Source organism: Schistocerca serialis, chromosome 7, assembly GCF_023864345.2.
Source record: "Schistocerca serialis cubense isolate TAMUIC-IGC-003099 chromosome 7, iqSchSeri2.2, whole genome shotgun sequence".
Lineage (NCBI taxonomy): Eukaryota > Metazoa > Arthropoda > Insecta > Orthoptera > Acrididae > Schistocerca > Schistocerca serialis.
In genome coordinates this window covers 180,798,473-180,870,561 of record NC_064644.1, presented here as the reverse complement: position 1 = coordinate 180,870,561, position 72,089 = coordinate 180,798,473, and the positions used below count along the sequence as shown (strand labels likewise).

Below are 72,089 nucleotides of genomic sequence, written 5' to 3'. Positions count from 1 at the left end.
GAAAATTGCCTCATACCACAACTGGAGACCGACAGCGCCGACTTCATCTTTCAACAGGATGGTGGTCCAATGCACTTCCATCATGATGTTGCCGGCCGCGGTGGTCTCGCGGTCCTAGGCGTGCAATCAGGAACCGTGCGACTGCTACGGTCGCAGGTTCGAATCCTGCCTCGGGCATGGATGTGTGTGATGTCCTTAGGTTAGTTAGGTTTAAGTAGTTCTAAGTTCTAGGGACTGATGACCACAGCAGTTGAGTCCCATAGTGCTCAGAGCCATCATGATGTTCGGCATTTCTTAAACAGGAGGTTGGAAAACCGATGGATCGGTCGTGGTGGAGATCATGATCAGCAATTCATGTCATGGCCTCCACGCCCTCCCGACTTAACCCCATGCGATTTCTTTCTGTGGGGTTATGTGAAAGATTCAGTGTTTAAACCTCCTCTACCAAGAAACGTGCCAGAACTGCGAGTTCGCATGAACGATGCTTTCGAACTCATTGATGGGGACATGCTGCGCCGAGTGTGGGAGGAACTTGATTATCGGCTTGATGTCTGCCGAATCGCTAAAGGGGCACATATCGAACATTTGTGAATGCCTAAAAAATGTTTTTGAGTTTTTGTATGTGTGTGCAAAGCATTGTGAAAATATCTCAAATAATAAAGTTATTGTAGAGCTGTGAAATCGCTTCAATCATTTGTAATAACCCTGTATATATATATATATATATATATATATATATATATATATATATACACTCCTGGAAATGGAAAAAAGAACACATTGACACCGGTGTGTCAGACCCACCATACTTGCTCCGGACACTGCGAGAGGGCTGTACAAGCAATGATCACACGCACGGCACAGCGGACACACCAGGAACCGCGGTGTTGGCAGTCGAATGGCGCTAGCTGCGCAGCATTTGTGCACCGCCGCCGTCAGTGTCAGCCAGTTTGCCGTGGCATACGGAGCTCCATCGCAGTCTTTAACACTGGAGCATGCCGCGAGAGCGTGGACGTGAACCGTATGTGCAGTTGACGGACTTTGAGCGAGGGCGTATAGTGGGCATGCGGGAGGCCGGGTGGACGTACCGCCGAATTGCTCAACACGTGGGGCGTGAGGTCTCCACAGTACATCGATGTTGTCGCCAGTGGTCGACGTGAGGTGCACGTGCCCGTCGACCTGGGACCGGACCGCAGCGACGCACGGACGCACGCCAAGACCGTATGATCCTACGCAGTGCCGTAGGGGACCGCACCGCCACTTCCCAGCAAATTAGGGACACTGTTGCTCCTGGGGTATCGGCGAGGACCATTCACAACCGTCTCCATGAAGCTGGGCTACGGTCCCGCGCACCGTTAGGCCGTCTTCCGCTCACGCCCCAACATCGTGCAGCCCGCCTCCAGTGGTGTCGCGACAGGCGTGAATGGAGGGACGAATGGAGACGTGTCGTCTTCAGCGATGAGAGTCGCTTCTGCCTTGGTGCCAATGATGGTCGTATGCGTGTTTGGCGCCGTGCAGGTGAGCGCCACAATCAGGACTGCATACGACCGAGGCACACAGGGCCAACACCCGGCATCATGGTGTGGGGAGCGATCTCCTACACTGGCCGTACACCACTGGTGATCGTCGAGGGGACACTGAATAGTGCACGGTACATCCAAACCGTCATAGAACCCATCGTTCTACCATTCCTAGACCGGCAAGGGAACTTGCTGTTCCAACAGGACAATGCACGTCCGCATGTATCCCGTGCCACCCAACGTGCTCTAGAAGGTGTAAGTCAACTACCCTGGCCAGCAAGATCTCCGGATCTGTCCCCCATTGAGCATGTTTGGGACTGGATGAAGCGTCGTCTCACGCGGTCTGCACGTCCAGCACGAACGCTGGTCCAACTGAGGCGCCAGGTGGAAATGGCATGGCAAGCCGTTCCACAGGACTACATCCAGCATCTCTACGATCGTCTCCATGGGAGAATAGCAGCCTGCATTGCTGCAAAAGGTGGATATACACTGTACTAGTGCCGACATTGTGCATGCTCTGTTGCCTGTGTCTATGTGCCTGTGGTTCTGTCAGTGTGATCATGTTATGTATCTGACCCCAGGAATGTGTCAATAAAGTTTCCCCTTCCTGGGACAATGAATTCACGGTGTTCTTATTTCAATTTCCAGGAGTGTATATATATTAGGCTGTTCCGAAATGAAACACAGTGCGAAAAAAGCTATTGGCCAGGGATGCACTAATGTCAAGGGCTCACACAAAGGGAAGGAATGCACAATGCCCTATAAGTAAATAAACATTAATTTTAAAAAGAAGTTACGTTTTTTTGAGTGGCCGGTGTATGCTTTTTTCTACCCCGATGTAAACTAGAGGTAAAGCTAGTGATGGCAGACATGGTTTCAATGCTCAAAATCTTACACCTTCTGGAACACTTACATTTTAAATAATGTCATGATGCGGGTTGTCTGCACTATCCTGAAGCCTTTTAAAGGCAATACTTACTCTGCGCCTTACGGCACAAACTGGGTCGCAGTTGTCATCTTTTAAAGTCTACGTGTTTCAGAAGGTATGACATTTACAATTGTGAAAACAGTCTGTCGTCACTAATTGTGCCTCTAGTTTTCATCTCCGTAAAAAAAGACATACATGTGCATTTTTGTTGAAAGTGAGATTTGTTTACATTTATGAATTTGCTTTCCTGCATATTATGTGGGCCCCTGGCATAGAACCATCGCTGGATATTTGTATTTTTCACACTTAATTTCGTTTCGGAAATATATGAGGTGGCAGAGTTGGGTGCGACGACCTGTATACGTGCAAGCTGCTTTACTTCGGATTACAGTCACTCACCCCGTGACATCATGTAAACAGCCAGTGCGCGTCCATCATCTTTATTATGGCCTCAGATCTGTGCTGCTGCATATATGATTTCCGACGACATTGATAAATCAGTATGCGTAATGCTGAGCTGCAGGGATTTACGTATAAACGCACTAATAATCAAAATAACATCGGCATTTGTTTCATAATTAAAAGCAGAACAGCTTTTTAGATGTGGAGATAGTCATAAGCAACGAAATATATGGATTTGTATACAGAAATAAAGAATATCACAACCCATTTCTTGTCAGATGATGTCTTTGGACACATTGCGCGACTTCATCTTCACCTGAATGTCCTCTCTCCTCTTTGATTTGATCCTTCCCCTCTACATCCGATGGCGACAACCTTTTTGTTGATTTTTGGCATGATATAGTTTAAAATACAAGTTACAATGGAAATTAATAAAATAACTTTATTAAAAACAGTAAGAGATGAATTTTTTTCATCCCCATATTTATTCACAATTCATAAGATACATATTCGTAACTAAGTTATATTCTCTTGAGCTTGATACAGTTTTCTACAAGAACAGCTTTTCCAATACGAAACAATGATTGGTGTGTCGCTTTCGTGACTGTCTTCACTCCCAGGTAACTGCGCGTTCTTCGTCATCTCTTTGAATGATTTACTAACGTACATTTATCTTAAATAAGTCTAAAGATAGCGGCTACTTAGATGAATTCTTTTTATCAATGAGTGCTGTTCCTTTGCATATCGGTACGCGTGCGACAGCATGCGTTCCTAATACTTGTACGTTCCAAAATGCTGCACATAAAAACGGAACTTTCGGTGCACAAATTTCGGGCTCTATTGGTGATAAAAAGATATGGTCAAGTGTTTTAGATAGCCCTTGGCATAGGGACCATTTGTATCCCAACAGAAGGATCGCCTTAGTGTCACCATGAATAGTATACTCTTCTTCCTGTTTAAGCAAAGGCAAAAAATCGGTTACTTCTTTTTGCATTTGATGTGGTCTATTGTGGGCTTGATAGGATTTATGGAGCACCATTAGTTCATGGTCGCTCCCTCGAAAAGCCTCCAAAATGGCTTTTTACCATATTTTTGCTGTCACCAGCCGACTAAGACCCAGCCGAGGATTCCAAGACTGCTGTTGTTGTTGTTGTTGTTGTTGTGGTCTTCAGCCCTGAGACTGGTTTGATTCAGCTCTCCATGCTACTCTATCCTGTGCAAGCTTCTTCATCTCCCAGTACCTACTGCAACCTATATCCTTCTGAATCTGCTTAGTGTATTCGTCTCTTGGTCTCCCTCTACGATTTTTACTCTCCACGCTGCCCTCCAATACTAAATTGGTGATCCCTTGATGCCTCAGAACATGTCCTACCAACCGATCCCTTCTTCTAGTCAAGTTGTGCAACAAACTTCTCTTCTCCCCAATCCTATTCAACACTTCCTCATTAGTTATGTGATCTACCCATCTAAACTTCAGCATTCTTCTGTAGCACCACATTTCGAAAGATTCTATTCTCTTCTTGTCCAAAATATTTATCGTCCATGTTTTAACTTCCATACATGACTACACTCCATACAAATACTTTCAGAAACGACTTCCTTACTCTTAAATCTATACTCGATGTTAACAAATTTCTCTTCTTCAGAAATGCTTTCTTTGCCATTGCCAATATACATTTTATATCCTCTCTACTTCGACCATCATCAGTTATTTTGCTCCCTAAATAGCAAAACTCCTTTACTACTTTAAGTGTCTCATTTCGTAATCTAATTCCCTCAGCATCACTCGACTTAATTCGACTGCATTCCATTACCCTCGTTTTGCTTTTGTTGATGTTCATCTTAAATCCTCCTTTCAATACACTGGCCATTCCGTTCAACTGCTCTTCAAAGTCCTTTGCTGTCACTGACAGAATTACAATGTCATCGGCGAACCTAAAAGTTTTTATTTCTTCTCCATGGATTTTAATACCTACTCCAAATTTTTTTTTTGTTTCCTTCACTGCTTGCTCAATATAAAGATTGAATAACATCGGGGAGAGGCTACAACCCTGTCTCACTCCCTTCCCAACCACTGCTTCCCTTTCATACCCCTCGACTCTTATAACTGCCATCTGCTTTCTGTACAAATTGTAAATAGTTTTCGCTGCCTGTATTTTACCCCTGCCACCTTCAGAATTTGAAAGAGAGTATTCCAGTCAACATTGTCAAAAGCTTTCTCTAAGTCTACAAATGCTAGAAACGTAGGTTTGCCTTCTCTTAATCTATCTTCTAAGATAAGTCGTAGGGTCAGTATTGCCTCACGTGTTCCAACATTTCTGCGGAATCCAAACTGATGTTCGGCGTCGTGACGTTACATGCTTTGAATTGCCGGGCACAATAGGCTGTTGTCAGTTCCTGTCACCGGTTGTTGCTTCACCCCATGGTGGATATATCGCACACGTCTTCTTCAGCACCTGGATCTAGATATCATTCAATTTCACGTCCTCCTTCCTACTGAAATTCCTGGGGCGTTTAGCAATCTCTATAGGCTCTCTGTATAGCCTTTCATTGGATCTGCTTGTGTCTACCAGTACTTGAGTCCTATCAAAATGATTGTGAAGGTCTCCTGGCTACAAAGCATGTTCCACAACAACTGAACTGTGAATCTTTCCCCTGCTATATTTGCCCTTGTGAGGTTGTAGTCAGTGTTTGATCGTTGTTTTAGTAGTTTTTGGAGCCAGGAGACCACCAAATTCATTTTGATAGGACAATGTGGCACAATGCACTGATGCATGCTCCTACCCATGCCTCTATGCACGTAAGACGGTGGGGGGGGGGGGGGGGGCGTGAGGGGGGGAGGGAGGTGGGGCTCATCAGCAGCTAGGCTTATCCAAACAGGCAGACACATGACGGCATGTGATGTTACTGCATATACAGTAACTTACTTACTCACCATCACTGATCATAACAAAACTGATATCCGAATACATCCGGAGGTAATAGCTAATCGATAAAATTCTGGTGACCATTGATTGAGCACAAAAGGTACTTACAAGAGTCTGTCCATAGTGACAAATGCAACGATATACAAGAAAAATAAAGGAGCCAGCAGAGTGTAAGCATGCTGGCTAACGAATAAGAATCATGTAGCGAATTTAGGAAAATGGTTTTGAATGCTACAATAGAGATTTCATTTCAAATAATCTGATGTTAATTGCATGTGATGTTCCTTCCCTGCCTTCAATCTTTGAACTGATTTAGCTTTTGGGGGAGCTAGATGCCTTTGAATTGATTTAGCTTTCGGGGGACCTACATTTTAATGTGGACTCCCAACCATGACGGATCTTTTCTTTTCCCATATTAACAAGTCGTTGACACCATGAATGAGGGAGTAAGTGTGAGAGGAACCGACTACTGATCAAACGAAAGACCTATGGATTTGTTGTCTAGAGCTTACCAACTGAAACAGCGATCAACAATTAAGTAAGAAGGGAGCTACGAACAGACACCACCACACATTAGTTTACTGTTCCGTGCTGGATCATTGTGGGTGGTAGCGTAACGTATTTTAATGAGTTTACCTAACGTAGATGATATTCATAGCATTAAATTATTAACAAAAATGTAGATGAACACTATGACAGTAGTCAGTATTTCATAGACACTCTAAAATGCTTGTAGACACTGCCTGCGGCCCTTTGTACATACGCTTTTTCAGATTAACTTGTGGAGACGTTTGAATGCAGAGAATCTATCTAAGCAAACAATACAGCCTTCAGTACGTCAACGAGTATTCGACCTCCAGTGATAACAAGATCTATTAAGAAATAGGACGATGTAATTTTGAAGCCTACATATTTTTTGAAAAACGGCAGCATCCATCGAAAATATTGAAACCCTTTATTTTACACATCGATTTCGGTCACTGTGTGACAATCTTTACTAAAAATTCATAAGACATGTAGGTCTTAACGTAAATGTTGCCCTATTTGTAACCACCCTCAAAAACTACAGAATCAGAAAATATATACAAATATACAGATTCTCGTTCATACTAAATTATTCAAAACTTTTAGGCCCATAACACATTAGTACAACATCTTCTTTGAGATGCAACATGTACTGTGATGATTACTTAAAACAGATATCTTCACTTTTGCTGCATACAATAATTTTAAATTTACAGAAGATCCCGAAACCTTAGCAGCTGCCGATCCAACGTACAGTGAGCTCGTAGTTTACACAGACAACTAACTACGCTCAGTATTGCGAAAACAAGCATCATAGTGCTCTCTATATTCCAAAGTATACAACACGCACACATCAGACACCATCAATAGAAAAACCAAAGCTTACACAAAAATAAAATCATAAGACGACTTTTTTCCCCTCAGAAGCTATAGCAAAACTATGAAAACGCGGTACAGGCATAATAAAAAAATACAATAAATTTACGCCCTCTGACGTAAAGTACAAGATAAAATTTTTATGGGAATATACCTAACCTGAAAGCACATTGTAATTTCTTAAAAACAAATACAGAAAAGTTAATGTCAGAAACAGCATTTTTACATTTCCAAAAACATTGATTACATATTAAAAGATTAACGCTGTACAATGGGACGTTACGCCTTCTCTTATCGTACTCTAAGAGCTGAGCAACCTAATGACTGACATTATCAGCGTACATTCTTATGAGACGTTTACAAAAAATAATAAAAAGACATTTCAAAAATGCAATAGTCTCATATGAGTTGACCATCATAATGTTTGACATTATCATCGTAACTTCTTTAGAAGAATTTTTAAAAAAGTAATAAAAAGATTAACAAAAATGCAATAGTCTCATATGATGTACCGGATTTGTACTACTGCTATTTTTCATGTGAGTAAGACCTAGTTATAACAAATGAAAATGGTAGGCCCGCTTCGGAATACGTAGGAACAATACGTGCACTGAAATAGTTTAAGATTATAATTCTAACCACCCAGATCAGTAGAAAACTAAGTTTTTTTTTTCAATTTAGCGTCAATAAAATGCTTAGATTACCATTATCAGAAGCTATATTGTACATAGCGTGGGTGAATAACTATCCTGATGATGATGTGAGAAATATTTATAACAAGTAAATAAAGAAAAATGAGCAGGAATGTGTGCCAATTAGAATAATAATGGACAGAAAAAGTTTGTTACTTTACCTTACTATGGTATTTTTATTACTAAAATTACTCTGATCTTCAAAAAAATTACGTATGCGCTCCTCATTTTCAATTGAAGATAGGTTCCATAAATTACTAATTAATAATATATACAAATATAATTTTTCCAAGAGTCAGTGGTTTACGGATTACAGCGTGCCGACTGTAACGCTGTTTGTGTGGGACAGACATTGAGAAAACTCGAAAAAGGTAACGTGAGCGTGTTGCGCTGGATAGGAGGGATGTCGCCAATAGATCAAACTTGGGGACACATTTGATTGATCCGAGCCATGCTCCTCCTAATTTGACATCGTAGCTCAAATTGCTACATAGGGGAGAAACAGGCAGATATATCGTTTCCTTGAGGAGATGGAGATTTTCTGCTATTTAAAATCTTGTAATTGCACGTTGGTTACCGAGTGGAAGGTGACGTTAAGTGCTCATTTCTGAGCCACTTTGACAGCTGCCTAGCACACAGCTAGAAAATCAGCAACGAGACAAAATATTAGCTTTTATGTTTTTTTCCCCTATATTGTTATTTCATATACTTGCCCAATGTGGGCAGGAATGGGCTTGCAGTGGCAAAATTCGCTGCTTTTCAGCCAAGAGACTACGTATAACAACAAAGGGGATATAAGATAAAGTTTACTTGTGTGAAAAGGAAAGAATAGGAGTTAAAATATACATATAAGGGGTAGTTTGACGAGGCACGCTTACATAAAATCCACATGTAATTAAAATGACACTCGATGAAGATGTAGCATTTAAACACTGGCGCCACGAAGAGCATAATTAGAAAAGGCGTTCGCATGAATGAGAGCCACACAGGACGACGACACTGAACGCAGACTGCACTGATGTTACATACATGGCGAGCATAAAAACACGAGAACGTAATTGGATTGAAATATGAAAGACCTGTCAAGGGAGGCGAGGTCAGAGAGGAGGGAGAGATGTAAGATAGAAGGATGGTTGCCAGAGGAGCGGGGTGGCAGGAAGGGGCAGAAGGGCAGGAGTCAGTAGCATACCAAGGGACCGGAGACAGGGGGTGGGTGGGGAGGGAGCAGCCTAGGAGGGAGCACAAGGACTGAGAGAGGAGAAGTGAGAAGAAGGTGGTGGTAGGAGGGACGAAACAGCAAGGGGGAGGGGAGGGTAGGAGAAGGAACCCAAGAGACCAGGGTCAGAGTTGGAAGAACGGATAAATATCAAGGTGAGGCACATCCTCTAGGATGGAAGACGTTGGCTGTCTCTTTGGGAGAGAAGGTGGAGTGTGTGTAGATGGAGAGAGGATGGGAAATATCGGTAACGACGCGGAATCAGGCGCCGAGTGGAGAGGATATCAGGGGGTTAGGGTGATCAAGGTGACGATTGGTGTAGAGGATATTGATGTGTTCAAGGAAAAGGAGGGAATGTGGGAAGGGGATGAGGTCATAGAGGATTCTCATGGGGGACACGAGACAGAAATGGAAAGTAAGGCAGAGAACATGGCATTCAAGAGTTTGGACAGCTTTATAGAATTTAGGAGGGGCAGAGATCCAGGTGACACTGGTGTAACAAAAGATGGGACTGATTGAGGATTTGTAGGTATGAAGGATGGTGGAAGGATGCCATCACAATTTCTGGCCAGACAGGAGTTTCAGGAGGTGGAGTCTACTGTAGGTTTTGCATTGGATGGTAAGGAGATGGAGAGTCCAGGTGAGGTGAATATCAAGGATGAGGCCCAGGTGTTTCAAGATGGGAATTAGTTGGATAAAGTGGTCATAGATGGTGAGGTAGAAATCATAGAGCTAGAAGAAGGCAGTGGTACATACTAGAATCTTTGCCTTGGATTTGGAAGGATGATTTGAGGGAGCCATTGGTTGCAGCAATTGGTAAAGTGGTTTCAGTGGGTTTGGAGGGAGCGCTGGGACCATTGAAGGGTAGGACAGAGGGCAACAAAAGCAGTATGATCGACAGATTGAAGGTGATGGATGGGTGGGGGTGGTTTGGGCATCTCAGTAGTCTACCAGAGAAACAGGAGAGGAGAACCATGTATACAACCTTCTTTCATGATTCTTGAACCAAGTGTTAGCTATGATTCGGTTATGCTCTGTGCAAAACTCTACCAGGCGGCTTCCTCTTTCATTTCTTAGCCCCAATCCATATTCACCTACTATGTTTCCTTCTCTCCCTTTTCCTACTCTCGAATTCCAGTCACCCATGACTATTAAATTTTCGTCTCCCTTCACTACCTGAATAATCTCTTTTATCTCATCATACATTTCTTCAATTTCTTCATCATCTGCAGAGTTAGTTGGCATATAAACTTGTACTACTGTAGTAGGCATGGGATTCGTGTCTATCTTGGCCACAATAATGCGTTTACTATGCTGTTTGTAGTAGCTTACCCGCACTCCTATTTTTTTTGTTCATTATTAAACCTACTCCTGCATTACCCCTATTTGATTTTGTATTTACAACCCTGTATTCACCTGACCAAAAGTTAGCAACATTCATTGCCGATTGTGGAATTTAGGTAACCTGTTGTCCACGTTTTGTGAACTCTCTTGCCTCTCCAGGGCTTTTGTATTTGTCTTCCATACCTGAGACCACTCGAGCCTTACTTTTTTTAAAAGATCCATACATGTTGCACCAGTACTAATTATGTTCAATTAAATAGTCCGCGTGACGAGATTAGGCGCTCTATTTCGAATATAGGCTGCATATTGTCTTATGGGCTAACTGTACATGCTTCCATGCCCAGCGGCTAATCTCCCATGAAAAAGTAGTACTACCCTGCGATCCTTTGGTCAAAGGTTATCGAAGCTTAAGCTCGTAACATGTATACAAAATACAAGATGTATTAAGTTAAAATGTTAATCAAAATCGTAAAACGATTAAGTGATCCTGAGTAACTGATATACTCAGCTTCAAAACGTTTATATTGCAGTGATGTGATAGTTTATTCGAACTGTTAGAAAAGCAGACACAAATGAAAATGATGGTTCCACAAATATTGTTTAACCATGAAACAAAATTACAAAAATTTGCTACAGTCCTTCTTCGATGATGATATAACAGCATCAATTACATCTGTGGATTACTGGCACCTATTTGGCAGATGGAGAATGTTGTTACTCAGATTAAAATTTCAAGGATTCAAAATATTCAATTATTCACTCGACAATTTTTACTAGCTAGAACGACAGCTTCTCATTAAATAATTGAGAAGTGTAGGTCCATCGTGTGACCTCGTGGAGCTGCATAATTACCTTCTTATACTAAGCCAGATATGCTACATAAGGACTGCTGTTTATGAAACTGCAGAAAGGTGCTGTAGGTGTTCGGTTACTAGTTAGTCTTAGGTAAAAATACTTAACTAATAAGTACTCCAACTAAAAATGATTGTCTTCCAGGTTTATCGGAAGACTATTATCTCAAAAAAACAATTAATTCAAACTATAACTTCCATGGCATAACAATTACCCTAGTATCCCCTGTTACCTTAATGGAGCCATGTTCGACAATTGCTCATTGTCCCATCCTCCTAACTTTGCGATCGTGTGTAGGTTGTCCACGAACGTCAAAATAACTTCTTCAGACTTACGCAATAAAGAAGGAGCTAATGTGGCGGTTTTAGCTTCTAGGATGGGTAGAGAAACAGTAGGAGAGGATTATTCCCTTCTCATCTTCCACAACCTGTGTAGTTCGTTATGCAATTGTAAACTGTCTGCTCGCTTTTGAACGGCTTGATCAAGTAAATTTGGGATCCATTCCTGAGCAGACACCTCACCACCTTTATTACCAGATGTCCTCTTGCTCAGAATGTATTTCTACCTGAAGCCAAACGGGAAACCATTACAATCAGAATACCGTCAAGCGAAGAGAAAGGGAAAAAAACGACGATACAAGCGAACGCAACGATTACAATCGGCAGTCAACTGTACCATTATAATGAATACTGTTGCTGGCCCACCCATTGGTGGTCTTTATCTTTCATGTCTCCGATGCTGGATTTAAAATGTAGCCCTCACTAGCTCTTCTGAACCAAATGTATCGGAGTCGACGGTGCTTGGTAACGTCGACCACTTTGGAGGGGGAGGGGGGTCAAATGCAGACATAGCAGGGCGACCACTATGACCCTCACACCGTAAGCGGGCAAGATATCCAATGGGAGCAGGATCAAATCCACTGAGGTTAGAACTGATTCACTTCTTTGGTTCAGCGTATGTCACAGACAGGATGCTCACGTCCAGCAGACCAGAGTGAGCGTCGAACCGATGGTCCTTGGAAGCGGTGGCTCCCAGGATCCTAATCACAGGCGTAAACAGTGCAATGTTGCCCGGAATGGTGGGGGCTTCGTAGGCAGTCACACGGTGCGGCTGACTCTCAGTCAGTGATGCAGGTGCGACAACTATATGATGTTGCTGGCCTACATGGTGAAGGCTTGTGACGAAGACGTTGTAATCCAGGGAGCCAACTCCAGCCCCCGATGTCTCGCTGTCAGACCGGGTGACGAAAATACTGAGCAAGTCGGCAGCTAGAAGGGTCGAAATTTCACCCTTGGTCCATCGGAGCTGATGCTGGATCTTACGCCAGCCAATCCTGTAGGATGACGAGCCATTGTGACGGCACCAGTGGATGGTGATAGAGCGACAATGCTTCTCTGGACCACAACATTCGCCGACTTGAAGCGCTTCGCTTGATGGGCGGCCAGTGCTCACACACGCCAGGCCGAGGCGTGTCGACATGCAGTTGTCCCCAGGCGTCACCTGCCTCCACTGTTGCAACGTTACAGGAGCGATGATATACCGATAACGGTCATGAAGGTGAAGCCTTAGCCAAGTCTGCAATCAGCTCGGTTACTGGAGCGGTGAGTTGCTCCAGCCAGTGACTCAACGTTTATTCCCTCTTTAATGAACTCTTACCCCAAATTACTTGCTGCTGTTGAACCTGTAACTGTCTGGACTATGACTGTATACTTTATATACTGTTCATACTGCACACAGTTTTCGGATACCTGTTTACAACAAGCACTATTTCACTTTACTGTTTGTACAGGCAGGCAACTTTCCTGGGCTTTCAGATACTGATGTATCAGTTGTTATATGTACACTGATCAAATTACTAAATAATTACAGATTCTCCTCTGGGTTTTCCCTGTTTTCTTGTCACCTATCATGATGAAGACAAAAGAATTGGCAGAAGTTCTTAATTTAAGGAGTCGACACTGATACTCTCTGCGATACTGCCTGTATCAGAGTATTAGTTCCACTGAAATGCGAAAACTCTGAATTGTTATCGCTTGGTGCAGGAAGGAGAGAAGTTATGAGTCCAAAATTTTGTTTAGCTATTTTAGCTTTTCACTGGGCAGTATCTAGAAAGAAGCATAATCGGGTAAGTAAAGCAGTGAATATGTCAGCATCTTCCTCACTTCTACTACGGCCTACCTCGCGTAGGGAAGGGCATGTGAAACTTCAGATGGACTTCGCACGCGTTGCTGTCTTACCTTTACCTTTACTTTTTAGTACCTCATCTCGTTCGAGGTAGATGCTGGCACCTGAGACGGAGTCCGGGCGTTTTTGGCGGACGGACCCAATCCACTTGCACCATGGTAGCATGCATCATTGGCTACAGCATCAAACAAACTCTGGACATCTCGACCAACTATTGAGGTCCCTGACACAGTGTTATAAATTTATTTTAACCTTAAGGACTGGTTAGCACCATCCATTGTCCATTGTGGAATTTAGGTAGCCATTTTCATCTTTCTATCAACTCTCTTGCCTCTCCAGGGCCTTTGTATTTGTCTTCCATACCTGAGATCACTCGTGCCTTACTTTTTTTAAGATCCATACTCGTTGCACCAGTACCATTGCTGTTCAATTAAAAAAGTCCACGTGACGAGATTAAGCGCTCTATTTCGAATATAGGCTCCATATTGTCTTAGGGGCTAGCATTAGATGCTTCCATGCCCAGCGGCCAATCTCGCTGCAAAAATAATACTAACCTGCGATCCTTTCGTCAAAGGTCATGGAAGTCTAAGCACGTAAAATGATTGCAAAATACAAGATGCATTAAGATAAATGTTAATCAAAATCGTAAAACCGATTAAGGTACCGTGAGTAATTGGTATAGCCAGCATCAAAACGTTTATATTGCAGTGATGTGATAGTTCATTCGAACAGTTAAAAAATCACAGACACATTAAAATGGTGGTTCCACAAACATTGTTTAGCCATGAAAGAAAATTACAAAAATTAACAAATGCAGTAATGTTTGTATGATTGTGTACCTAAAATTGTAGCAGGTTCCCCAGTTATTATCTAACCAACAATGGTCAGAGTAAAAGTTACATTTCGTCTATTATACATAAAATAGTACCCAGCTCATAAGTAATTAAAGCTCACTTTGGCGTCCAACGTATCAGAATTAGCGTAATCGTGAGTAGACTCCCGCAGTGTATTTAATAATTAATCTATATTTTCAGTCGAAAATAATCAAAGTTCAACAGTTCCATTAAGTTCAATGATTCTAAGTTCCTCTATGTGCCGGTTTTCAAGCCAACGCTCACCTCACCCCTTCTTTGCCTGGAAAAACCACCAATTACCTGTCGACGGCCACTATCTCGCCAGCGTCCTGGCGGCTGCTGAAGATGTCGCACCTGCCTGCCCTCGCCTCAGCGCCTCAGCCAAATCTTACAATTCCAAGATCCCAAAACCTTCAAGTGGCTGAATATTCATCAGTATAGGCGTCATGTTACACACGGACGGCTGTGACATCCTCCCCAGGGGGTAGTTCACAGAACACGAAAGGAGAAGGCCTATTCTGCAGACAGACTACGTCATAGGGCGACTGTCCTGCACTATCATGCACCTTTTTCTCGTATGCTGCTACTTGATAAGATGACAAAGCCTCCTATTCTGATTGGTTGGCCGCGCGGAGTGGCCTCGCAGTTTGAGGCGCCATTTCACGGACTGCGCGGCCCCTCCCGCCGGAGGTTCGAGTCCTCCCTCGGGCTCGAGTGTGCCTGTTGTTCTTAACATAAGTTAGTGTAAGTAGTGTGTAAGTCCAGGGACCGATGACCTCAGCAGTTTGGTCTCTTAGGAATTCATGCACATTTGAACAATTGAACAGTTTCCGTTTGGTTATTGTTGACATAGAAAGTGAATACCTTATGATGATATGTGCACTAACGCTGTTATTGCACTAGCCTGTACGTGCAGTGCTGTCTGTAACTTCTGAATTCGTAGTAACCGTCATAATTAAGATTTATTCCCTGATCGGTTAGCAAAGTTTCAGGTATCCCAAACACCGAAATCCAATGGTTAACCCCAGCTTGAGTCACGGCTTCTGCTCGCTGATTTGGTACATGAATCGTGAATAAATAGTGTGAGAAGTGATCAATGAAGGATAAAAGTACCGATTTCCCATTGGTATCCGCGCGATGGGTCCAGGGATATCCAACGGTTGGTTGGCCTCTTTTAATCTCTGCACTGGAACCTGCTGATAGACAAGCACTGCCCTTTTTGTATGGGGTACACCTTCACGTATAGTTCCTTGTCCAACTTGCGCATTCGCCACCAATAAGTCTCTGCTATACAACCCTCGCCTTACCAAGATAGAATCGTGGGTCTGCCTCAGTACCTCTTCGCATTAACTTGCTGGTATGACTAAACGTCTTCCATTCTTGGTCTGCTTATGCAGTATCCCGTCGTCAGCACAGAACTGTGTTTGCATTGAGAACCGTTGAAAGTTTAGGCCAGTGCCCTGGGGCTTTCGCCATTCATCTGTAAAAATGGTAACACAGTCTATTGTGTACACCTTCCGACTGATGCCATATGCGTTAACGTGAGTTTCCTATAGCCCACACAAATTCATTATGACGTAACACCCACAGGGTCAGGCAGCTAGTCAGGTCCTTCAAGCCCATAAGCCATTTCAGTGCTGAATGCAAAGGAAGAGTGGCACAACAACGGTATGGTCGGCTGTTACCGCATTACTGGCAACAACAACACAGAACTTTTGCAGACAAGGTTTGATGCACTTTTCTTTGCTTTGTGTTGTTCGTGCCGCTAACTACGCATTACATGGCCTTTTCACTCTTTTGAAGGTATCTTAACGGTAACAAGGGTAGTTTGGAAACAACGTGAGTAAATCATTATTAAATTATTATCAAAATACTTATACAATATCGTTGAAGAACCATAGCAATTTTCCTCTTCCTTAAAACGTACTGTTAGCAGGTCTCGCTTCTGACAATGTCTCACCATTATGATCTACGTACTAATTTGTTTTTACAAGGAATTCTTCATTTCAACTGGATCTGTTAAGATTTTTCATGTACTATATCTAAGGCATTCTGCAGCTCAAGCAACAGCGCACTAACTTACGGGGGGTAGGATGTTAAACGGGCCGTCTTGGAGCAGGAGAGACACCATAGGACTTTTTAATTCCCACTGTCTATACTTTTACGAATAAATTCATAAAACTTTGTCAGCATGACCAGAAAGGATTCAGGATTCACACTCATAGCAGTGGAAGTTCAGAAACATAACAAAATTAATTTTGTTTTACATGTGAAAGTTCATCATTTTTTCACTTACTATTGGCTGCGTTTGTGGCTGTGAGTACAGGTTTCTTCATAAGTAAGAGAGATTATTCGATGAATTTTGCACAGCATACAAACCATACTTACAGGTGTATGAAACTCTATAAATTATTTAATTTATGAAAAAATGAAGGTACTGTTACATTTTAAACTTCATGTTTAGAAAAAACTCAAATTTTATAGTTAATTATCTCAACTTTTACCACAGTTTTCAATAGATTTGGAAAATTCTAGAGTTTCATACACCTATAAGTATGGTTTGTATTTTGTGCAGAATTCATCGAAGAATCTCCCTTACTCATGAAGAAAAGTGTACATACAGCAACAAATGTAGCCAATGGTAAGTGAAAAAAGGTCAAATTTCAAATGGAAAAAAAATATTTTCTTATATTTTTGAACTTCCACTGCTATGAGGGTAAATCCTGAATCCTTTCCGGTCATTTTGACAAAGTTTTATGAATTTATTCGTAAAAGTATAGACAGTGGAAATTAAAATGTCCTCTGGTGCCTCTCCTGCTCCAAGTCGTCCCATTTGACGTTCTACCCCTCATAAGAGTCCTACTGGATCTCGTGAAAGAGAAGAACAAATTGAGTCTGAAATGATCTGTCCATGAGTAATTTACGTCGATTCCTACAGAGGGCTCATTTTTAATTCAGAAAATGTCAACGTCATAAGACAGGGAGTATAAACACATGTTGGATAAGGAAGATACGCAAATCGGTCATTTAGTTTTCAAAGCAACCATCCTTTCGCTTTAATGGATTTAGGATAAGTTGTAACCTCCCCCTCACTTATCGACCTTAATGACAGTGAAAAATTAAACCGCGTGTACCTAATGGAAATTTGGGAAAAAGCAATCGTCACCGAAGTTAATCTGTCTGTAAAGAGGGAGGAAAGGGTTACATCTAAACGAAAGGAAAAATGCAAATGCAACTGGTGGAAATTAAAAGGGGTAAAGTTAATGAAGAAAGTAAATGTGCGGCCGTTACGTTAACAATTAACTAGCGGTAATTAGACATTTGAGATTTGGGGGAAATTACGGTCGCCAGTCCTAAGGACAATTACTATAGTAACTGAAAAAGAAAGGTAATTACACATATAATTAGCACTAGAAGCGTGGCAACTGAAGGTTGACACGTGTAGTGTGAAAACTGAAAGTTTGTCAGAAGTAATAACTTTCGCTGCACTCTGACTTAATTTAGCAAAAGAATTAATAAAACCGGAAAACTGAAAGTTAATTTAGTGACTGAAATTAATAAGAAGCTTTCTTTCTTAAGCACATCGAAATTCAGTAAAATACGGTTAGTCTTGGACTACCTCAACAATCATTTCAAAAGCAACTTGACTCTGCGCAATTTAGAAATAAGAGATTTAACTTTGAACTTGAATTAAATGATTCTGAACAATTAACAATAGTAAAATTTTGTACGTACCAAGCTGAGCTGCAGTCACAGGTAAGCTAAATTCTGGTAACAAAACTCGCACTCTTAATTTGTGCTTGTGTAATCTAAATATTGTAGCCAGCTATGAATACTTTAACTGAACTTTGAAATTAAGGCAGTGAAATTCAATGATGCTGGCGTTTGAATTTCAACGACACTCGGGTTCATTCCGGAAAAGGAAGGGACCCTGCTTGGTAATGCAATTGGGACAATGAGCAACAAAAGTTCATGCTAAGTTGCTGTAATTTTGCGAGGCAAATGGAACAGTTTGAAAAGCTGAGGTCTGCCATACAGTTCTGAAACTTTACGTGCTTTTAGTCTTCCTTGTTGGTTGATTGAAGGTTTGAAGTCGTCGATCGAGGAGGTGGCGACAGTCACTCATTGTCGGCCGTCGCTGTTGCAGAACCTGGATGTTGGCGCGCCTTCTTCTCGACACGGTCACCAGACGAAACGGGCTCTTGATGTGCGCCAGCTAATGCTTCCTGTCCGCGACGCCATGTCAGAAACTATCATCGCAAGTCGAGCGCAATTACATGCTGCCAAACCCCGAAAGCGCGGCAACTCGCGGGAGTGTCACACAACACACCTGCTCCACTGCACGACTCCAGCCAGACTCCCTCTCTGCCCGCGCTCCACGCGGCAGAGTTCACACTACCAAAGATCCTACACACTTTGATTCTTCACACGACCTATCGATGTAATCGTTCGATAGCAGTTTTCCCTAGGCAAGACCCAGAGTAAAAATACAAATAATATTTACGAAACAAACCAATTATACATCGACATAAATGCATAAATATATATATATACAAATAGTAAAACAATTACAATATATAAAGGCACAGAAATGTCATATATTCAGGTAACAAAATAAGGAAAAAACTTACAGTACAATAGATGGAAATAGGAGGATATGCATTTCCGGCGTTGCAAAGTACGTAAACGGTAAATGATTGTGACGTGATAGAGATTTGAACTCCAGTCCTCCGGCTTACTCTGTGTCTGGCAATGACGGAATATGAATAGCGTTATTTGCAGCAGTGACATTCATTAAACCTGAATGTCAGTTAAAAGCAATGATGAACTGTACCTACGTATCCAGGACATCTCTTCAGGGTTCTTTCCTCAACAACACGTTGGTCGATCGACGATCACGTTTCTCAAAACAGAGATTCTGGCCAAATGTAAAGAACACCAGTGGCAAGAGACAGTCAATATCTTCACTGCGCGATACAATGGTAACGCTACCGATGACAGTGCCAATAAAGTGGACTTACTAATCAAGATTTTCTGAAAGTTCTTCACCGAACGAAACGAAGTCAATATTCGAGGATTCGAATCGAGAACAACTGCTAACCTGAGCAACTAAGGAGTAGATATCCCCAGGGTACTGAAGCAACCTAATCACTTAGTAAAGGGAACCCTTCCGGTACAGACTGCGCAATGAGGTGACAAAAGTTACGGGATACCTCCTAATATCGTTCCGCACCTCATTTTGACCGGCTTAGTGCAGCAGCTTCACGTGCTATGGATTCAACAACTCGTCGGAATTCCCCTGTAGAACTATCGAGCCACGCTTGCCTATAGCCGTCCATAATTGTGAAATTGTTGCCAGTGTAGGATTTTGTCCACGAAATGACCTCTCGATTACGTCACATAAATGTTCTATGTGGACTCATGACTGGCGATCTGGGTGGCGAAATTATTCGCTCGAATTATCTACAATGTTCTTCAAACCAAGCGCAAGCAACTGTGTTCCGGTGACATGACATATTGTTATCCATAAGAATTCAATTATTCTTTGGTAACATAAAATCCATGAACGGCTGCAAATGGTCTCCAAACAGCCGGAAATATCCTAAAAAGTCAATGATCGGTTCAGTTGAAGCAGAGGACCCAGTGCATTCCACGTAAACACAGCCCACATCATTATGGAGCCACCACCAGCTTGCACAGTGCTCTGCTGACAACAGTGCCTTGCTGGCTTAGTGGTGTCTGCGCCACACTCGAACCCTGCCATCGGCTCTTACCAACAGAAATCGGCACTCATCTGAGCAGGCCACAGTTTTCCAACCGTCTATCGTTCCAGCCGATATGCCCACGAGTCGAGCAGAGTCGCTGCAGGAGACGTGCTGCTGTTAGTACAAAAGCAACTCGCGTCGGTCGTGCACTGTCACGCGTTCGCCGTACGTCCCACATTGACTTCTGTTGTTAAGTGAAGGCCGTCGGCCACTGCGTTGTCCGTGCTGAGAGAAATTTCGTATTCTCGGCACACTTTTGACACTGTGGATATCGGAATATTGATTTCCTTACCGATTTCTGAAATGGAATGCCCCACGCGTCTAGTGCCAACTACCATTCCGAGTTCGAAGTCATAATTCCCGTAGTGCGGCCATAACCACGTAGGAAACCTTTTCACGTGAACTACCAGGGTACAAATGACAGATCCGCCCATTCATTGGCGTTTTATTCCTTGTGTAAGCGATATTTATTCCATTTGTATATGTGCATATCACTCTCCCTTGACCTTTCTTACCTCCGCGTACCACTACAGAACAGCGTAGTAGAAAGAATTCGCACAACGTGTTGATACGAAGCTTTGCGGGCGTAAAATCCTCAATCTCGTCTTGTTAGATGCAAAAAATTTCTCCTAAATAACAGACCCTTAGAAAATTTCGTGTACTTTGTCATGAGAAAACAAAAGGTAGTCAATGAAATAGGTTCAGACACAATCAGTGAACTTAGACATTATGTTAAGAATTGTAATCAAGACAGGAAATGGTGGCGTCAATGTGGTATTTCCAAGCTAACTTATCTGCAGATGATAAGGAACATGGAAAGACGTGTGTCACAGAGTGTACTACTCGAGATAAGGCGATCTATGTAACTACAAAAGCTGTTGCGATACAGTGACCTTAGGATAGGCAGTGAGACATCCACAGAAAATTAGATGTGAAACTAACTTGAGCATTACTTACTTGAGTAGAACTAAAAAGTGTTATAGGAGGACCAATGATCTGCGTAACGCACAAGCGACAGTTGCTTAAGTAATATAATGCCCTGTGTTTTAATCGTTCCCGAAACACTGACGACTTAGCAACTTAATTTACGCTGTCTCACCATACTTCACAGATACAGTTGTAGACAGCCTGCTTTCAGGCTTGGTTCTTTGGCGGTTACAAAACCATACAGTGATTTACTCAGCGCATCAGTTTACATAAACGTGACAAAAAATAGCCCAGGCTCTTTCGAGTTCTGGTACAAATAAGGAAAAATACATGCTTGAGGTATAATTTAAGCGGAAATCGAGAAATTTAGTATATTTTATCGTTTACTTCGAATTTTAGTTTCGTATTACACGCTTGGGCAGCAATGAGACCTTACATAACGTTGTTTGATATTGAATTAAAATTCATGTTTTGCTATTAGATTTAAATTTTAGGCACAACATCTACACGCACAGTCATAAAAATATAAACTTCTACGGAATAGAAAATCTGTAGTACTAATTACTCATTTTACAAGAAAATTCCCATCAGTGAATATCGAAGTGAACGTATGATACCTTGATGCTGAGGCCGCTACTCATGTTGTATGGTAACTATTTCAGATCGGCGCAAAGTCTGATATAAACATCAGGTTACAATCAAAGCTAGGAGCACTGATAAAAAATTCTCAGATCACAAAATATCCTTGGAAGCTATCACATATGATTTGGAATATAAATGTTCAAAAATGTGCCAGTACAGTTATAGAAGATTACAGTAATTCGTGGTCGGTACGTATCGACATGACTCTTACGTTCCCACAAATATGATTGTAGTAACTTTCATATCTGTGGGCTAATTAAACAGCCAAAAATTGAGCTTACAATAGGCATTACAGTTCCAATGCACACTACTAACAGTTTTGTTATGGTAGCGAATGGTAATTCTAACCCCGTATTTTGTGGCCAACAGGATGAAGACAGCATGTTATCACATCATAAGCTGATAATCGCGTTTTCAATATATCATTTTCTTCCATGTTTGACCGTTCCGTACAATTTATTTTCAACCAGCTTCCCAATGAGATGGAGACTAAATATTAAGCGTAGCTCAGAGCTGGATGACAACGTAGTATTAACTCGCTTTCTTGTCTGATGTGTGCTGGACTAAACTTTGTGTAATAGCACTTTTTCCATCTTTTCATTCACAGGAAGAACGATTCCTAGTAATCTCGGTGTCCACTAAAACCTCTAATTTTTATCTTAACAACCTTTTCGCATGATGTACGTAGGAGGAAGCAATAGATTGGTTGTGTCAGGCCAAGAAAAACTGAAATAAACCAGAAATTTACCACATATCTCTTTTATAATATCATCAAAATGTTTGAAATCGATTAAAAACTTCCGCACTGCCCTGAATAAAATGAAGGAAACAATTACTTACATAAAATGAATTTTTAACATACCACGTTTTTACATTGGCCTAAAAATGTAAAACAATTTCTAGTAAACGCATACAGATTCCTAATCATATACCGACAGTCCTCAAAATTTGTGATCTTCAATTCGTAATATCTATGAAAATGTTTAAGATTTTTTCTTTCTTTTTTTACAAATAATCAGTTTTAACCACTGATAAAAGGCCCCAAGCCACCAGCAAGAAATCAGTCATAAATACAAAATTGCAACATAATAAAGAAAGACATTTCTTAATTAATGCATTTTGTCTAGGAATAATTAAAAGAATTACTCTCCCAAAACTTTCAGAACAAATCCCAACTTATGGCTCATAAAAGGATTTGTATATATGTAAATTAATTTCAAAATTAATCAGACTAGCCTTTGATGGGAGCATCTGCGACTGCAATTACTAATTACCAAATGATAATTCCAAACATTCAATTTTCAGAACAGACTAAACATAAAAGTTAAGCGCCAACAGTTATGATCCAGCAAGGTTTCCTTTTAGATTCATGGAATGAATATAAAATGAAAGTTATGGCAAAATAATTAGAAAAACATTTCACACATTGACCACTAACGAAAAAAAGCACAAAGTTTCCTAATATTAGCACAATGACTACAGGCTGAAATAATCTCACTTAGAAAATCTGAAGGTTAATCATAAATCTGATAATATTACCCATTTCAGGAGAGACAAAAAATGTTTGGCGGAAAATATGGACATAAGAGCTTGTAAATAAGAGCGTAGGCTAAACAAACTTAACAAATACGGCGCTAGCGTGAATAGCTCTACTAAGGTAATGTAGGGCAGCCACAAATAATCCCGAGAAACACCATACTAATGCATTACAGTAACAGGTCCCCACAGCCAACCACCACCTCAACAACAGACCCGAAACTTGTAAAACTAAGACCGTTAATCGCCATTGAAATGAAACATAGCTAAAATATGCAAGTTAAGGAAATATAATTCGCCCACACCTTTATAACTTAATGATATAAATCCGTTAAATCTGCCATAATAATCAAACAGTAACGTTACTCAAACTTTCACAGAGCAAAAATCGTTTAATAACACTAAACGGTAAAATTATGGTTTTCTATTCGTCTCCCCCAAAAACAACTTAACTGAATAAGTGAAATTATTAATCTCAGAAAGTTAGTTCTAATAGAAAAACAGTCAATAAGTCACCTAGGCTATACAGCCCAACTTGTTTGTGCCAAATTGAAAATTCTGTGAGAAGCTTACCTCTAGGGGGCGGTAGTTAATTGCTACCATTTACAAGTAGAGCTCTCTTCTATGACACATAGGCAGAATGATCTTATGCACAATTTGAACAGCATGCGTTAGTTCGACATATTTCCTTAAAATAATTAAAAAATTAAATAATAAATACAAGAAAATATTCCAAGACGTTAAAACAACTACTTAATAAACCAGATTTACCACAGAGCTCATGAGTAAAATAGCACTAGTTACCGAATTTCAATAAACACTAGGGTAACAACAAACGACCTGACGGCTCACAGGAAAATAACACTGATTTGAAAGCCACCAGGTTTAAAGCTTGTGGCCGGCCGCTGTGACCGAGTGGTTCTAGACTACGGTAGCAGGTTCGAATCCTGTCTCGGGCATGGATGTGTGTGATGTCCTTAGGTTCGTTAGGTTTAAGTAGTTCTAAGTCTAGGGGACTGATGACCTCAGATGTTAAGTCCCATAGTGCTTAGAGCCATTTGAACAATTTTAAAGCTTGTGGCGTAAACAAGTTAAGCCGGCCGGGTTGGCCGAGCGGTTCTATGCGCTACAGTCTGGAACCGCGTGACCACTACGGTCAGAGGTTAGAATCCTGCCTCGGGTATGGATGTGTGTGATGTCCTTAGGTTAGTTAGGTTTAAGTAGTTCTAAGTTCTAGGGCACCGATGACCTCAGATGTTAAGTCCCATAGTGCTCAGACCCATTTGAACCATTTGAGCCATTCGTAAACAAGTTATAGTGCAAGCAGCCACCTTTACATGTGCGGAACAATCACTACCTATTAAATGGATCAAACTCAAACAGACCAGTTGTAGTTAACAATAATTACAATGGGTGAAAAATTTTTGAGAGAGCCATAAAGCGAGAGTCTTAGAGGCGGGCATATCACCGTGCGAGTGATACCAACCATTGCTGCATCAAGAAATCGTTATTCCATAATATCAGCTCAATGCAAAACACCAGCATCCAAAAGCACGCAGCATGAACATAAGGGAAAAGCACACTGAAGGGAGTGGTGAAAACTTCGCTGGAGCCATTAATGGTTCACTCGTAACTAATTGGCCTCCGTGCAAATAGGGCCAAGGGCCCACGCAGCTGACGGGCCGACCACTGTCTGTGTTTCCCCCTCGCCAAGTACTCATACACTTCCCAACTCCACACGCTCCGGTTTGTTTTCAAGATTCCGACAGCTATAACACACAAGAAGCTAAGGGAAATTCATGCCACCTAGCGGGGAGGCAGCAAATCCTGGGGAAAGAAAAGATGTAATGAAGTCACCACGGCTCATACATACAGGGTGACAATTATTGAACTATATGAAAAAAAGTAAAAATTACAAAATATTGCGTGCACAAACATTATTCAACATGTAAACGTCAGCCGGCCGAAGTGGCCGTGCGGTTAAAGGCGCTGCAGTCTGGAACCGCAAGACCGCTACGGTTGCAGGTTCGAATCCTGCCTCGGGCATGGATGTTTGTGATGTCCTTAGGTTAGTTAGGTTTAATTAGTTCTAAGTTCTAGGGGACTAATGACCTCAGCAGTTGAGTCCCATAGTGCTCAGAGCCATTTGAACCATTTTTTGGTAAACGTCACTACAGATTTCGGATATGCCTTATGACAGATTCGATATGCCTACCATCATTGGCGATGATGTGGCGCAGGCGAATAGCGAAATTCTATATAACGCGCGAAAGTGTCGGAACCTCAAAGCTGTCGATGATATCCTGAATGGCTGTTTTCAGCTCATCAAAGGTCTTGCGGTTATTGCCGTACACCTTGTCTTTAATGCAGCCCCACAAAAAAGAGCAGCATGTATTCAGAACCAGAGAATATGGCGGGCAATCGAGGTCCGTGCCACTGGCCTCTGGGTACGCCACAGCCAGTATGCGGTCCCCGTAGTGCTCCACGAGGACATCAAATATTCTCATGCTTCGATGGGGTCGAGCTCCGTCTTGCATGAAACCCGTCGAAATCAGGGTCATTTTGGAGAATGGGGATGAAATCATCTTAATAACCTTCGCGTACCGTTCGGTAGTCACTGTGCCATCAAGGAATATCGCACCGATTATTCCGTGACTTGACATTGCACATCACACAGTCACCAGTTGAGGGTAAAGAGACTTCGCGATAGCGAAATGCAGATTACCAGTTCCCCAGATGCGCCAGTTTTGCTTATTGACGAACCAGTCCATATGTACTGGGGCTTCGTCGCTAAAACAAACCATGCATGAACATACTAATTCCTCTCAAGCCCCACAGCCAACCAAGCAGTGTGAACGTCCTAACGCAAACAGTTCAGAAGTTATGTCTATTTTATCTCATATAGTTCAATAATTGTCACCTTATGTGTGTGTGTGTGTGTGTGTGTGTGTGTGTGTGTGTCTTGAGGAACGAAATGAAGACATGAACCTGTGACCGGAAGCGCCATCCAGCGACGCTAAGAGCGATCATATTTGTATGTATATATAGGGTTTTTCACCATTCGTGCTACACACTTCTAGAGATTGTAGAGGAGACGTAATAGATAAAGTTTTACACGTTCAGAAAGGTCATCCAGCGACGCTACAGAGCGTCAAAATTATAGACGTCGGTGCCTGTAAATGTATAAATGTACAGGGTGATTCCGTGATAATATTATAAATTTTCAAGCATGATGGAGACTGATAAATATGTATATCTGAGGTAAGGGTTCCTGATTTGAAACCGAACAAGTCGAAAATTATAAGCGATAACCTTTCTGGCGTCTCTGACAGTGGGATACATGTATTAGTACTACCGTTGCTAAAATTGTAGGGTATGCAACTTTCAGAAGTGGTAGTACGGACGAAGTCAAGAAAAAATGGGGCTCCAAAAATGCATACATTAAGAGCTAGGAACACTTGTTCAATAGTGGAGATGCTCATAACTCGTCAATTATGCGTTTTAGAGCGTATGTTCAATAGACATTTTTTTCTTGTCTTGGTCCATTCTACCAGCTCTAAAAGTTGCGTATCCTACATGCTTAGCAACAACTGTACTGGTAGATGCATTCCACTGTCTGAGATACCAGAATGATTTTCGCTTGTAACTTTCAACTCGTTCGTTTCCGGGCCAAGGAAACTTACCTCAAATTGGTACATTTAATCTCTATCATCTTTGAAAGTTTGTAACATCGTCAAGGAATCATCCTATATGTACATACTTTTACAGGGTCCGGTGCCTATAATTTTGATTCTTCTTAGCTTCGGTGAAAGACGTTTGCAGACATGAGTTTTTATGTAAAACTTTATCTACTAAGTGCCTCTACAACCTCTAGAAGTGTGTAACATCAATTGTGAAACACCCTGTGCAGTATAATAACGTGATGTTGTTACAAAATTTGAGGGATGACGAAGTACGATATATGTATCAATTTGAGGTAAGGGACCCTGGCCCGGAAACAAACGAGTCGTAAGATAAAAGCGAAAACCGTTCTGATGCATCTTACAGTGGAATACATGTACTCCTGTAGCTAAGACTGTGGGGTAGGAAATTTTCAGTGGCGGTAGAATGGACTAAAATAAGAAAAAAGGCCAGTAAACATGGACTCTAAAATGAATATCTGTATCAGTCCCGTGTGTGACTAATACTGCGTGTGTTACGAGGTACACAGCCTTATCATATTTTGGAGCGCGATCCTTTACTGGTGATAAGATACAGACATTATTTGTGATGCAATGTGTTTCTTTGAACCAGCCGAGGGATACTTGAACTATAGTTAATTATCGCCTTTCATTACAGATCAAATGATAAATAACTCCGCTCCGATCTGTGGGTATATATATTGCCGGGACGGTTGCTGCCGCTCAGAGCTAAACATGCATTCTGCTGCATTGCTGCTAGTCGCTGCTGCCTTCTACACGAAGGTAGTGGCTGTCCCACGCCTTCCCATCGTTCAGGAGGTACGGTAATCGACATCGAAGGAAGCAAAGTTAAAATTGCAGGTAGCTAATTGATAAGAGACATAGGTGCACTTCAGACTGTTACCTTACTTTCCGAATGCGAAGGGCACTAAATACTTTCCAGATATTACGCAGCTTTTGTAGAATTATCCTATGATGAAATCAGTCTTCTGGTTTACAGACTCGCATAGATTTGATATGTATAGGACTCTAGATTTGTCTGCAATCGCAAATGATGTTGTCATTGTAATTCCGTTTCACCATGGTGTTCCTGCAGTCCTCAACCTATTGAGGTGTACTTCCACCCCTTCAGCTGAGTTGTCACCACGTCTGACAGCCGCGCAGCGGACTCGGCTTCTATTCTCGGCTAGGTCGGAGATGTTCTTCACACGATGACTGGGTGTTGTGTTGTCATCACATCATTTCATCATCACCGACGCGCAAGTCGCCCAATATGGCATCAAATGAGAAAATTTAAAGCAGAACTTCCCTATGAAGGGACTCTCGGTCAGTGATGCCAGACGATTATTTCATTTCGTTTCACCAAGTGTATGGTAAATGGCGAAAGTCGGACGTTTTTTTTCCTTAGGTGACAAAATCTATATTCCAGCAACATCGAATATGTGTCAGGATTGAATATCGTGGGTGTGATTCTACGCGTGAAACTCTTCCTTACATAGGGAGCTTTGAAGTGGTGGCTGTGTGTGAGTTCAGTAGGATTGGACATCTGGCTCTTCCACCCTTCCCAGAGGGAGCTGTTTCAACATTTAATGGAAAAATGTCAGTAATGTGATAGTGTCATTGAAGTAAGTTTCAAACAGATTGTCACAGTTCTTTCAGTTTCACTGAGTGCGACACTGACATGCTTTTCGTGGTCTTATGCTTTCGAAAATAGTTTTGAATATTCATTCAACAGCAGCAAAACTTATGTTCACTGCAGTTATCTGCAAATGAACTGGATTGACTCCCCACTTAGTTCCGAAGACAACAATGCCTTATGAAATCACTAAGAAAACCGTTCTAGGTGTCTCCTGAAGTGGTTGGGAGGAACCAAAAACTGTTTTACTTGAAGTCTGCTCCTCTCCAAATGCAGACTGTACATTAACTACGCTATATCCATACTCAGACATTACTCCCTTCTCTGAACAGTTAGTTCCCTAAAATTTCATTAAAGTAACATAATGTTGCCTTTCTGAGGGATAACGTTCTCTTTCTCAGGGACTTTTCTATTTTTTGTAGGTGGTGTACAGAATCAAGTAAGAGCCCCTTGAATTTCCTTTTCTTCCCTCCTTAGGGTAGTTAATAATGATAGTGGTAGAAACTGTCACCGGCAGTGGTATATGAAATAATGCCGATAAATTCTCTTAATGGTGATATATTTAGCCACAGTTAGTGCTACATGTGAGCCTCGTTGATGCTTTCTTCAAATGTGTAATGTGTGTGTATGTGTAGATGGTAATTTGAGAACTTGTTTTAGGGAGATGACGTATTCGTGACTGTAGAAAACGGTGCCTTGAGGGGTGTGGTGGCCACATCACTGAACGGCGCTCTCTACAACCAGTTCCGAGGCATACCTTATGCCACGCCACCTCTGGGAGATCTTCGATTCCGTGTGAGTAACACATATGAGAGTCTTAAAACGGGTTATCATCCTATACTTGTAATCACTTTATTTAAGTAATAACATAACCTGTTCCAAACCCATATGACACATAGCGAGGTCATACTGCCTTATAGGAACAATTTATCTTAGGCTTGAAACTGAGAATACAAATAGTCGTAGCGGGGATATCAATGCTACTTGTTATAACTATTTTTAACAATGTGTTACTACTGTTTAAAAACTTTAAATCGATCATCTTATTTCTATATTTACGTATGAATGTGTAACAAAAATGTAAACTGGCTTGTTCCAAATCATTGCGATTAGTTGTACAAATTATCCATGAATCATAAAACCACATAAAAACACATTTCTTTCCTTAATTTGATAGGTTTCTGTCGTTTGAGGTTATTTTCGTAGATACGAGGGTAGTCTCAAAAGTAAGATCTCCTGTTTTTTAATAAGTACAGAAGTCTGTTTGTGTGGCTGTTGGTCACACTTTTATGAAGTGTACTTCACGCGCTGTGTGTAAACATGCGCATGCCGCGCTGAGGCGCCGAGTCTTGTCTTGGCAGCCGTTGAGAATGGAGCTCCCGTTGGATGTTACCACCAAGTGCGGATTGAGCGCAGTTATTCGGTTTTTGAACGCAAAGGGCTCTGTGCCGATTGAAATCCATCGCCAGTTGACGGAAGAGTATGGTGAGGCGTGCATGGGTGTCAAAAATGTTCGTAAGTGATGTAGAGAGATTGCAGCTGGTCGGACCGAAATTCACGACGAACAAAGGAGCGGGAGACCGTTAATTTCTGAGGAGACAGTGTTGAAGGTTGAGCAAAGCATGAGTGAAGATCGGTGGATCACACTGGATGATCTCTGCACGTTGGTTCCTGAGGTTCCCCGAAGTACCACTCAAAGAATTTTAACGGAAACATTGAACTACCGGAAGGTGTTTGATGGGTGCCGTGCGAGCTGACTGAGGACGACATGTGGCAACGAGTTGATGCTTCCCTCGCATTTCTTCACCGCCTTGCAGCCGAACAGGACAACTTTCTGGACTCAATTGTCGCGTGTGGCGAAAGCTGGGCATACCACTTTATATCTGCTCGCGAGCGTTACACTGCGTATTTAAAGCAAACCTGATATGTGTCCTCATAGTGGCACTATTGGCACCATTCTTATGCGACTGGCGCGAAATTTGAATAGTGCAACCGATCGTGTTGTATGGGTATCTGCATGTGGTGTGGACGACGAAATAAAATACAATCTCTCTCATCAATCCGCCGAAAATCAAAGTTCTAAATGGTTCACAAGTGCTAGATCATCTCGGAGACCCCACGTGCTGCTGCACGAAAAGATTTACCCACACATTACATAGCACAATCACTTCAATGGGCCCCCTTGAATGTGGGTGGACTACAAGTTTGGCTACGTTTCGTCTATGGCGCGCCAATCGCATTCCTCACAATGTACCCAATGTTCCACAAAAGTATTTAATATAAATTCAGGCAGGATTTGCTACGCAAAACTCATGTACAAACCCCCGTATTTTTTAAAGTTTCATAAATTCGAGTTTATTTCCAATAAGAACATAGAATAATTGAAAGTCACACTTCACAATAAATTAATTTGAGAGCCTGACTCAATTTCTTAAGATCTTGGAGGCGGTTTAATAAACTACTATTAATTGCTGGAGTTATCTTTAGAAAACTATTACATTTCCGCCGTATCTCAACTATAAATTCCACAACGGCTACATACTGAAGCCTGACAAGCGCGGCTTGTTCACACGCAACCCGAAAAACACCAAGTCCACCAAATGCGAAAATATTTCTATGTCTGAAAGTAGGAACTCTGAATAATTCACACACGCGAACCAGCAGCTATTTCACAGCTTATCTGATAAAACGTCCTCCTAACACAGTCTGACCGCCTGCAGAGGCGACCGATCCTGGGCTCCTAAAACGGCGCTGTTCACCCAGGAACATGGGTCAGGCGCCACTGAAGTCAGTTAAAACACTAAATATGAAAGTTGCTGAAACTCTTAATTTAACCTTTTATACACATATGATACATCAAATCACAGGGAAATTTTCCGAGATATATTATCAGTTTTCTGTTATCTGCCATAGTTTATTTATAAACAACAATTTCTATAGTTTTCTTCTATTTCCGGATTTATAAGTGTAAGTATTCAGAAACAATTTAAATTAAACATTAATTAATCTGGTATATATGTCAAGTTTACGGTATCGCCGCTAGTTTTAATGTTTCTCTGTTTATTAAGAAAAGCTGTTTTCAATTGCACGAAATCCACTTTTCAGTCTCTCATTTAAATGCATTAATAATTTCAGTGAATCGACTATCACAGTCCAATACAGTTCTACGTGATCTAACCATAAACACCTCGTTTGTCGCAACTGCATAATGCGTTGCCGAGACATTCACTTTTACATTTCAGGAATTATTTATAACATTTAACTTGCCATATCTTATAAACTAATGCGGCTATCGAAGGAGGATTCTCACATGCGTAATTTTCCACTTCAAATGAGGCTATTGGCTCATCAGTGATAGATATGGCTCAGTCTTTATTAATTCTGGGGTAAGCTTTAATTTTGCACTCGACGCGAAACACAGTCACGAGAAACGAGGAGCCACTGGGCTGCCCAACGGACGGGTGTTCCGAGTCACGGGGTCGCCCTAGCGGCCAGTGGAAGTGCCGAGTTAACCCACTATGTGGAGCATAGTGTGAAACTTGCCCTCCGCGTGCTCCTGACAATCTAATTTCAGTTGTCAACACGGATTTGACCCGATCCCAACCGCCGCCTGTGCGTCTGCGGTCGCGTGTTTGTGACTGAATAAAGTCTCTCTTCCCTTTAAAATACACTGTAGTGTTAAAATAGACACTAACTTTCAGATGTAGAAATACGTCTACCAACTTTCGTCTATGTCGCATAACTTCTTCTTGGTGTTATTTTTTTCTGTCAGTGTCCTAAGCAGATGGTCGTACCGTTTTGGCTCGTCGGTATGTCTTACTTCGCCACTATCGCTTGAAAATAAATATATCTTTACCGTAATCTGTAAGCTGTGTGATCTGATTCAAGCGACGGCCTGGAGTCCACAATTCAACGCTTGAAAAAAATCAAGCGAATAAACCTTGAACTTTTTCTTGCTTTACGATATTTAAGTCAATTAATACTGCAATTTTTGCAAAAACACATCTTCCATTAAACAGACACTGGTAATTTGAGCCACTCCTTGCCTCGTGTGTTGACGTCCACAGGCCCCGCAGCCTGCGACCTCCTGGTCCGGAGTTCGAGACGCGCTGTCCTTCGCGGAGAAGTGTGCCCAGCCATCGACTCTCGGCTTGCTACCCGTTGCCGGAACCGAAGACTGCCTCTACCTCAATGTGTACGCGCCGGCTACGAGGAGCGGTCCTTTCCCCGTCATGGTTTACATCCATGGCGGTGCTTTCATAACTGGGTCGTCTTCCAGAGGCACTCCAGACTATTTTGTGGAGAAGGGCGTTGTATTGGTGACAACCACCTATCGTCTCGGTGCTCTTGGTGAGTTAATCCTTTCGTTTACGCTTTTAAGGAGTGAAGTCATGATTTAGGCGTTAAATTTCGATGGTATTACCATAAATCAGTTAGCAATTTATTGCCTGGTTTGATGCCGAATCAAATCATATCGCTATCAAAATTTAAATATTAGAATCTATTTGTAAAAAAAAAAAAAAAAAAAAAAAAAAAAACTATTACTGTTTGGAAGAACGGAATTATTGGAATATTGCCGAACCATCAGTTTGATAATCCATGGCGGTAAAACACTGACACAAACGTTTTTACAGAAGAATGGAGTTATTGTCAATATCTGCACTCATGGAAGATCAGTTTGGATTCAGGAAAAAATGTAAGGAAACGCGAAGCAGTACTGTCGGATTTACCTAGAACATAAGTGAAAGGCAAACCTACGCTTACAGCATAGATTTAGCTAAAGATTCGGGAACTGTTGACTGGAACGCGTCCTTTGAAACTGCGAAGGCAGCAGCGATAGAATACAGGGTGGGAAATGATGCCTACAATTTATATAGAAGTAAAACTGCAGTTATCAGAGTAGGAGGACATGAAAGAGAAACAATCGTTGATAATGCAGAGGGCCAGGGTTTTGGCTAATTCTAGCTGTTATGCAGTCTGTACATTGAATAAGAGGTAAAATAATCCGAGGACGGATTCGGAAAGGAATTTAACCCTAAACAGAAGAAATTACAACTTTTGGATTTACCGACTGCATTGTGGTTCTATCAGAAACGGCAAAAGACTTTGAGAATAGTTGAGAGGAAGGGATTCTTGAAAAGAGATTGTAAGATGAATACCAACAAAAGTAAAAAAAAAAAAGGGATTGAATGTACTCGTGTTAAATCAGGTGACGGGGAAGGACTTAGATTTCAACGAGTTTTGCCCTTTGGGCAGCAAAATAATTGACTCAGGTCAAGGTAGAGGCTGCATAAAATGCAGACTGGCAGTATATAGAGACTCGTACGGAAAAGAGAAATTTGTTAACAGCAAATGTAAGTTTAAGTATTTGGAACAATTTTATGAAGGTATTTAGATGTATTGTTGTCTCCTGCAACGTGAAACGTGGACGACGACAGTTCACACAAGAAGAGAACGTAAGTTTTTAACATTTGGTTCTAATAAAAAATGCTGAATATTAGATGGTTCAAAATGGCTCTGAGCACTATGGAACTTAACATCTGAGATCATCAGTCCCCTAGAACTTAGAACTACTTAAACCTAACTAACCTAAGGACATCACACACATCCATGCCTGAGGCAGGATTAGAACCTGCGACCGTAGCGGTCGCGCGGTTCCAGACTGAAGCGCCTAGAACCGCACGGCCACACCGGCCGGCTCATAAACTAGTGTCGTGAGCTACGTCAAACCGGTATTTGGACTGAAGACCACAACAAAACAAAACCATTGACACTGGAGATCGCTTTATGCTATCACCGTTTGGTAAGAAAACTACATTTCTCCATATATTTCGGATGTACTTGTACCCTGACGTATAACACGCATTCGTACCTAGACTTCGGGGTGCACCAGCCTACACCGGAACTTATCATTCAAAGCAACATTTCCTAATTTTCGACCGTCCAGTGGCGGTGTCTGCTCTAATGGCGAACTCGGTGCTCCGTGGCTTGTGTGCAGGGCATTGAAGGCCAGGTCCCGAAAAGAAAGGCGATGTCACGCGTCTATCCTACGCGACACTCGTCAGTCACGGTGACTACCGGTTAAATTGTGAAGCATATACAGAACTATTATATTTCCTGTGCAGAATTCTCACTTTTTCTCTCTATCTCTCTCACTCATTCGCTCACTCCAACAATACAGCTATGTCTAATTCAGTTGCTCATGAGTGCGTGCTATTGAATTACACTTCTATAGCTTACATGTACGACATAGAAATCAAGTGACATGAGATAATCGCAGCGTACGCCTATTTATAAGAGAGGTAATATATGAACGCATCTGTAAAGTTGAACATTATCGTTAACGTTCGTCTTTAGTAGGATATATTCTGAGCTCCAGTAGACTGCTGCGCCAACATGAAAGCCAATTCATGACAATAAATCAAACACTTATTAGGATCATTTAAAGTTGGTTCACTATAGCGCCATTTTCGGATTTGCGTGAGACAACGGCTTAAATACAAAAACTGAAAACAATGGTGGATTAAAACAAAGAACTTAGTATCAACTGGAGACGATATTCATTAATTAACTAATTAGGAGATATCATTCATGTGAAACATCTAACAAGTAATGCCTTACAAGGCATGCCTAGGCCTCACATGCATAGAGGTCACTTGCGGTGATGTCCTGAAGTCTCCACACTAGAAACTGCTAAATTGTCAGCCTCTATATCAGCAAATTTCTTTGTTAAGATAGGCTATAATTTTATTAGGATTTATTAATATTATACGTAAGAATGTGTATCGACGTCTACTTACCGTGATACAAATCTTTTCGAAATACCGAGCCTCACTAATGTGGCTAATATGTACTGCATATTATATTGCGTTGCAATGGCACACATTTTCTCAGAGTCGCTCTAAAGAGATGTTTACTGTGTTATTAATTACCTATACTTAAGTGTAACAGGAACTGAACGTAATTGTAATGCATTTGTGAAGAACAAGAAACAAAATAATAACCACAGAGCGCAAACGCTGGCAAAGTCAGGTTACATAACCGTATTTCACATAGTAGCGTAACGTCATATCCGGCAGAATGCAGCAAACAAGATGAAAAAAAAATAAATACGTTTGCTCATGAGCGTCAAAAATATACAGGCCTCATGTACACTTTCATAACCACTTAAATCTAATTACTTAGCACAGTAATAGGAATGAACAATGCAGACTACGCAAATGCAATGCAGATGCACAACACTGTTTTCAGATTCAAGTAAAAGCTGCTAGGAGCGATACTCTGTGCGAAATAGTATGCAGATACGACTATGTTACTAGACTCTTCAGTTCAACAGCTTCAGTTCTTAGAATAGCCCATACACCTCATTATGAGGGTCCTTCAATAAGTAATGCCCCACTTTATATTCTCAGAACATATTTATTGCTAAGAGTCAGAATTTGATCACAATATACATGAACATTTCTGGTCCATGTACTACTTGCCTACGTAGTCTCCATCACGTTCTATGGCCGTAAGCGAACGTTGTGGAAGAACATGTATTCCCTGCTGGAAAAAGCTCTTGTCCTGTACGCGTAGCCATGTTTTCACTGCACGACTGACACTCTCGCCATCTTCAAAGCATGTTCCCCGTAGAGAACGTTTAAGCGGCGGTCGGCACGAGTAATGGCATGCGCACGATTCAGCATGTCTGGAGCAGTGGATGTGACAAGACGTCCCGAGCGAGGCTGATCATGGAGCTCTGTTTCTGCATTTCCTGAGGCTGTAACTTTCCTTACCCATCGCCCAACTGTACTATCAACTGCAGCATCGCCATACACTGCACACAAATGTTTATGCATGTTCACGACTATTTCTTTCTCTGCACACGAGAATTCAATAACAACATGTTGCTTGTAAAATGAGCCTTATGTAGACCTCATTTTGACGCTGTACTACAGCTCTGACATCTGCCAGAACGGTTCGAAACTTCACCGGCACCCAGAACAAACAGCAAATGTGAAGCACCAACAAGGACGTTTGTCTATGTATATTAATGGCTTTTTTTGTAAAAAAAAGTGGGGTATTGCTTATTGAACGACCCTTGTGTTATCCTGCACAGAGGAACTGGCTGCAGGCATAGTTAAAACAGCGTGCACTGAATTGCAACGTTAATTTTGAAAGTTTGTTATGTTCTTGGATTATCTATATTTGAAACCCTGTACTGAGAGTAGTCCTATTCGTAGCTTTAGCACACCGTCGACCTTTGCTCTCCTCATTCGTGTATTGCACTCATTGTTTCTCTCGTATACAATTAGTATTTCGAAACTTCGACAATGCCTTAGACAAAATTTGAGATGTTCACAATATTTTTAGATAGAAAATATTTCGTCCAAGATAGATTGTTCAGCAAAGACTCCTCAACTGGCCTCTTACTCACAGTGAACATTGCTCAATTAACCAAAAACAAATGCGAAACAAATGTGATAACAATTTATCCGCGGGACCCTCAGCGGTAGTGACCAAATGGAAACGAAGCCTGATATTGTGGAATGTAATAAAATTGAAAACGCAAATACAAATGCAAAAGGATTATTTTGCGTATCCTTTGTTCACTGCTAATGCTCACTGTTTTCCTTTTTCCTCCGTGGAAGTACAAGTCTACGAAATCCACCTTGACTTCTACGAGTATCTGCACAAGTAAAAGCAGCACAACATGACATTCTGCAGAACGAATGACAAATGTCAAAACGCATCCATACCAATGTTACCGTGTTTACTTCAGAACGGTACTGGCTTCGCGCAGAATACTTCCTTACATGGACTTCGATGACATCGTTCTCAGAAAGAGACATCACGGACTGTTCTGTCCTCCTACATTTTCTTCATGATGTTGTAATCGTGCATTTACTGGTTTAGTTCTAGTTAGTAGCAACATTTTTACTTTCATTTGCTTTCCATGTTTATTAGAAATGGAAGTGTTAGTTAACATACACTTAATCACAATTTTTTTATGAAAATAGCAGCTTTTATTTTTAATTACTGGTCATATGAGTATGTGAATTTTCAGGTCAGATTAAAGCTTGATGCTAGAGTGTGAAACGTCAAATACAAGAAAAGAAATACAGTTTTTTATTTCTTAAGATTGTTTGGTATTATTGATGTACATTTTTTGTTTTTCTTTTAATTTATAACAAGGTATTAATAAGATATTTCTTTTGTCTATATCAAATTTTAATTTATTCTCTTAGGAGCAGTAAAGAAAAAGATATAGCTATTTTTAAAAGAAAGTATTTGCTTAATATCGTTTCTATTTGATAATGTATATAGAATTTGATTAAAAGTAAAAAACGAGAACTGAACCAGATACTTCCGTCACATAACGTTGACACTAAGCATTCAACTACCGGTGTTATGTTCGTATTTTTTAAATACAGGGTGATTCAAAAAGAATACCACAACTTTAAAAATGTGTATTTAATGAAAGAAACATAATATAACCTTCTGTTATACATCATTACAAAGAGTATTTAGAAAGGTTTTTTTTTCACTCAAAAACAAGTTCAGAGATGTTCAATATGGCCCCCTCCAGACACTCGAGCAATATCAACCCGATACTCCAACTCGTTCCACATTCTCTGTAGCATATCAGGCGTAACAGTTTGGATAGCTGCTGTTATTTCTCGTTTCAAATCATCAATGGTGGCTGGGAGAGGTGGCCGAAACACCATATCCTTAACATACCCCCATAAGAAAAAATCGCAGGGGGTAAGATCAGGGCTTCTTGGAGGCCAGTGATGAAGTGCTCTGTCACGGGATGCCTGGCGGCCGATCCAATTTCAGACGATAAGGTTACATAACTAACCTCTTTCGTAGGATTCTCCATACAGTTGATTGTGGAATTTGCAGCTCTCTGCTAGCTCTGCGAGTCGATTTTCCTGGGCTGCGAACAAATGCTTGCTGGATGCGTGCTACATTTTCATCACTCGTTCTCGGCCGTCCAGAACTTTTCCCTTTGCACAAACACCCATTCTCTGTAAACTGTTTATACCAACGTTTAATACACCACCTATCAGGAGGTTTAACACCATACTTCGTTCGAAATGCACGCTGAACAACTGTCGTCGATTCACTTCTGCCGTACTCATAACACAAAAAGCTTTCTGTTGAGCGGTCGCCATCTTAGCATCAACTGACGCTGACGCCTAGTCAACAGCGTCTCAAGCGAACAAATGTACAACTAAATGAAACTTTATAGCTCCCTTAATTCGCCGACAGATAGTGCTTAGCTCTGCCTTTTGTCGTTGCAGAGTTTTAAATTCCTAAAGTTGTGGTATTCTTTTTGAATCACCCTGTATTTTAAGTATCAAAGGCGGTTTTTAGGCTTTTTAGAGTTGCGGGCATTAACTTTCAAACGTTTCGATAGCCGTAGCCCATATATGCTAGACTCTTTTTCTCATAACAAAAAAATTAGAAACTGAATGTTAAGGCGTTTGTATGTACGATAAACGAGGCGATTACGTCTAACAGTCCACATGTTTCAAGAAATCGTATTTGGTAATTTTGTGTCGGCGTGTGGCAGGTTTCCTGAGCCTGCAGAACACCGACATCCCAGGCAACGCGGGGCTCAAAGACCAGGTGCTGTCTTTGCAATGGGTGCAGAGGAACATCGCGGCCTTCGGCGGGGACCCCAGCAAGGTCGTCATCTTCGGGGAGAGCGCGGGTGGCGCCGCCACATCACACCTCTTCCTCTCGCCGGCGACTGGGGGTGAGCACTCTTAAGCTGCCAAGAGCTAAAACTATGTGTATTCATTTAGGAATTAGAAGACCGGTAATCGGATATATTAGCATGTTTGAGAAATTAATGCACATCTTTCAGGTTCTTGCAACCTCTTTGGAGCATTACATTAAAACCTTCTAGATGTACTGACGTCACCTCTTATGAAATACATAAAACAATGAAATACTAAATTGGCTGACCTTCGGTCATTTTGCAGCAGCCTTCTTTAGGTATAGACGAGCTATGAATGGATGCTTCAATATATCGCATTTTTGAACGTTTCATAACACCACTGACGTCACATTTCTTAAAAATTTATTGGGCCTGAAATACTACTGGTCTGTGTTAGTAGAGAGTAACGGGATACATGCTAGACTATTCATAGATAACACAGTTTGCTACTAATTGGTAGCGAACTAGGAATCAGCGTCGAGCTTCCGTGGGAGGGGGGAGCATGCAGTATTCTTCCCCAAGAATTAGTTACGAAGAAAAGAATTGTAAGCAGTGTGTCCCTTTTCCGTTAGGACTGCTTGTGTGAAATTCCAGACTTCAGTGCTACCTAGTGGAGAGTTGTGGCATTACGATCCTTGAAGTTTCAACAACAGCCGTGTAGAACTTCTTCTAGCTTCATTGCAGCCGGAGTACTGCCACGAATCTAATGGTACGTGTCCGACATCTGTCGGAAAACACCAATAGACCAGTGAGCCAGCATCAAGTTTTTTGGGTCCTCCATCCTTTGTTGGCAAGAATTCAACGAATTTGACCCTAATACTGAGATTCAACTTCCTGGTTGCACCTCCACGACAACGCTCTGGACCGCGAAGTGAACCGCTGGGAGCTGTTCTATTATTTCATTTTCTGTACCTGGCTTCCCTTGAACCTTGTAGATCTTATTGTTTTACTGTCGTATCCGTTGCCTCTTTCAGTTCTCGTTTGTTACTATTTTTCTCACTGATGCGGTGGGTTCTGGGGTTGGCGTGTGTAAAATATGAGTCGGATGATGGTGGGATTTAGCGTACAAGTACTGCTTGCTAGGTGGTTTTCCGACAGGCGTTGAGTGCCTATTTGCCGTTGCGAATTCTATGGATTTCCATGGGCCGAGTAGCACCGTTTCTTTCTCGTTCTAGCTTGAACTGCACTGTTTTTATGCAGTCTGTTAATATGCTCATGGAACTCCGATTCTCCATGGCCAACCGACGAATGCGTCCAGGTATGTCGGTTATTTTAATGTTTCAGATTTCCTAGTTTTATAACATGGCATGGTAGTACAGTGTGTTTATTTTAACTGAATACTTTGAAATATCTCGAAAACTCTACATCGGATCAAAAAGAAGTTATAATTCCAATTTGTTTGTCTCGGAGAGGGACATCCAATGATACTATACTCGAATCCCCACCCCACACCATGCGTTGGTGGCGGGGTCAACTTTGAACATTTTAGTCGGAGCTCCTGATTTTTAATGCAGATTACGATTCCACGGCGAAATCTACATCCGTTTTGCTTGAAGCATTTTCTCCGTTTCGTCACAGATGGCGCCATGATCGGAGTAATAGATATGGGTACACAATCATAATTTACGACATGCTACTCAATGGCCCTTCAATACTCAATGACCCGTAGGACCCCACCTCCTTGTTGCAAGGTTATGACAGGCCAGAATTTCATAACTACTAATTGCAAGCCCCATTAGCAACGTTGTATTCCTCCGACGCATCGAACAGGGAACTAATCAACTCTCCACTGTGATCGTGGCTCGAGGCGAACGCTATTTTACTTTTCCAGTTAGAGTAAGTGTACAAACGTAGTACCGCCAACTTCAATATACTTAGTGATCCGCTTTTCAAATGACCGTACACAGGACTGAAGCATATCTGCGGGAATGTCAGCACAGGCGTTTCTGATGTTCTCCACCATGTCTTCACGGCCCGTTGGCACTTGTTGGTAGGCCATACCTTTTAAACATCCGCACAGAAAGAAATAAAACCCGGCCACCCTCTGGGATATCTAACAGGGCTACACCTGCCGATCCATTGACCAACGTAAACACGGTCTAATACCTAACGTTCTTCAGTTGCGTAATGCGCCGGGAAATCGTCAAGCTGAAATCATATACGCTGTCGAACGTCCAGGGTGACATCCTTCAGTAGTGCCGATAGTTCCTGCTACAAAAAATTTCGATATTTGTGTGCAGTCAACAAGTTATGGTTCCGTGAGTTTGTTCCCCATGGTGTCACGATACGTTAACCGACCAAGGCTGTTGCTGGCCAACTTGCCGTAACCACTGGGAATCGTCCACATTCCAGTTATGCCGGTTAACGCTACCATGGTTTGTGAATGTAGACTCATCGGAAATTAGTACCCCAACAAAGAAAGTGAGAGTCGTTTGTATTTGTTGACATGCCCGTTCGCAACACTACCCGGTGATGGAAACCGGCGCCATGAAGTTAATGATGCAGTGACACGGAGTGTTCTGGCGTAACCAAAAACGCCGGAACGAAGATGCGAAACGAAAGACCAGAGAAGGCTGCACATAAACGCAGCTGCTGTTAGCCTCGGCCGCACAAGATCAGCCCGAGTCTGCAACGTGATCAGTGCTACGCTGTCAGTATCGAGTGTTTCTTTAGTCTCTGTGTGTAGCAAGAAATGTTCTGTTTTCACGTCACCTCTCGCTAGCAACATTTGCTGTAAAGAAAGATAAATATTGTCAGTTCGCTTTCTGGAAATAAAACTACTAATGTTATTTGTTTGAAATTGTTGAATAGCATTCCGAGAACGGTGCATACCGTCGGCACACTATCAGCGACGAGTGGGAAAGACCCCACCCGGGGTATAGATGATTCCTACCTACGGACATACCGGAATCGCGGTGTAATTGCCGGGCTCTTATCTGACAGTTGTGAAGCACTTCAGTTATTTCATTAGCTTCTCCTGTAACACGTTTCCTTCGTTTCCTTCTGCTGGTCTGTACGCTGCCATCAGACACAAAGGCGCTCACAACCTTGTAAGAGAACTAACGAGAGACTGCTTTCTCTGGAAAACGTTCGGCCTGATTTCCATAAATCAGAATCGTTGCTATTTTTTCTTGTTTGGTTGCAACATTCATAGTCCACTTGCTCCACTGTTCTGCAAATGATAGGTAGGTGTGCAGGTACTGAACAATGTAGAAGAATTATAATGCTTTGAACCGCGCTCTGCTCCAGTCTGCATAACACGCGAGCTCCGGTCGCAGTGTACTGCCGTAGTTCGCTGCACGACCACGGTGGAGCTCCGAGTAATCACGTGTTCGATATCTCGAAGGAATACAATGTTGGAGTGCGGTTTTCAATTAAAAGTTGCGAAATACTGGCCTGTCCTACTCTCGCTGCATGGAGGTAGGGTCCCACGTGACACTGGATATTCAAGGCCCATTGAGTTGCATGTTGTAAATTATAAATTATCTCTTTTATCCACAATTATTGGTTGATGATTGTAGTTTTATCTTCTCGTAGTCGCCAGTCCTTGGTTTCCCCTTTGAAGGTGCATCTGAAAGCTCACTCCTTGGGCAGATTAACCTTATGCTTATGAAAACTTCTGAAGTAAACTAAGCAAACTCGGTGCCTTTCACAGTTTCTTACTCTTTTCTGTCGTAGAGCGTCCAAGTTGTTTTCACTGTAACCAGTCTCGAGCGCGTCACACTTAACAAATGCGATGTTAATTCACCACTACCATAAATCGCTTTCATAACATCACTCTGTAATCTTCACAGTATTACTTTTGCTTGTATCGTGCTAAGGCCAATGAAAAGAAATCAGTAACTTTAAGACTTTCCTAGCCAGGTACTACAATGTTGAATATCTTCATTGTGTTGTTGTGCTTCCGCTCTCTTGGACGCCTCCTGCCACAAAGCACACCACCTTCCAGGCTCGAGCTGTACCACGACATTCGTAACCTATCCAAACCACCTCTTGGTGGTACAATCTGAGGACACTATCTCTCGAAATGAAACGAGCTGTTATACGGAGTGAAACAGGCATCATATGTTCTCGTATGCGCGTGTATTGGGACCACGGGATCATTTCACGTCTAGTCATTCGTAACCTATCCAAACCACCTCTTGGTGGTACAATCTGAGGACACTATCTCTCGAAATGAAACGAGCTGTTATACGGAGTGAAACAGGCATCATATGTTCTCGTATGCGCGTGTATTGGGACCACGGGATCATTTCACGTCTAGTTACTCTAGTTTAGGATTTGCATAATTGCCCTAGATCATTTATAGTGAATGCTGAGGGGAGGGGTTTTAGGTACATCCTTATTTTAGTTGATGTGGAAGCTTACTACTCGCAAAATGTAGGTATTTGCGCGTAATTGCTGCCTCGACACAAATTTCATTTTAAAGCGTTATCTCATGTAGTCAGTCTGGAACATGTTATATAAATTGAAGAGGGAGGAGGCTGAAAGGAAAGGAAATAGAAGGAAATAATGTGGTCAGGGCTTTGTGCGGAATCAGCGGCAACGAGTAACAGCACATGTTAGACCAGGACACGAACGCTGGATCTCCTACTTACTAGGCAGCCGCGGTAAGCACTGCGCTACACAGACACAGTATTTGTCACAAATGCTCCGACTACCTCGGCACGCTCCCCGGCCGAATCTCACTCCCAACCTGCCCCACCTACCGCAGTCCCCGTATATGTCCTCCATGCTCGCTAGTCTGAGATCTCGCAGGAGGTTTAACGTAACTGTGCATCCGCACTGCAGGTGGAACATTCCTGCCCATCGAGGCGAATCATTTATATGAATGCGTGGTGTCAGTTCTTTTGGACGTGTTCGAAAAACAGAAACCACCACCCATTCTTACAATCTGGAAGAGTGTCGTTCACGAAATGTCGTAATGTGTGTCAAAATAATGGCTTGACACTTTATTTTCTTTTTACGAATGTGCTATACAATCAGTATATCACTGTAGATAAATAATTTTATTCGGAATTCGGACATTGTGGGAGCGGTTTAGCTCTAATGTTAAAGGTTAACTTTCTCGGCAGGTCTCTTCAGCGGTGTGATCATGGAGAGTGGAGTAGCGACGACCCCCTGGGCACTGACAGAGAAACCCCGCGAGAGGGCGTACCGGATGGCGGAGGCGCTCGGCTTCCAGGCGCAGAGCGATAACCACACTGACGACGACGACGCGCGGCTGGCTGCCTTCCTTCGCGCCGCCAACTACACAGACATCGCCGGTGACTCCAATATCGCTCTCTCTGATTTCGTAAGTGCTCCAGTTGTTAGTGCATAACATATTTTCTGTGTAATTTCATCACCTAATTAGACCTGAAATATCGATACAGGCAAATTGTACGAATCAATCAATTCCTATTGTAAAAGATTTTAATTGGACTAAAATTAATGCTCAGCTAATGGCTCCATTTGTCTGTGTAAGGTACGGATTTTACGTGCAGAAACATTCAAACAAACATGTTTTATTGGAGGTTTATGTAGTGCGCCATCTCTACACATCAAACTTACACGAATCGGTTCAAATTATCAAGTGAAAACGAATTTTTATCTTCCAACAATTGTTATCTGCTGTCGAGAAACAATGATTAAATGTAGAGCTAGATGTAGCCCTCTTCTTCTCGGTAGCTTTTCAAGGGCGCCACTTATATATTTTGAACATGTACGAATCGGTTCAAACTTTGCACTAAAGTAGATAAATGAAGAAAGTCAAAACGAAACTTTTTGTCTAATAATATTTACCCGTTGTCGAGATACAATGGTTTAAATTCGAGCTAAACATAGCACACAAGATTAGTTCTCATGTGAATTGAATGTGTGGAATCGGTTAGAAGTGAATGAAACAAATGAAAACGTATTAGTGGGATAAAACTGAAAACTCTGTTTCAAAATTCTAGTTTCATTCGGATTTTAAGTGCAAAAAATACATTTTTTGTTATTTTTTTTACGCACGCCAACAGGTTTTTCTGAGAGGTGTTTGAAGCACGTCACTTCAATGTTTCAAACTTGTGCGAATCGGTACGAATCCTGTAAGAAGGTAGAGAAATACATGTAATCAACGGTCGTCCTGTTGTTTTGTTAAAGCCTTAACCATTGGCACAAAGTTCGAAAGACAATAAAAAACCTATAGCGAGTCAGTCATCGCCAGAATCAACAAAAGTCTACATCGATTGCAAGCTATGGAGGGCTAATGTCAGAATTATGGTAGATTGAGAGTTGGGAACCAGTTTGAAAAACCTTGACGTATTCACACTTTTTTACGAGTTAACCTTATATTTCCCCAAGACAGTGAACTCTCTGAGCTGCACCGTTTTAGTACACCTGAATCTTGCAGTTTATAGGCTACAGTCTCTGATCCTGTGCCCAGAAATTCAGAAGATTCGTCAGCCATAGTAAAGAATACATAACATCATGTGGCGGAAGTGCATAAAATGTTACCTTAAATTTTTTTCTAGGGGAATAAAATTTCTGAGGCTGGATTTGTTCCTGGTGGGAAGCTAAAACAATTTTTGATTTATATGTGGGGGGAGTTGATTTTTTTCCCCGACGGGACCATTTCTCCCCTGTATTCACCCCCTATTACATATATGATGAGCGGTGTGACACATAGGAAGTATTTGGAAGTATTTGGAAGAGGGTGTCCTTCTGTAATATGAAGTATCCCAGAGTGGGGACGCATGCATCCTAAACTTTAATGAGACCATATGCCATCTAGCACGACATGACAAATGCCATGATGGATGACATGATAGCATGTGCCATGTCAGATGACGTAACATCACGTGTAATGGACATGGTGCATTACATTACATGACGACGATGTTAATACTAAGAGGTAAAAAAAGTGCATATCTGTCAAGATGTTTTGATTTAAATGTCTCCAAAGCTGCCAGATATGTCCAAAAGCTAGTTCCCTTCTTGTACATCCCTAACTCTGCCCACGACTTAATCGTTTTTTTTTTTTTGTGCTACGATAGGGGCATTTTTCATTCTGTGCTTCGTTATTCCAGCATCTGACAACTCTACGTCATGTTGCGCCATATATCTTTTTGTCCTCACCGTTGTATATTGCCACTGACCCTGCAGACCAACTATACGCTACCACGCTGTCCTTCCCACTACACAATGGCGGTAATGGGGGTGGGGGAGCGTCCAGAACATCACTGTCTGCCACGCAGCTTTCTCTCTTCTCCAAGCTTGCTTCACGCAAAGAAGTTGTAACCTAGTTCTCGTAGTACTGTACCATTCTGTACTACCTTTCATCTTTACATTTTAACACAGGCAATCTTGTGTAGAGGAACGAATCGCTAACATATGTTGTATTATCATTAACTCTGATTTCACTGTGCAGGAGAAGCGGTGCCCAGGGCAGATAGCTTTCGCGCCCGTCGTGGAGCCAGCATCAGACTCTGCAGTGATCACCGAGCCTCCAGTTGACATCATCAGAGCCGGCAGCTACAACCAGGTCCCCATCATACTGGGCGTCACTTCCGGAGAAGGAATTGTCGGACTCCTCAGTACGTAACAAAATCTGACTCCACTTCCGTCACTTTCAATCATGTGACTCACTTGCAACTTTTTTTGTAGGTTCAATTTGAACATCGTTCTATTTGTCCTTTTTGGTACGCAGGTAAATTCAACGTCATGTGGGTCAGGTTCTCTATGCCTTAGAATGTGTGAATACAGCACATTCTAGTACAAACCTTAGACACTCGTTCATATTACGTCAAGCATATTAGTCGTTGAAGTTTGAAACTGCTCTTTAGCTCGAATATAAATAAACCGGGTTCATCAGATGACAGTGGACGTGGGCGATGCGGCTGGCTGGGATGCCACGTACACACGCAATAATACTATGGTTGATTGCGGACTGCAATTGAAAAAAACATTCACTTCCAAAACTGTTGTCTCAATCTTCTTCATCAGTGGGTCGTGGCAGTAAGACCATTAGATTTAGTCATCGTGATGAGTACGTCAATACCGTCTTGGCAGTAAGACAAGTGGATTTAGTCATCGTCCACTAACGGATGCCCTACAGTAGTCTAGTGATTGATTTTCACTGACGTCTGCTGGGTCGCTAGAACTGATATAGAATTTAACGAAATAATAAGATACACGGTGTATATTTCACAAAACGTTCATTTCCCTTACATATTTTCTATCACTTCCTTTGTGCTCTACCATCGTCATCCCGCTCTTGTGGTGTATTTCGGTTTACAACATCCCTTTTTAGTGGCAGTACATCTGCCAGAAATCACATTTTATTTTTCTTTGTGACATGCCACTAACTTGAATTTTGTGCGTTTAGAAACGTGACATTGCTTCCTGTGTTTTGAAGGCAACTTTAAGCGTCTTGTCAAGGAAAATCGAATCTTAAACGTGATTGACTGCTTCCATGAAGAAAGGTGGGTTAAAATGTCCAAACGATAGCCCACACGCCACTATTGAAACGCATCGCCGTTCATATTATTGAAGTCATCGGTTTATGAACTATCAAATAGCATTTCAAAAAGTACGTATATCGTTAAGAGAAGCTTCACTGTCTCCGTAGGTAAAAACGAAATTTCGAGTATTAACCCACAGCAAAATATGCGCGCATTTGCGGGCTGTATTTAACCCATTCTTTTATCTCAAACCGAACACGAAACGCTGTGAGAGCTGTGGCTTCTACTGTGGCTGAAAGTGATGTGATAAATAGTGTATGGGTTTGACGTAGCGGGCGAGGACCAATTTAAGCGCGACACACCGTAGTGTACCGCCGCTACATGTGGCCTTTACAGTAGCACCACTGCAGTAAAGCGATCAACAAACGTCTATTTCACCTGCTTTGATGTTTAAATGATTAACATTCCAGTAGGCAGGAGTAACGCCATCGACATTTTGCTATAAGAATAAATTACGCAGCAAATTTCTGTATCCACTACGTCTACATGACTACTCTGCACTTCACACGTAAGTGCATGGCAAAAGATATATCGAACCACTTTCACAGTGTTTCTCTACCGTCTCATTCTCGAACAACACACAAGATAAACCAACATTTAAATCATATAGAGTAAGCTCTGATTTATTTTATTTTGTTACGATAGTCATTTCTCTCTATGAGGTGTGCGTGAACAAGATATTTTCGCATTCGGAGAAGAAAAGTGTAGACTTTTGCGGAAAGATCTCACCGCAACGAAAAACGACGTTTGTTTAAATGACTGCTATTGGAACTCGAGTATCATACCCGTGGCATCCTTTCCTCTATCTCGCGAGCCGCCCTTCTTTGAAGTTTTTCGATGTTCTCCGTCAATCCTACTTGGTAAGGACATTACCGCACAGCAACACTCGAGCAGAGGACGGACAATAGTACTGCAGGGAGTCTCTTTAGTTGATTTGTTGCATGTTGTAAGTGCAATAAAGTAATAAAACGTGATCTTTGGTCCGCTTTTCTCACAACATTATCTGTGTGGATGTTCGAATTTACGGTGCTCGTAATTGTTATCTCCAGTTATTTAGTTGTATTGACAGCCTTTAGATTTGTGTGATTTGTTGTACGACTGAAATTTAACGGATTCATTTCAATACTCATGTGAATGATCTCATACTTTTCATTATTTAGTGTTCATTGCCACTATTCGCACCACACAGATAACCTGTCGAAATCTTTTTCCAGTTAGTTTTTATTTTGTGATGACTTTATAAGTCTGTAAATGACAGAATCACCAGCAAATAATCTAACAGGGCTTCTCAGATTGTCTCTTAAACTATTTATGTAGATTACGAACAGCAGAGGCCCTGTAACTCTTCTTTGGGGAAAGCCAGAAATCACTTTTGTTTTACTCGATGGCTTGTCGTCAGTTACTGCTAACTGTGACCTTTTCGACAGAAAATAGCTCCAATCGTACATCTGACTCGATACTCCATAGGGACGCAATTTGATTACAAGGCGCTTTTGAGGAAAGGTATCAAACGCCTTCTGGAAATCTAGAAATATGGAATGAATTTGAGATTCGTTGTCGATAGCACTCATTACTTAATGGGAATAAAGAGCTAGTTGCGTTGCGTAAGAACGATATTTTCTGAATCCGTGCCGACGGTGTAATAGATCTTTTTTCGATTTGTGTTCCAAACACCTACTGCAAATTAGCGTCTCATTCGGAAAAGGAATTTGAAGGTTGGTGTTTGTGAGACATTCGTGTTATGCGTTGTGTAAGAAACAGAAACGTCTGTTAGCATTTGCGTCCTGCCCTGCCGAGGCGGCCGATTATTATTCTGCCACACTGCTGCTGTCACTACGGGTTCCAGCATTTGCTGTGATCGTCGCAGTACACAAACTCAGATTCACCGATAAATAAACTGGAGCTACATGTGAGATGCAGGAACCACCTCAGCTCACTCATGCCCATGTTTCACAATTATACTGACGTTACTGGAAGTCCCATGAATCATCAAATAATAGATTGCGAATATTACTGTTTCGTCAGTAATCGATGTGATTAGACTTTTGCTAAGTATTACTGAAAGCTTTCTGTGAAAATTACGTACGATAATTATTTCCAAAAGCCACTCACAAGGGAAACATGCAATGTGTAATAGCAACAAACATACTTTACCTTTTTTAGGGAGTACACATTGATCACAAGGCAATTGTATTAGAAGTGCTCAATGAAGTACAAAGGACAACTATAACAAATACTAAGATTTATATGTTCAGTTACCGAAATAAAGTGACAATAGTGTCTTATCTGAAGGAAGAACTCAAAATATTCAATTCTGGGATGGAGCATGTAGAAGAACCGCGCCCAAAGCATAGAAAAATAGTTGACCAAGAAGTGGATGAATATGTACCTAGTTGAACAGTTCGTCATGGGCCTTTATGTCACAGTATCTGCGCAGATAAAGTGACTACAACACAACAGGTGTGAAGCAAAGCATGAGGTAATTCTTATTTTCAAACCTTTGGCTGTAAAATGGTCGGTATGTGAACCTTTCAAAGGCTACCGTGGCAGAATATTACCGAAACACCTCTCACAAATCTTGGCAAATTCAGATTATATCAAAAGCTGTTACTGACACCACAGAAAGTGTTCAGGTAGTCATACATGACACGGGAACAGAAACTGAATGTAGCAAACCAAAACAGAAACCCTAAACCCAGTTTTGTAATGCCAATTCACAAGAATGATCCAGGAGTAAGATTTCCAAAGATGAGTGATATGGAAATTTGTATCAGTGGCGCAGAAAAACAGCTAAAATAGCTGAAACTGAAGAAGACCCCGAGGTCCAGTGGAATCCTTGTTTTATTTCGTACAGAACTTTCATCTGAGTAAACTCCACTTTTAAGCACAATATGCAGTAGACCTCTCCAACAAAAACTGTGCTTTTGGTTGGAAGTCATTACAGGTCACACGCATTTACATGATGGGCAATAGAAGTCATCGACAAACCTATCCTCCAAAGTCCTTGACAAACATTTTTTGCCGGCCGCTGTGGCCGAGCGGTTCTAGGCGCTTCAGTCCGGAACCGCGCTGCTGCTACGGTTGCAGGTTCGAATCCTGCCTGGGGCATGGATGTGTGTGATGTCCTTGGTTAGTTAGGTTTATGTAGTTAAGTCTAGGGGACAGATGACCTCAGATGTTAAGACCCATAGTGCTTAGAGCTATTTGAACCATTTTTGAACACCTGGGTGTCTTCGCCTCAAGCAACGAGTCTAAACATAGTAGCCGTCAGTCCCCATTTCGCCACAGCACCAGTCAGCAACCTTACCTTAGATTCAGTTGCGGTGAAATGTTTCCCATTTGCGTACCCAAGCAGCTAATATACGACTTGCCAGTTTGACGTTCGTTGCATGCCATCATCACGGTGTTGCCATTTTAATGGCTAGAAGTGTAATTAATTACCAAGAAACATGGACCTAAAAGTCTGACCATTGAAGTTTTTCAGTCATCATAACATTAAACGGTGTAAGTATAGGCGTATCCTACCATAAGAATTTTAATGAACGAGTCTGCTTCTCCCTGTACGCAGATGAGAGATTTGTTGCGAACGTCAGCTGATGATAAGTACTACATACTAGCGTGTCCTAAAACAGACGTGAAATCGTGGTGTACGTTTCATTAGCCAGCAGAACGCCCTAGGTGCACCTTACTTGGAATTGTAGCGGTGTCATTCTCGCAGAAGCTGGCTGTTACCGTGGAGCTGTTTGTGTGTTCCAGTGTCTCCATTGCTGACAGAAGCGGGGGAAGCCGATATGAAGGAGAACTTCACGATGCTGATCGGCTCCCAGCTGCCGCTGCCCACGGAGGAACAGCGGACTCGTGCGGCGGAACAGCTGCAGCAATTCTACTTCGGGGACGAGGGCTTCTCCATGGATCAGATGCAGGCAGTGGTTGATGTAATTATAACACATTCTCTTATGGCAGAGGATAGTTGCCATATCGTGCCGAGTTGGTTGCAGTCTGGGTCTCCTATATAAGGAGGGATCAAAAAGTTTCCATTTGAGGGCATTGCTGCACCCTGTATGCAACGTATCGCGACTCCAATGCGGTTGTATAAGCACCGATATGTAGGCAAGGCATTATTGAGGCATTCTTGTCATTCCGACGTCCGTGCGGCAACTGCAGAAACTTGAGCTGTGGAAACGTTGTTACTAAATGCGTCCAAACAAAACCAACATGCTGTCATTCTTGCCTTGGCTGTCTGAAGGACAAACACTGGTAGACATCCATCGGAGAATGACGAGTCAGGGTTATTAAGCCTCTCCCAGAGGCTTGGACGACATCCTCTATGACCTCAAGCCGCGAGGAAATCACTGTAACTAGGCTGCTGCTTGGACACTGCCTATTTAGCCATCGCCATTTGTTAAGTGGTGCTTCCCCGCAACTTCGTACACATTGCGCTCAACTTTTGACGGTCCGCCATTTCCTGACGGAATGCCCTTCTCTTGACCGCTTGCGTTCTCGTTTGTGTTCGCCGTGTGAGTTATCGGCCGTTTCAGCGAACGACGGGTAGGCTGTCGATCGCGTTTTACTTTTTTTCCGTCGTAGCAACATGACGAAAGCAATTTAATTTTTAGTTGTGGACCTCCGTTTCTATATGGCGTACTTTATAGACCTTTCTCCAGATCTCTGTTTTCAGCTGTCTTTGTCTTCCGTCGATTGGGATAGATGTGTAGTCGTTTTTAACTCCTCTCTGGTTTCGAGTTCTACAGTTTTGACATGGGCGCCTATGACGCTAGTCCTTTTTGTGCACTAAAACAAAACAACAACAACAGCTCGTGTGTCGAAAACCACCGTTGTGGAATGGTGCGCCAGGTTCCGTGCTACATCTCCATTACGTCTACATCGATACTGCGCAATCTACCGTAAGGCTCGTGGCGAAGGTACCCCTTACCACTATTAGTCTTTTCCTTTCCTGTTCCACACGCAAATAGAATAAAAGAAAAACGACTGTCTGTGTGCCTCCGTATGACCCCTAATTTCTCGTGTCTTATCTTCGCTCCAGGCAAATGCCGGGATGGTTCCTCTGAAAGGGCACGGCCGACTTCCTTCCCCATCCTTCCCTAATCCGATGAGACCGATGACCACACTGTCTGGTCTCCTTCCCCAAACCAACTAACCAACCAATCTTATCTTCGTGGTCATTACGCGCAATGTATGTCCGAGGCAACAGAATCCTTCTGTAGTCAGTTAAAAATGGCCGTTCTCTAAATTTTCTCAATAGAATGTCGCCTTCACTTCAGGGATTCCCATTTGAGTTCCCGAAGTAGCTCCATAACACTTGCGTGTTGTTCGAATCTACCAGCAACAAATCTAGCAGCCTGCCTCTGAATTGATTCTATGTCCTTGTTTAATCCGACCTGGCACAGATTCCAAACACTCGAGCATTGTTCTTTATACATATATAAGTCTTCTGACTGGTTTGATGCGGCCCGCCACGAATTCCTCTCCTGTGCTGACCGCTTCATCTCAGAGTAGCACTTGGAACCTACGTCCTCAATTATTTCCTGGATGCATTCCAATCTCTGTCTTGCTCTACAGTTTCTACCCTCTACAGCTCCCTCTAGTACCATGGAAGTCATTCCCTCATGTCTTAACAGATGTCCTATCATTCTGCCCCTTCTCCATATCGGTGTTTTCCACATATTCCTTTCCTCTCCGATTCTGCGCAGAACATCCTCATTCCTTACCTTATCAGTCGACCTAATTTTCAAAATTCGTCTGTAGCACCATATTTCAAATGCTTTGATTCTCTTCTGTTCCGGTTTTCCCACAGTCCATGTTTCACTACCATACAGTGATGTATTCCAGACGTACATTCTCAAAAGTTACTTCCTCAAATTAAGGCTGATATTTGATATTAGTAGACTTCTCTTGGCCCGGAATGCCCTTTTTGCCATTGCTAGCTGCTTTTGATCTCCTCCTCGCTCCGTCCATCATTGGTTATTTTACTGCCTAGGTAGCAGAATTCCTTAATTGAATCTACTTCGTGACCATCAATCCTGATGTTAAGTTTCTCGCTCTTCTCATTTCTACTACTTCTCATTACCTTATCTTTCTTCGATTTACTCCCAATCACTATTCTGCACTCATCAAACTGTTCATTCCGTTCAGCAGATCATGTAATTCTTCTTCATTTTCACTCAGGATAGCAACGTCATCAGCGATTCGTATCACTGATTTCCTTTCACCTTGAGTTTTAATTCCACTCCTGAACCTTTCTTTTATTTCCATCATTGCTTTCTCGATTACAGATTGAACAATATGGGCGAAAGACTACATCCTTGTCTTACACACTTTTTAATAAGAGCACTTCGTTCTTGATCGTCCACTCTTATTATTCACTCTTGGCTGTTGTACATATTGTATATGACCCGTCTCTCCCTATAGCTTACCCCTACTTTTCTCATAATTTCGAACATCTTGCACCATTTTACATTGTTGAACACTTTTTCCAGGTCGACAAATCCTATGACAGTGTCTTGATTTTTCTTTAGTCTTGCTTCCATTTTTAACGTCACAATTGCCTTTCTCGTGCCATTATCTTTCTTAAAGCCAAATTGATCGTCATCTAGCGCATCTTCAATTTTCTTTTCCATTCATTTGTATATTATTCTCGTTAGCAACTTGGATGCATGAGCTGTTAAGCTGATTGCGTGGTAATTCTTGCACTTGTCGGCTCTACCTGTCTTCGGAATTGTGTGGATGATGCTTTTCCGAAAGTCAGATGGTATGTCGCCAGAGTCACACATTCCACACACCTACGTGAATAGTCGTTTTGTTGCCATTTCCCCCAATGATTTTAGAAATTCTGATGGAATGTTATCTATCCCTACTGCTTTATTTTATGTTAAGTCCTCCAAAGCTCTGTTAAATTCTGATTCTAGTACTCGGTCCCCTATCTCTCCTAGATCGACTCCTCTTTCTTCTTCTTTCACATCAGACAAATCTTCCCCCTCACAGAGGGTTTCAATGTATTCTTTCCACCTGTCTGTTCTCTCCTCTGCATTAAACAGTGGAATTCCCGTTGCACTCTTAATGTTATCACCCTTGATTTTAATGTCATCAAAGGTTGTTTTGACTTTCCTGTATGCTGAGTCTGTCCTTCCGACAATCGTTTCTTTTTCGATGTCTTCACATTTTTCATGCAGCCATTTCATCTTAGCTTCTCTACACTTCCTATTTGTTTCATTCCTCACCGACTTGAATCTCTCTATTCCTGAGTTTCCCGGAACATTTTTCTACTTCCTCCTGTCGTCGATCAATTGAAGTATTTCTTCTGTTACCCATGGTTTCGGCGCAGCTACATTCCTTGTACGTTTTCCTTCCCAGCTTCTGTTTTGGCCCTTTTTAGGGATATCCATTCCTCTTCAACTGTACTGGCTACTGAACTATTCCTCATTGCTGTATCTGTAGCCTTAGAGAACTTCAAATATATCTCGTCATTCCTTAGTACTTCCGTATGCCACTTCTTTGCGTATTGATTCTTCCTGACTCTTGTCTTAAACTTCAGCCTAATCTTCATCACTACTATATTGTGGTATGAGTCTATGTCTGCTCCTAGGTACGCCTTACAATCCAGTATCTGATTTCGGAATCTCTGTCTGATATGATGTAAATTAACTGAAATCTTCCCGTATCACCCGACCTTTTCCAAGTATACGTCCTTCTCTTGTGATTCTTGAACGGAGTATTCGCTATTACTAGCCGAAACTTGTTACAAAACTCAATTAGTCTTTCTCCTCTCACATTCCTTTTCCCAAGCCCACATTCTCCTGTAACCTTTTCTTCTACTCCTTCCCCTCGCAGTCCCCTCGTGAAGATCTGAATGGGGGACTATTTCGGAATCTTTTGCCAATGGAGAGATCATCATGGCAGTTCTTCAATTACAGGCCACATGTCCTGTGGATACTTGTTATGTGTCTTTAATGCAGTGGTTTCCATTGCCTTCTGGATCTTCATGTCGTTGATCATTGCTGATTCTTTCGCCTTTTAGGAGCAGTTTCCCACCCCAAGGACAAGAGAGTTCCCTGAACCTCTGTCCGCTCCTCCGCCCTCTTCGATAAGGCCGTTGGCAGCATGAGGGGTGACTTCTTATGCAGGAAGACTTTGGCCACCAATGTTGATTATTAATCAAAGTTTAAGCAGCGGCGGGATTTGAACCCGGGACCGTAGACGTTTAGCTTATGAACCAAAGACGCTACCCCATCCTTTTTTTTGTTCGTTAATGTTCTTTGTATTTGTTCGGGGCGGACGTCCCATGACGCTAGTTCTCGATCACCGTTGATCCATTAACTCAGTTTTTTTATTACAGATGGCAGCTAACCCTCTGACCGGGCACGCAGAGCTACCGTGTCCGATTTTTTTTTTTTCCGTTGTGTTCGGTCGTTGCGGGAGCTCTCTGACCGTACACAGTTAGCTATTGTGCCGTCTGTCCTAGACCATAGGTGCTTCCGTGTGACTCCCAATTTTTTGTGTCTTATCTTCGGGGTCGTTACGGGCAATGTATGTTAGAGGCAACAGAATCGCTCTGCTGTCAGTTTCAGATGCCGGTTCTCTATATTTTCTCAATAGTGTTTCTCTAAAAAAATGCCACCTTCCCTCCAGGGATTCCCATTTAACTTCCCGAAGCAGCTCCATCACACTTGCGTGTTGTTCCAAGCTACCAGTAACAAATCTATCAACCCGCCTCTGTCTTGCCTCTATGTCTTCCTTTAATCCGACCTGGTACGGATCCCAAACAATTTGTGGTCAAGAATAGGTAGCATTAGCGTCCTGTAATGGATCTCCTTTACAGATGAACCACACTTTCCTAGAATTCTCACAATAACCCGAAGTCGACCATTTGCCTTTCCTACAGCAGACCTGACATTCACGCTCCATTTCATATCGCTTTGCTGGTCGCGTTCCCCATAACTCGCGTCCAGGTGCCACAAATGCCGCAACGTAGAAGTTACGTCAACTCAAGTGGGAGACATTCCAGCATCCGCCCTGTAGTCGTGATGTCTCCTCATGCTATCATCACACCTTCGAGCCCTCAGAGCCCTTGAAGGGTCGATCATTCCTGTCGGACGCGGATGTGCAGCAGACAGTTATGGACTTCTTCACATCGCAGGACACTGTGTTTTAGCAAACGGGTCTCTCCAGCCTGGTGCGTCGGTGGGATAATTGCCTCATTGCCCACCGTGATTTTGCCTGATTAGCATACCGATTCTGTGCTGTACTGTCTTCGAATGGAAGCTTTTTGATCGCTCCTTATAATTCTCCAAAGCTGAATTGGATGGCACGATCGGTTCGCCAATAAGCATCACGCGTAATCGAGTGGCACGGTTTTGACACAAATGATAATTGCTCCGTTGTGATCTTAGGAGTCTGGGAAACAAGTCATTGTAGTTTCATGATGATAATTTATTCATTCATTTGCAGTGAAGTGCGACAGGACAGGGAGCGGTTCATCTACATCTACATCTACATCCATACTCCGCAAGCCGCCTGACGGTGTGTGGCGGAGGGTACCGTGAGTACCTCTATCGGTTCTCCCTTCTATTCCAGTCTCGTATTGTTCGTGGAAAGAAGGATTGTCGGTATGCTTCTGTGTGGGCTCCAATCTCTCTAATTTTATCCTCATGGTTTCTTCGCGAGATGTACGTAGGAGGGAGCAATATACTGCTTGACTCTTCGGTGAAGGTATGTTCTCGAAACTTTAACAAAAGCCCGTACCGAGCTACTGAGCGTCTCTCCTGCAGAGTCTTCCACTGGAGTTTATCTATCATCTCCGTAACGCTTTCGCGATTACTAAATGATACTGTAGCGAAGCGCGCTGCTCTCCGTTGGATCTTCTCTATCTCTTCCATCAACCCTATCTGGTACGGATCCCACACTGCTGAGCAGTATTCAAGCAGTGGGCGAACAAGCGTACTGTAACCTACTTCCTTTGTTTTCGGATTGCATTTCCTTAGGATTCTTCCAATGAATCTCAGTCTGGCATCTGCTTTACCAACGATCAACTTTATATGATCATTCCATTTAAAATCACTCCTAATGCGTACTCCCAGATAATTTATGAAATTAACTGCTTCCAGTTGATGACCTGCTATTTTGTAGCTAAATGATAAGGGATCTATCTTTCTATGAATTCGCAGCACATTACACTTGTCTACATTGAGATTCAATTGCCATTCCCTGCACCATGCGTCAATTCGCTGCAGATCCTCCTGCATTTCAGTACAATTTTCCATTGTTAAAACCTCTCGATATACCACAGCATCATCCGCAAAAAGCCTCAGTGAACTTCCGATGTCATCCACAAGGTCATTTATGTATATTGTGAATAGCAACGGTCCTATGACACTCCCCTGCGGCACACCCGAAATCACTCTTACTTCGGAAGACCTCTCTCCATTGAGAATGACATGCTGCGTTCTGTTATCTAGGAACTCTTCAATCCAATCACACAATTGGTCTGATAGTCCATATGCTCTTACTTTGTTCATTAAACGACTGTGGGGAACTGTATCGAACGCCTTTCGGAAGTCAAGAAACACGGCATCTACCTGTGAACTCGTGTCTATGGCCCTCTGAGTCTCGTGGACGAATAGCGCGAGTTGGGTTTCACACGACCGTCTTTTTCGAAATCCATGCTGATTCCTACAGAGTAGATTTCTAGTCTCCAGAAAAGTCATTATACTCAAACATAATACGTGTTCCAAAATTCTACAACTGATCGACGTTAGAGATATAGGTCTATAGTTCTGCACATCTGTTCGACGTCCCTTCTTGAAAACGGGGATGACCTGTGCCCTTTTCCAATCGTTTGGAACGCTACGCTCTTCTAGAGACCTACGGTACACCGCTGCAAGAAGGGGGGCAAGTTCCTTCGCGTACTCTGTGTCGCGGTTGGCGACTCATGTGTCGTAATCTTCCTCTTTAATTCTGTTGTAGTGAAGGAGTATCGTAGTAGGAGTGTAGAACAATATTCCTGTGTAGAACAACGTTCCTGCTTTCTTTAATCCATAATTTTTAATGTTAGGTATTACAGAAAAGGCGGTGTGTGAGAGAAACTTCCTACACGAGTTACTGTTACTTAGATGTCTAAAAGTCTTTTGTTACTAGACGCTTAAAATACTCGTGACTGCCTAACACCCAATGTTTTGTGAACTCTCAGAGTTTTCGTGTTTGAGGTTTTTAGGAAAATAAATAATGCTGCGTCCTGCTAAAGTCATCAATCCTAACCAGTCACGTTTTATACCAGAACATTCACTTCCTGGGAAGTTAGAACTTTGAAAGCGTCTGATTGTGACGAGGAATAATCTCTTTGTGTAGTCTTTAACGCTTTTCTTGATGGAACAAAAGTTTTCTTGCGAATGATATTTTCATACGCTGAAGAGTCGTTGATACAGACAGGTGATCGATATTTCAATATAAGTACGAATATCGTTTACCGAACTCCGACAGCACAGCAATGTGCTACCAGGATTTTCTTCTCTATGTTCTCATTACCTATGCAATCGTAACACAACAAACAGCAGTACAGGATTTTGGTGAAGAATGATTGGATCTCTCAAAAGCCGCCACCATTTTAGTAGTTACTAGCCTACGTTATGGTTTTTGGTGGTCCATTTATTAGGCAAAGAAGTTGCCTATCATCGTAGCACACGTTTGAGGATTCGCCATATTTCGCGTCGAGTAATCGGAGGAACGTCCCTCACAGTCATCACAGACTTCAGAATCGCATCAATTCCGTCACTACTACCATCATGGAAATCACACAATTGCAATCGGAAAACCGTTGTTTCTGTAATCCTGCTGTCACAAATGAATACACATGGCAAAATTTTATGAATTAGTTGGGAGACATGACAAGGTTAGTCCGCTGAAGCGCTGTTCTGTATGATAAACTTGACTGGCGTCTCTAAATACACTCCTGCAAATTGAAATAAGAACACCGTGAATTCATTGTCCCAGGAAGGGGAAACTTTATTGACACATTCCTGGGGTCAGATACATCACATGATCACACTGACAGAACCACAGGCACATAGACACAGGCAACAGAGCATGCACAATGTCGGCACTAGTACAGTGTATATCCACCTTTCGCAGCAATGCAGGCTGCTATTCTCCCATGGAGACGATCGTAGAGATGCTGGATGTAGTCCCGTGGAACGGCTTGCCATGCCATTTCCACCTGGCGCCTCAGTTGGACCAGCGTTCGTGCTGGACGTGCAGACCGCGTGAGACGACGCTTCATCCAGTCCCAAACATGCTCAATAGGGGACACATCCGGAGATCTTGCTGGCCAGGGTAGTTGAGTTACACCTTCTAGAGCACGTTGGGTGGCACGGGATACATGCGGACGTGCATTGTCCTGTTGGAACAGCAAGTTCCCTTGCCGGTCTAGGAATGGTAGAACGATGGGTTCGATGACGGTTTGGATGTACCGTGCACTATTCAGTGTCCCCTCGACGATCACCAGTGGTGTACGGCCAGTGTAGGAGATCGCTCCCCACACCATGACGCCGGGTGTTAGCCCTGTGTGCCTCGGTCGTATGCAGTCCTGATTGTGGCGCTCACCTGCACGGCGCCAAACACGCATACGACCATCATTGGCACCAAGGCAGAAGCGACTCTCATCGCTGAAGACGACACGTCTCCATTCGTCCCTCCATTCACGCCTGTCGCGACACCACTGGAGGCGGGCTGCACGATGTTGGGGCGTGAGCGGAAGACGGCCTAACGGTGTGCGGGACCGTAGCCCAACTTCATGGAGACGGTTGCGAATGGTCCTCGCCGATACCCCAGGAGCAACAGTGTCCCTAATTTGCTGGGAAGTGGCGGTGCGGTCCCCTACGGCACTGCGTAGGATCCTACGGTCTTGGCGTGCATCCGTGCGTCGCTGCGGTCCGGTCCCAGGTCGACGGGCACGTGCACCTTCCGCCGACCACTGGCGACAACATCGATGTACTGTGGAGACCTCACGCCCCACGTGTTGAGCAATTCGGCGGTACGTCCACCCGGCCTCCCGCATGCCCACTATACGCCCTCGCTCAAAGTCCGTCAACTGCACATACGGTTCACGTCCACGCTGTCGCGGCGTGCTACCAGTGTTAAAGACTGCGATGGAGCTCCGTATGCCACGGCAAACTGGCTGACACTGACGGCGGCGGTGCACAAATGCTGCGCAGCTAGCGCCATTCGACGGCCAACACCGCGGTTCCTGGTGTGTCCGCTGTGCCGTGCGTGTGATCATTGCTTGTACAGCCCTCCCGCAGTGTCCGGAGCAAGTATGGTGGGTCTGTCACACCGGTGTCAATGTGTTCTTTTTTCCATTTCCAGGAGTGTATTTCTACAGGTTAAATGTCTATTCTTACAAATTAACTATTTGCAGCTGTTATCCGACATGTACTTCATTCATCCAGCGGACTCGTTCGCTAGGGCGGTGGCGAACTCCAGCAGTATACCTGTTTACTTCTATTACTTCGACTACAATGGCACCGGTTCCACGAATTACGGTAAGCGTTCGCCATTAAGCATTGCTTTTGACTAAAAATAAATGTCCCTGTAAAGAGTGATCGTAAATTTAAATATAATGTTAATAACGTTCATGAAATTATCTAATAATTCTTAGTGTATCCACTAAACTTTTATTTCACAGAGTGTAGTCTTGTATGCCCTCTTAATTTCTTTGTTGTGTAAAATTCAATAACAGAAGATGTTGTTTGTTTATTTGTTAACACCACTACGTTAATAAATTTCTCGTACATGTCTAGTAATATGGTTTATTACATTGCTTCTTCATCACTCATAAATGAAGGCATCTCAGATTTAACCTACATCAGTCAGCCAATAACCATACGATACAGGTGTTATAATTTATATGTGTAAGCTTCGCGTAAGTCAGTAGAACGGTGTAGCTTACGAGCTGTGGTTACGAAGGAAGAACATCTTCCTTTCTTTAATCGACAACAGGCAGCAGAAAATCAGGAAAATGATAAAATTCACTACCCAAACCGTAACAGCACAATGGTCAGTAATATTCCGTATAAAGATGATTGCTTCACAATACTTTCGCCCAAAATTCAAAAAAATAAATTGTTCACGTATGATAATATCTAGATAACGTCAGGGTGAAAATATGCTATTAGTGTGTCCTTTATCAATCTCAATACAGTTAAGAAAATACGTTACTAGTGCTTGCGTTATCACATCTGAACCCAGTGAGACAAGTGATTTATCTCAAATGTATTATCTAACTAAAAGCATGGCACTTTCTGACAGAATAAACACATACTAATCTCAGATTCGCTGACTTCCCCTAGTACTCTGTTAAAAGTTCACTAAAATGCAAACGTCCTAGCTTCCTTCTCCGGGTAACCTTTCATCAATTCTCTCTGAGTTAGGTAACAATAAGGGTTTTTGATTTGAAGGACGCTGAATGAAATGGCTGCGAATAGTTCGTAGTTTTTGGAAGAAGAAACAACAAAGCAATACTTTTCACTTCGGCTGTTTCTAAGAGCTCAGGAAAAGGTAATCAGGTATATGTTCATCATTACATAAACAAAGTACTTCTCTCACCTTTACGCGGAAGAAAGTGTTTTGTAAACCAGTTTTACAATAATTCTGCGTTTACGCAGGCTAGTTTTGAGAAATGATAATATCTGAACCAGGAGAAAGTGAGCTATAATTGGACAGGTTTAAGGCAGTTTGGACAGTTTAAGTCGAGAAGGTGTGAGTCTAATTTAAGGAGTCGCAAGTTAAAGTAGCCATCTAAGGGTACCACTAAATAACCTCCGTCAGAGTATACATTCTTCTTCATCTACATTTATATTCAGCAAGCCACCTTACAGTGTGTGGCGTAGGGTATTTTGTGTCTCGGTGTCACTCCCTCCTTTCTCTGCACCAGTCGCGTATTGTTTGCGGGAAGAACAGTTGCTTATAAGCCTCCACGTGGGCTCAAATCTCTCTAATTTTATCTTTTCACGAGACATATGTAGGAAGAGGCAATATGTTGGCCAACTGTACTAGAAACGAACGCTCTCGGGACTTCAACCGTAGACCATACCCTGGTACAGAACGCCTTTGTTGCAGCGTCTGCCATATCCGTTTTACTTTCGTACTTACAAAATGAAATTGTAAAGAAACGTGATGCTCTTCTTTGGGTCTTCCCTATTTCCTGAATCAGTCCTATCCCAGACTGATGAGCAATATTCAAATACTGGCCGGACGAGTGTTTCGTAAGCTATTTTCTATGTTGATGGACTACAATTCCTGAGGATTCTTCCAATGACTCTGTCTGTCATCTGCCTTCGTAGCGAATAATGTTATATGGCCGTCACATTACAAATCACTCTGTACGCATACTCAAAGGTATTTTATGGGAGTAACTGGTTCCAGTGATGGTTCTTCAATCGTCTGACCATACAACGAAGGATGTTTCTGTCTATGTATTCGCAATGTGCTATATTTGCTTACACTGTAAGTCAGTTGCCACTTCAACAAGCATCGATTCTTTGCAGGTCTTCCGGCGTTTCGCCACAATTTTCTAGTGTTGAGAAATCTCCGTATATATGAACATCGTCCACACACAAAAAGCCTCAAGGGCAGCACACACACACATACACACACACACACACATACACACACACATGTAATAAAAGTAACACAGAGTAGTGAATAGTAATATGTTACACAACTTTGGTCACGATGGTTACAGTAACTGTATAATGCAGGTTTAGCTTATCTGTCCAACGTTGACTACAGTTCCATGAACACAAACGAAATAATGCCCTATGAACTGAAGTCAAAGAAAACTAATCTTCTGTCTTGATTTACAGTCTCTCCATACACGACAACTATATTCACCGCTCTGTTTCGCAAATTCTTCTTGTGCGGTATATCAGTACATCACACTTCTCTCCGTTTACAATGAGTTACTGCGTTCTGTTTTCTAGAAGTTCTTCAGTCCAGCCACACTATTGGTGTGTTATTTAGTACAGTAGTATTTTGTTCATTTGGTGGCTGTGCGGAACTGTATCGAACGCCTTCTGGAAATCAAGCAACACGACATGTACCGTGCCTGTATATACCCCTTTCTGGGTCTCGTGTATGAAAAGAGCGAACTGAGTTTCAAACGATCATTGTTTTCGGAACCCATGTTGATGGCATCAGAGGAGATTTCCGGTCTCCAGAAATGTCATAATACGAGACGTAAAAGATATTTCAAGATTTTACTACAGACGAACGTCAGAGATATAGGACTGTCTTTCGACGATCTTTCTTGAAAACGAGAATGACCTGTGTTTTCTTTCTTTCTTTTTTTTTTCAAACATTATGAAAGCTTCGCTCCTGTAAACATCTGCGGTACGCAGATTCTAGCAGAGAGGCAAGCTTTTTCGCATACTCTGTGTAGAATCGAACTCTGTTGATACGATTACAGTTGCATTTCTATCCCTGTGTCACCTATTTCGATATCAGTCATTTTTTGTTCGTCCGACAGCTTAAAGAAGGAACTACAGTGCGATCCTCCCCTGTGAAACCTGTTTCGAGAAAGACATATCTCGGCTTTTTCTGTCGTCCTCTGTTTCAGAGCCGTTATGGCCAGAATGTCTGGACAGATGGCGTCGGTCCGTCATCCGAGATTACACAGCATTCTGATTCTGTATGTTTCTCATTAAAGATTACTGAATCTTTTCATGACAATAAATGCGCCGTCGCCACTTGTATCCATCCTACCTTATCAGTAGGCGTTCCAATCTAAATGCAATATTTTGCTGTTATTTACTTCTAGTTTCAGGAGCTATTGAGTTGAGTGTGTGATAATTCTCGTACTTGTTGACTCTCGCTAACTTCGGAACTATGTGGATGATGTTTTTCCGAAAGTTTGATGTTATATCGCCGATCTCATACATTCTACACAGCAACGTGAATAGTCGTTTTGTTGCCACTTCTCCAATCATTTTACAGATACTAATGGAATGTTATCTTACTTGATCTTAAGTCTTCCAAATTTCTTTTAAATTCTGCTTCTACTACTGGATCCCCTATCTCTTCTACATCGGCTCCCATTTCTTCATTTATCACGTCATCAGACATCTCCACCCCCTAGTGGTCTTCAGTATACTCTTTCAATTAATCCGCTCTCTCCACCGTATTTAGCTGTGGAATTCCCATCGCATTCTTAATGTTACCGCCCTCCCAGATAGATTGAGAAATTAGTCTCGACGCTTCTACAATATGTAAACAGTTCGTACTCACGCTTCTATGCTACACTGAATGGACTACCTAGCGTAGTTACAAAGAAGTTTGTGAAACTTATAAAAGTTGCGTTCAGTATTCCTTTTTCAAACAATTAGAGCTGCATACTATTGTTGCCCTTTAAATGTCAGTCGACTATCAAATCGTCCCCACTTTTCCTTGCAATGCCAAAGAAAAAGAAAAAAAATTAATAGAATAAATCAATAGCATATTTCCTAGCGCCTCAACTACTTTAATCTATTTACAGGTATGGTACACGCTGGTGAAACAATCTACTTGTTTGCGCAATCAGACGCAGACCCTAATTCCAACGATGGGAAAGTGTCAAATCAGTTGACAACACTGTGGACCAATCTCCCCAAGTACGGGTAAGTATGTCATTAAAATTTGTCCTTGCTTACATTCAGAAGCCAATTACTGCTTGAAAAGAGTGTTAATGAGGCACACTTGAAATTTATCACCAACAAATGGATATAAACCGCATGAAACAAGAGCACCCAGAATACAAGGTCAGATTGCGAGGTGCCAGGATGAAGAAGAGTTTGTACCTCTTTAATTCTGGCAAATTTTGCATGAGAACTAGACATACACACGACCCCCTCCTTACCTACCACCTAATTAATTATGTGCACAATGGTAACGAAAGTAATTGATAGTGGACCCTGTTAGTTGGCAAAATTAAGAGTGCACACTCACAAAAATTTAATAAAAATAGCAACCTATTCAGTAAAAAAAGGGAATTTTATCATAATAAACGACAGGAAATGGGATTCTGCATCTATTACGATATGATATGCGGATTAAGTATTACAATGAGATTTATTGTAAATCAGAACATATAGGTACTTGATTGTCGATACAAACAACAGGTTAAACAATAGGGTATACTGAACTGTTATGAGAATAAGACTTGGCTCGAGAACAAGGGGCTCCTACTCTCTTGTGATGCAATAGATTGACGATAAAGACTGGAGATCCTAATGAGTCAAATATTACTCCCCGGATCTCAAATGCGAACATATGGAAAACAAAAGGGTGGAACTGTAGCAATGCGAGCGCGCATGATAGGTCCTACAATGTCGGAGTCGCAAAATACTGTACCAGTCCTGAAACCAGAAGCACGTCGTCGGTAGGCAGCGTTCTGACGACGTAGGCGCCGACTTCTGCTGTGCAGAAACTCTGTTTCAACCCGTGGCCTCGAATGCTGTCTGAGGCTTCTAAGTTCTGCTCGCGTGGCCGAAGCAGAGAAATTCATTGATACACGAGGATGTGTCTCCAGGATGAGATCCAGCAAAACCGCTTAAACTCGCCCTGTCGGTACAAGTGCGAAAACTCAGAGTAAGAATCTGGATCTTAATTCGTAGAATGAAACTGGAGTATGTCCGAAGTATGCTCCACAACGATTACGAAAAAGTGCGACCAAGTCGCAACACAGTCCGATTCCGACGAAGATCAGATCCCGAGGGCCTTGCACCCGTACAACGCTAGAGAGAAGCCAACGTTACTCAATTCCCTAGTAGCACCCTCGAAAAGCCGCGAATCAGCATTCAGCGCTGATTCCAAAATTCCACCGCACTATCTCAGAACATTATACGCGCCAATAGCGACCGTTCCCTTCAATTTCGTACAAGGCTTTACGACATCAAAAAATGTTCAGATGTGTGTGAAATCTTATGGGACTTAACTGCTAAGGTCATCAGTCCCTAAGCTTACACACTACTTAACCTAAATTATCCTAAGGACAGACACACACACCTATGCCCGAGGGAGGACGCGAACCTCCGCCGGGACCAGCCGCACAGTCCATGACTGCAGCGCCTAAGACCGCTCAGTTGGTCTCAGTTTAAGTTGACCAATCATGCCTCTGTTATTGAGCTGAGGGCACTGAACTTGCCGTTTGACTGGCTGTGAAAACAGCATGCCAAGACCACCGGCCATTAGGTGCCAGACAGCCGCATTTGGCAGGGCACCGTCCACAAGAATTCTCAGAATCATGAAATCAATACATTCAGTTGGCACCAGCAGTCCTCGTTCCAGACGCACTGGAACGGTAAATACATAAACTGTGGCGACACTCAGACGGCTCACAGGATATTTCGTCCTCCACATAACAGTGGACATTCGACTGAGGTCAGTCGCACCGTCAGGTGCTCAAGCCCAATGAGTACGACCCTCTCCATATTCGCGGAAGTGCAGACTCCCCACGAAAATGCAGTGTGCCGCGTCCTCTAGTGCTCGCCTCGCAACAAGCCACACGGGGAAGTAACAGAGAAAACTAAAAGCAAGACCACATACAGCTCCCAACACGTGAAAAGTAATTTGAGCTATCAGTAAAAAAATATTGTCATCAGAATAACCTTATTCAGCCCGTTTCCACCATGAAATGACATAAAAAATTTAAAAAACTTATAAAGTGAGAGGCGGCATGGAACCTCTCAAAATGTCAATGTAACTTAATATACATGCTTACCTATGGCGGTTGGGTAAATGATAACAGCGGCAGTTCTCTGTGACAGATAGAACTGCCATCAGAGAGCAGAGTTTAGTGCTGTTACCAGACGTGGTAAGGCATATAAGTGGCGTGAATGGCGTCGGTTGTTAAATAGTCACTGCGAGGGAAACAGAGATACCGTGTACCGGTACGAGACAGCGTTATCAACATCTGACAGAGTTTTAAAGAGGCCTCATGGTGGGTCTTCATTTCGTGGCTGGCCATTTCATGCATTATCCGAATTTGTGCGCCATTCGGATGTGACAGTGGGCACATCTGGCCATGCAATCCGAGAATAATTAATTGAATCCCTGAAATATTCTGTAACATTCTGAATCATTGGTCAGAGACAAGCTCCAGGATATAAACGAGCAGTTAAGACAATTGTTGGCGAGGTTTCCTCAGAAGAGGATATGACGGTATTATGACTTCCTTCTCGGCTCAATCAGTGCATACGTCTGCACCATGGAGGGAGCATCGTTATGCCCATACAGTCTACATCTACATATATAACCCGCTAGCCACCAAGCCGTGTGTGGCGGAGGGCACAATTCGCGCCAAAGCCATATGTCCCCCCCCCCCCTCCTCCCCTCTCCGCCCCACCCCTCTGTTCCTCTCGCGGATCGTACGAGGGAAAAACGACTGTCTGAACGCCTGTGTACGAGCTCTTATTTCCGTTATCTTTGAATGATGATCATTACGCAATTTGAAAGTTGGTGGTAGTAATATATGCTCTACATCTTCGGTGAAGATTGGATTTCGGAATTTAGTGAGCAGCCCCTTCTGTTTAGCGCGTCGTCTATCTGCAAGTGTGTCCCACTTCGAACTTTCTATGAGATTTGTAACGCTCTCGCGATGGCTAAATGTACCAGTCACGAATCTTGCCGCTCTTCTTTGGACCTTTTCAATTTTTTGAATCAGACCCAACTGGTAAGGGTCCCATACAGACGAACAACACTCTAAGACTGGACGAACTAACGTATCGTAAGCTACTTCCTTTGTTGAAGGACTGCATCGCTTCAGGATTCTACCAATAAACCGCAGTCTAGAGTTCGCCTTGCCCGTTACCTGTGTAATCTGATCATTCCATTTGAGATCATTTCGAATAGTTACACCCAGATACTTGACTGATGTTACCGATTCCAAAGACTGATCATTTATTTTGTACTCATACATTAATGGAGATTTTCGCCTTGTTATACGCAGTAGGTTACACTTACTAATATTGAGAGATAACTGCCAGTCATTACACCACGCATTTATTTTCTGCAGATCCTCATTGATTTGTTCACAACTTTCTGTGATACTAATTTCCTGTGGAATACAGCATCATCGGCAAACAGTCTAAGGCTGCTGTCAATACCATCAACCAGATTGTTTATGTAAATCGTAAAAAGCAGAGGACCTATTACGCTGCCCTGGGGCACACCTAAAGTTACTCTTGTTTCTGTTGAAGTTACCCGGTCAGGACGACATACTGCTCCCTGTCTGTTCTGTTCTTTTTAAATGTGACTCGATATTGTAATCATCGCAATAACACCAAAGACCCTTTCAATATATAAGGATTGAGGATGTTCTCTGCATAATCGGTGTAAAAAAGGAACGTATGAAAATCAGTGGCAAGAAGAGGTGACAGGATGATAGAACATGTGTTAAGAGATCAGGGCATAACCACCAAGGACTAGAGAGAGCTGTAGACAGTAAACGCAGTTTAGCAAGACAGATATTAGAATACATCCAGCAAGTAATTGGGGACAATGGGTGCATGATGAGGTCCGCATGCAACCAGTCGGAAGACTGATGACCAAAAAAAAGTTCTCATAGACTGTAAAATTGCATTTCGTTTGTTCTTTCTCTTCTGACGCCTTCACATTTGTCAAGCAGCATAATTTTAGTACTTGCATACGTATGACACTTTGCGAGGCCTCGGTTGAATCTCCTGAACGTGGAACTGGTAGTCTAAAACAGTTTATAAAGAACAGGAAATCGAACATTTAACCATCGAATGACTTCTGACGGTCTGCTCATCCGATGAATACGACACTTTACTGTGTGTCTGTCCCAGCGTTCTCCTCTCAATGCTGGAGCACTACCACCGCCCTCCTCTCAGGCATCACTTAGTTGATATGTGCAGAGAACGCTTACTGATCGCATGGCCGTTGGCTGGCATGTAGCAGGGACAAAGACAACCATGTATTACCTTTGGTGTGAACGTTTTTACATTCTTGCGAGCTTTGGAAGATTTTGTCATTTCTTCCAAATTTGTGAAAAATAGGACTTTCTTATTTAATTTTCTCACATACCAAGTTAATCGAGTCATTTTTCATATGCATAAAAATTAATTTTTATGTTGCAGTTCACTAATATAAGCGTTATTGTAGATTCTATTGAGACGGATAAGCATAGTGTATAACAAGACTGTCAATTTATTTTCCAGGGATCCTGCGCCTTCTGGAAATCCAATGGTCTGGGAAGAGTTGACGGCCAGTGCTACCAATTATCTTGATATGAAACTGGAATTTGTGACACGTCAAGACATGCTCAAGGAACGGATGGACTTCTGGAGAGAAATATTAACTTCACAATGAGTGACGTGCTGTGATACATTATGTTATGTACTGTTCAACGCAAAATAAAAGATGCTTCTATTTAATATGTCATGAAAACATCAGTATCCTACTAAATGCAGCATACCGTGTCTGCTCACCACACTTCCGCCAAGTAGTCGGCGGAATGTTTGTGATCATTATTTCTGGATTTGGTCTTTAACATTGCATTCGACAACAGTACCATTTACATCATGATTTCGGCACAACTCGGCAAGCTGAAGATGTTCTACGAACAAAACCAATCGTAACACAATAAATGTGTGGTACTACAGCTGCAGCTATTGTCATTAACCATAAAAATTAGTATTAGTTCAGCTGAGGTGCTCAACTTGACAATATCTATTGCATTTCAGATTCTGTAACACAATTCCTGTAAAGGACTTTTAAAATGTAGCTGCTACTGTCAGTAATTTGTTACTCGTAATCCTACACTATGTGATAAGTACATTGTGTCCTCAGAGACTTTCACAGTGGTACGCAACAACAAAATCTTCTAGGTTTACAAGCCGCGTCACTTCGAATAAAACACTCGAACTTTCGATATCTGTCTTCGCCATCGTCATCAGAACTTAAAATCACTGACGGCCGGGGTTGTAACGATTCTGCTCAAATAGGTGGAACAGCAGCACCTGCAACTTTTCAGAGGGAATGGAAGTGACTCATGCGCTTGACTCGTATCCGGCAGCTAATAACAGTTCCGTCCCACTGCGGGATCGAGTAACTTCAGGTGGCGTCAAATGGCTCTGAACACTATGGGACTCAACTTCTGAGGTCATCAGTCCCCTAGAACTTAGAACCAGTTAAACCTAACTAACCTAAGGACATCACACACATCCATGCCCGAGGCAGGATTCGAACCTGCGACCGTAGCGGTCGCGCGGTTCCAGACTGTAGCGCCTAGAACCGCCCGGCCACTTCGGCCGACTGGTGGTGGCGTCAACGGTCGGCGCCACGTTTGAAACTATCCCTCCTGCTTCCCCCTAAGCTTCAAAGCCTCCGTCTTTTCTTTCGCTCGATAAACGAAGCCCGCTCACAAGCCCTATCAACTCTGTACGCCTTGTCTCTATTAAAATTGTTGCTGTTTATTCTAATTTCAGCCGCTCCTTTCGTGACAGTATGGCAAGATGATGATGTTTAGGATAAATCTCTTTTCTTTTCAAGTTGCATTTTAATTCTGTTGTCTAGACAATGTTCAGCTATGGCCTACTTTGTATGTTCCTCTTGGGTAACATGTCGTGTGTGCTCTGCACAACGCTTAGTGACGGTGCGTAGAGTTCATGGTGTGTAAATGCTGCCATCTTCACAATGGACACCGTACACGCCAGGAACTCGAATACATATGTTGAATTTAGTGGGGTGTAACATATCTTGTATCCTGGAGTTGCGGCGGAACACTGGTCTCAGTCCATGCCTCTTCAGCAAGCATTCTACTTTCCTTGTCGTTGTTCCACAGTAGGGACGAAACGTAGCTGGCTTGGCCTCTTCCGCCTAATCGGGAGGCCTTTCGTCAATAGCGCCTGAAATCGTTTGCAATTTCTCCCTTGCTGTAGATGTTTTCCCTGCACATGAGGTCAAATGCTTAATTCAGGCTGGCCGGCCGCGATGGCCGAGCGGTTCTAGGCGCTTCAGTCCGTAACCGCGCTGCTGCTACGGTCGCAGGTTCGAATTCTGCCTCTGGCATGGATGTGTGTGATGTCCTTAGGTTCGTTAGGTTTAAGTAGTTCTAAGTCTATGGGACTGATGACCTTAGATGTGGAAGTGTTGTGTACGAGGCGGAACTATGGGCCTCATGGAAAAAGGGTGACTCGGCTGAGTCACGCAATTTGACTCTTAGTCTGATCACGAGGTGTGGCCATTAATTTCACGCGTTGATCACGTAGGCAGACGTGAGGATCAATGAACTATACTTGACGGGATGTATATGGAACATCTTAGGTGATTAGAAATTTAGTAGACAGGAATACAATTGAATATTTAGCTTTATTCAGCATCAG

General features: G+C 42.4%; 1 protein-coding gene across 1 annotated transcript; it reads left to right on the top strand.

Annotated features, from left to right (window-relative positions):
- Positions 1-32,678: 32,678 nt before the first annotated feature.
- On the top strand, positions 32,679-70,074 carry LOC126412954 (cholinesterase 1-like; the record flags this gene model as incomplete). Its single annotated transcript, XM_050082846.1, has 8 exons — positions 32,679-32,856; positions 39,068-39,253; positions 44,293-44,513; positions 46,611-46,776; positions 51,460-51,638; positions 61,130-61,253; positions 65,243-65,363; positions 69,924-70,074. Coding segments are annotated over 8 exons (1,326 nt in total), but the record flags the coding sequence as incomplete, so codon positions are not given.
- Between the last annotated feature and the right edge of the window lie 2,015 nt (positions 70,075-72,089).